The sequence below is a fragment of the Papaver somniferum genome, chromosome 7 (assembly GCF_003573695.1).
Source record: "Papaver somniferum cultivar HN1 chromosome 7, ASM357369v1, whole genome shotgun sequence".
Taxonomy (NCBI): domain Eukaryota; kingdom Viridiplantae; phylum Streptophyta; class Magnoliopsida; order Ranunculales; family Papaveraceae; genus Papaver; species Papaver somniferum.
Window position 1 is genome coordinate 6409032 of NC_039364.1, and position 60870 is coordinate 6469901.

Sequence of the window (60870 nt, forward strand, 5' to 3'; positions counted from 1 at the left end):
GACAACAATTGCTCATGTTCTGAATGCCATGGACCACTACAGCAACAACAACAGTAAGTTCATTTCACCTCCATCAGCATCTTAAAAACCACACCACAACCATTCGTTCCATTACCACCTCCATGAACATCTTAAAAACCAACAACAACTTCATTTAAAACCACCACAACCATTTGGTCCATTACTACCTCCACCAACATCTTCAAAACCATCACAACAGCAACAGAAGCTAACAGCTTGTTCAATTTACACCTCTATCGAGCTCTTTAAAGCCACCAGATTAAATCACTAAACATAGGCAAAAAAAACCCAAAAACCATTATCAACCCATATATCTTTTAGTCACCACCCCAGCAAAAACAGTGAAACAAAAGCAAACAACAATTTTCAAACATTGTTAATATCTCTCAATGTTAATAGGATACCCTAATTATAATACTAAACACCATCACACAAATCAAAATTTTCCTATCAACAAGAAATTAGGGTTTCTGAAAATCCCCAAACCGAAATTAGGTTTCTATAAAAAAGGTCTCCAAATTGAAATTAAGATTTCTAAGAATATACCTAACTTTTAAACGATTCAAACTGCTTGAAAGGGTGAAAGAATAGTTATATGTTCATGTCTGCAGCAGTTTTGCATCTCCTATCTCCCGTTTTGCTCCAAGTGAAAGTAATAGCAACCAGTTCTCTTTACGTGTTTCAGAAAACACAAAAAACCACTAATATTCATTGTAATAACATCATATCTAAAACCTTATCTTCATACGAAATCTAGATCTCCCTTTTCAACCAGTTGCAGAGAATAAGTTTGAGAGAGAAGCGGTGGTGAAATTAGAAGGAAAGGGGATCGATTTTGCTTAAAGAGTAAAATTTCCTAGGTTTTTCATCCATCCGTCCATTTTTCTCCGAGATGTAAATATATCTATGATGATAGTTAACCCGACCCGAGGCTAAGTCTGTGAGGGACAAACAGGTAAATTAAGCACCTGATTTAACTCTGATTTTGCGGGCCCCAGCAATTTAACCCTGCTACAAACGGAAGTGTGGCTACTTTGTAAATAATTTGTAACAGTATGACCCTTTTGTGAATCGGGTCTTAATAGTATGACCTTTTTATACATTCTCCAAATAGTAATCACGAAAACACCTTATCTAACTATTTTAGCTAAGGGTTAGAATACCCTCAATTAATTATTGTTAATGAAAATTAACTAAACTTCATTAGTTATTTGACTTATAGTCAAAAATCAAAGATTGTTTTAGGAGAATTATGGATGAAACAGGGAAAGATAAGAGGAATGAGAAGAAAAATATTATTAAGAGAGTAGTGTAAAATCATTACATAGTTTCCCTTATATACAACCCTAGGAATCTAGTTGGACCGCACATCCATATGCCATATGCCCTGTAACACTCTCCCTTGTGCGGTTCAATAATAAAACTTTATACATAATGCTTTACATATAGTTCTTCAAATGTCGTTCTCCTCGATGACTTGTGCCAGAATTCATTGCCTCATTAAAACTTTGATAAGTAACAAAACTCAGTGGGACAAAACCTTGGTACAACTCTCCATATATAATACTTCACATATTGTCTCGTAGTTCATCACATGCAATACGATATTCAAGTACCGACTAGTCTAAGTTAATTTCCTCGTTCAAACTTTGTCAGGAAAACCCAGAGGGACAAAACCTGAGCTAAAGAAAATAAGCACAATATTAATAAAACTTAGAACATAGTTGAACTTGAATATGTTTCCTCATTAAAACCTTGACAAGGAAAAACCTAGTGGTACAAAACCTTGACGAACGGAAAAGAGTACAACGTGATAGATACAAGTAAAGGTGATCCGTTGTAGATGATCACTTTGCTCGGATGAAGTTGACTAATTGTTTCACAACTCCTAAGACAGAAAATCCTCGTGGGAAAGACAATAGCCTTACCAACAAGTAGTTGACATTAAAGGAAACTCTGAAAATCGGTTAACGGGAAAACGATACATGGCCCAACCCTTTAATATGCACGTATACCATGCACTAAGTCATATGTCTGCTCATATTTATTTTTGCGATTGAATCTTTTTCGAACATGCCTTAAAATCAAACCCTAAATCTGATACTTCAATGCAAATTCTTCCCGCCAAAATCCAAATTCAAACGGAGAAGATGACCTCCCCCTAATCTTGTAAGGGTATTGATGTGGTTTTTTATGTTGTTGTAGATAGTGGTAAAAGGTTGTCGTTCACTCAGACTTGTGAAGATTTGTTTTAGACCTAAATTAAAATAAAAACTCAAGATGAAGTTGTTATCAAGATTATAAAAAGCACCGAGACTCAGGATTCCACCATTGACCAATTAAGTGATTTAATCTAATCAATATTCATGCAATTCTTTGCGTTTAAAGTGATTCTAATATATTGCCTCTAGTAGATTTTTGAAGTAACAATTGTATACATCAAGCATGAAACATCAAAAGTCTTAAACTAAGCATGCTCCATTAAAACGGATCACAATCATTCAATAAAAATCAATTTTCCAATATTAGTTCCATGCAAATAATCATAAAAGAAATTGCAAGAATTAATTAAAATAGAAATATACCACTTTTCATGGAACAATGGCTTCCTCCGTCGCCTCAGCTAAGGGGTTTAGCTCCTCATATTATTCACATAGCCAAAATAGGGTTTCATAGCTCAAAAGGGTGAAAAACAAGAGAAAACTAGTTAAGCAGACAGTTTGCAACGGTGTATAAGCGTTACAAACAGCTGTTACAGAAACGATATATGAAAACTGCTGTAGAAGAAACGACTGTCTCTGGGAGTAGTATGTTCTTCGTGTTCTTCCCCTACACCAGCAGAACTGAATGTCTGTAATTTCAATTTTGAGCTTTCTGTGGTGTTCTAAACTACTCCAAACTGTTCGTCACCCTTCTATGACCTATCCGAACTCCTTTTATACTGCTCAGAAAAACCTAAAAATTCCGATAAAAATTCTCTCTTTCTTTTCGTGCAAGTCACGGAAATAATCTTCTATGCCGACTTGTTTACGCGTTTCTGAGCTTTCCAAATCATCCCAAACTCTCTATTAGGTAAGTAGCTGTCTCCGGTTTAATCTCCCTGAAACTTCAAAAATCAGGCCAGCAGAGACCCGTGTGTAACTTCACCTCTGTTTTGCTCCAACTCGAGTTCTAGCCCAATTCAATCCATTCCAGCGCTCATACCAAGCCTGTTATGCTAAATCACTTCCAGCCCAACAAATTCCCGCGATTCAATCTCCCTAAAACAGCCTAGAAATCCAACCCTAACTCTGGTATGCAAACTGGATTTTTTCCCGCCAATTTTTCCTTTTGAATTTTGAGAAGAAAGTGGTCTCCCCCTATCCAGAGTGGGGGTGCGAATAGTAGATGCCCTGCAGGGATGCCCCTTAGTAATTAGGTTGCCCCTTATCCATGGTGAGAGTCCGAATAGCAAATGTCCTCCGGGGGTGCCCCGCACAACTTTTCGAGCCGATTTTTCCAAAAATGTTTATTGGCCAAAAATACCTACACACACATAAAACACCGTAATAAGTACAAAAATGAGCACTATGAACTATAGAATCGAGACAAATTAGACATAAAAATGTGCCTATCAAATACCCCCAAACTTATTATTTGCTAGTCCTCGAGCAAAGATAAAATCCTAACTCACTGACGCAGGCATCGTCGATTGCATTTAGCGTATGCAATAAGCCTTTAAACCCCTAGGTGGCCCTAGTGGCCGAGTTATAGTCTCGGGAGGGCTTACCAGAGGTATACCCACAAAACCTTTATACTCCAGACCCTAGCTATCTACGCAGAACCTTGGAAAACACTAAAGAATCTCCTTGGTTGGCATACTTATTGACTACAGGAAGAAATACTCTGATGCGAAATTCCAATTGTTGTACACGAGTTTGCACTCAAGCATACTAAAATTCATATAAAGTGACAGAGCTCTACTCAGATAGTTGCACTATGGACATCAATATTCGGAGTCAAACCAATCACATGGATAGATTAAGAGATGGATATAGAAAAATGTAGATGGTTTTGATGTTTACTAAGTGAACGGTGTTTCCATATCTGTCTGAAGGCCTCCGCCAAAATGTCTTAATGGATTGAGATACTGGTCTGACTAATATCAACACAACTGGCATATACAAGGGAACCAGTGATCGATAATCCTAATTCTAGTTCAACACAACTGGCATATACAAGGGAACCAGTGGTCAACTTTATTCACTGATTTTTTTTTTATTTTCAGCTTTTTCGTTTCATTCATTTTTTTTTGATCCGTTTGGTCTAATTGGTCTGGTCTTTTTTTTCTTTTTCTTTGTAACTCAATCACTCTAATTCACCCTAGCATTGGTAACAACTTGAATCGTGGGCCCCACCTATCACTTAGAGAAACATGGTTTAAAAATAAAATAAAATAAAAATAGAAGTGAAAAGGACTCAACGAGATATGGTGAAACTATCATGTTACTTCTAACACTTGAGGTCTGTGCTTTTATGAATAGACTCTTCTAGATGTTTCCATCTAATCAGATTGGTTCCTCAACTCCTACGATCAAAATGCTTCCATCCACTTAGATTAGTTAGTGCAATCCTCAATAGGCATAAATTTCTAGGTTCTGGAGTTTATTTATTCATACTGCAACTAAAAAGTTTCTCCCATACCCCCAAACTTAAATCTAACATTGTCCTCAATGTTCTAAAGATAAAATTAAAAGCATGAACAAGGAGAAACTGTTACCATTTGAAGCAAAAGAGATAAGGAAAGATATTACCATGTTGCATGAGATTGGGTTACCTCCCAAAAAGTGCTAAATTTAAATTCTTTAGCGAGACGTCAAATACCACAAAATGGATAATTACCTTTCAAATCATATATCAATAGTCGAAACAACTGTGGGTCAATAAAAGCAAATAAAATTTCCACAATTATCAGAAAACTGCACCAAATCAGAAAAATGAACAGACATAGCACATCCTTATCCAAGGTTTCCTGCAAGACAACTGGGTTTTTCTGTTGTGCCCATTTGGGCTTCATATGAGTGTCTTGACAAATTGACTCATTCGAACAACAAGTCTTTAAAATTTCCTCCTGGATAATATCAGGAGGATCCGGTTGCAGAGTCGGAAGTGACTCAAGTAATACCTCAGGTACACCACGCTTGAATCCCAAGTTAGGGACTTCGAATGGGGATAATTGACCATTTCTGGATCCTCATAGTCTTTAAAATACTCAAGAGCTTCTTCTAGTTCAAAAGTTTGGTCACCTAACTGACTTAAGAGGATTTCCTCATCAAGTTCATCTAAGGAATCACCAAATAAAGTGTCCCAATTATCCTGAGTTAGATCCTGAACTAAATTGTTAATCATATTCACTTCCTCTAAATCGTCAGAAGGTTGTCTATTAACATTAACGACATTTAGTTCAGTGGTCATATTACCAAAGGAGATGTTCATAATTCCGGTCCTACAGTTGATGACAGCGTTAGCTGTGGCTAAAAATGGGCGACCTAAAATCACCGGTATTTGAGCACTAGGATCCTGAACAGGCTGAGTATCTAGAACAACGAAATCCACTAGATAAATAAATTTATCAACCTCAATCATAACATCCTCTATGACACCACGAGGTACTTTGACAGACCTATCAGCTAATTGCAATGTCATTTTAGTCGGTTTCAACTTTCCAAGACCTAGGTGGTTGTATACATGATAAGGGAGTAAGTTCACACTAGCTCCTAAGTCAAGCAATGCCTTATCTACTGAATAATTACCGATCACACAAGATATGGTGGGGCATCCAGGATCTTTATACTTAGGGGCTGTTTGGTTCAGAAGGATTGAACTTACCTGACCAGCTAAAAAGGCTTTCTTATGGACATTAAGCTTACGCTTTCGTGTAAAAAGGTCCTTAAGGAACTTGGCATAAGCAGGCATTTGCCTAATTGCTTCTAATAAAGGGATGTTAATGTTTACCTGCTTAAATATCTCTAATATTTCGTTGAAAGTCGACTCTCTCTTTGTTGGAGCTAACAACTGTGGATATGGGGCTTTGAGTACAAAATGAGACCTGTCGGGAACCACATTGGCATCACTAGAAATTTTATCGGTTTCTTCAGTTAGTGGATCCTTATGGGGCTCATCTTGGGAACTAGAAGGTGGATCTACAGTATGTCCACCATTAGGCTTGGCTACCCTATTGTCTACCGTTTTACCACTCCTAAGGGTTGTGACAGAATTCACTTGATTAAATGGTTTTGCACCTACTTCATGAACTCCTCTAGGGTTGGGGGTAGTCTGACTATGGATCCTTCCATTATCTCTCTCACTTAAGGTCTTAGCTATTTGGCCGACTTGAAGTTCTAGCTTAGCAAGGCTCTGAGCATTAGTTTGAAAGTTCTGTTTGGTTTCCTGCTGAAAACTAATTTGGCTCTGTGCTAACATATCCTGAGTTTTTGCTAACATCTTAATAGATTCCTCTAAGCTAGTCGTTTTATTTTCTGGGCCTGATGAATTATAGTATAACCAAAATCTGGGGGAGCATTAGAATTACTAAACTTACTTAGACTCTGGCCCTTAAACCATGAAAGGTTCGTATGGTTACTCCAACCAGGACTATAGGTTTCTGAATATCGGTCAAACTTCTGACGGTTAACAAACCTAGTGTTATTATAGAGAGTATTGTCTTGCTCTTCATTATTCTGGCCTTCCCAAAAAGGCTCTATTCTACCACTAGTATGACCCAATTCTAAGGCTTCTAACCTTTTTGCTATAACAACAATTTTGGCATCTGATTCATAGCCTCCTTCTACCCTATTAACGTTTCCTCTACCTAGAAGAATTGTTTTCTTGGGTTCCCTACTATATTCCTATTGCTGGGTATTTTCGGCGATTTCATTCAAAAAATCCATCGCCGCATCAACAGTTTGGTTTTCAAAACCACCAGTGCATAGAGACTCAACCATGGTTGTTGTCGAATAATCTAAACCCTCATAAAGGATTTGAACTAGCCTAACCTTTTCTAAACCATGATGAGGACATTGGGCTAATAAGTCATTGAACCTTTCCCAATACCTATACAAAGACTCTCCCTCCTGTTGAGAAAATGTGCAGATTTGCGTCCTAATAGACGATGTTTTGTGCCTAGGGAAAAACTTGTTCAAAAAGGCAGATGTAAGTTGTTCATATGTTTTGATTGATTCGGAAGCCAAAGTATACAGCCACGACTTGGCTTTATCTTTTAAGGAATAGGGGAATAATCTGAGTTTCAAAGCATCATCATCAAGGTTTCTAATTTTTAGGGTACTACAAATTTCCTCAAAGTCCCTAACATGGAAGTATGGGTTTTCATTTTCTTTCCCTAAAAAGATTGGGAGCATCTGTAGGGTCCCAGGCCTAAGTTCATAATTTGCTTCAGTTTCAGCTAACCTGATACAGGAGGGACGAGTAGTACTAGTAGGGTTCAACAAAGCTTTTAAAGTTCCCATTTCTAGCACTATCGGGATATTTGGGATTCTATGCAATCACAAAACAAGGCTGACTCAACCAAATCAAACCTAATTTTCTAGCAAACAAAAAGCATGATGGTTCCACTTAGATTGTTTCTAGACCAACTTCTATTCTTTCGAAAAGGAACTCGTTACAATCTGAGTAAACCCCTCTGGAATCAATCCGAGTCAAAGTAAGTTGAATCGAGGCAAGGGAATCTCAGTGGATCTTTGATACCCAAGGCCTCACCGGTCACAAGGCGGCACAGTCACGCATTCAACTCACAGAAACCATCATGAACTTCGAAGTATGCTCAAAAGAGTAACCAATATTTTTCGAACGACTTTCCTATTAAGCTCGTTACCCTATCGGTCTCGTTCTAGTTAAAATTTTAGGCTTAGGTTCGCGTTTGGTTTCTTTTTCCTAAGGCGGGCAAGAAGAGAACGGTGATGAAATCTGAACCCTTATCTTGTATGGCCAGTCCTTTCCCTTTACTAGGAAATTAAAGCAGCCGTTTTCAAGTCCTCGGCATATATGCAAACGAAGGAATACAGTAAACCCGCTGACAGGGGATTCGCGAGTGTTTCGAAAAACTTACCTCCCGTACCAGACGGGCGAAGAACCGCTGAAGTCGGCTCGGGCCACGACTCCTATGTCATGTACGAACCCGAGGGGCCGAGGTGATATCGTAATCACCGTCCTTCTCTGCACACAATTTTTATTTAAACCAACCCTTCCGTAGGGTTTAAAAATAATAATGTCCCAGTCCAAAAATAAAGTCCAAAAAGTGTCCAAAAATAAAAAGAAAAATTACAAAAAATAAAACCCTATTTACAGTTTCTAAAAATAAAACAAAATAACTATATACAAAATCTTATTCTTCACTCCTTTTGGATTCCTCTCTTCTTTCCTTCTTTGGCGATGCTTTCCTTTTATAGTACTTTTTCTTTCCTTGTAGCTTCGCTCCAATCTGAAAAGAATCGAAAAATACCAAAGGCGTAAAAGAGAACAAAAATTCTAAAAGAAATAAAATAAATCTAAAACCTAAAACCTAATACAAATCCGCGTCGGCGGCGCCAAAAATTGATGTGGTTTTTTATGTTGTTGTAGATAGTGGTAAAAGGTTGTCGTTCACTCAGACTTGTGAAGATTTGTTTTAGACCTAAATAAAAATAAAAACTCAAGATGAAGTTGTTATCAAGATTATAAAAAGCACCGAGACTCAGGATTCCACCATTGACCAATTAAGTGATTTAATCTAATTAATATTCATGCAATTCTTTGCGTTTAAAGTGATTCTAATATATTTCCTCTAGTAGATTTTTGAAGTAACAATTGTATACATCAAGCATGAAACATCAAAAGTCTTAAACTAAGCATGCTCCATCAAAACGGATCACAATCATTCAATAAAAATCAATTTTCCAATATTAGTTCCATGCAATCAATCATAAAAGAAATTGCAAGAATTAATTAAAATAGAAATATACCATTTTTCATGGAACAATGGCTTCCTCCGTCGCCTCGGCTAAGGGGTTTAGCTCCTCATATTATTCACATACTCAAAATAGGTTTTCATAGCTCAAAAAGGTGAAAAACAAGAGAAAACTAGTTAAGCAGACAGTTTGCAACGGTGTATAAGCGTTACAAACAGCTGTTACAGAAACGATATATGAAAACTGTTGTAGAAGAAACGACTGTCTCTGGGAGTAGTATGTTCTTCGTGTTCTTCCCCTACACCAGCAGAACTGAATGTCTGTAATTTCAATTTTGAGCTTTCTGTGGTTATCTAAACTACCCCAAACTGTTCGTCACCCTTCTGTGACCTATCCGAACTCCTTTTATACTGCTCAGAAACCTAAAAATTCCGATAAAAATTCTCTCTTTCTTTTCATGCAAGTCACGGAAATAATCTTCTCTTCCGACTTGTTTACGCGTTTCTGAGATTTCCAAATCATCCCAAACTCTCTATTAGGTAAGTAGCTATCTCCGGTTTAATCTCCCTGAAACTTCAAAAATCGGGCCAACAGAGACTCGTGTGTAACTTCACCTCTGTTTTGCTCCAACTCGAGTTCTAGCCCAATTCAATCTATTCCAGCGCTCATACCAAGCCTGTTATGCTAAATCACGTCCAGCCCAACAAATTCCCGCGATTGAATCTCCCTAAAACAGCCTAGAAATCCAACCCTAACTCTGGTATGCAAACTGGTTTTTTCCCCGCCAATTTTTCCTTTTGAATTTTGAGAAGAAAGTGGTCTCCCCCTATCCAGAGTGGGGGTGCGAATAGTAGATGCCCTGCAGGGATGCCCCTTAGTAATTAGGTTGTCCCTTATCCATGGTGAGAGTCCGAATAGTAAATGTCCTCCGGGGTGCCCCGCACAACTTTTCGAGTCGATTTTTCCAAAAATGTTTATTGGACAAAAATACCTACACACACATAAAACACCGTAATAAGTACAAAAATGAGCACTATCAATTATAGAATCGAGACAAATTAGACACAAAAATGTGTCTATCAGGTATCCCTTTAGCACTTGCCCTATAGGGTGTTAATAGTAAGGAAGGTCCCCCTTATCCATTGAGATGCCCCTTAGTAATTTAGGTGTTCCTTAACCAACATTGAGAGTCCGAATAACACGTGTCCTCCGGGTGCAAATAGCACTTTTGGAGCAACTTTTTCCACACAAGTGTATTTCTCCAAAAACACCTACACAAACATAAAAACACCATAATAAGTACAAAATCAAGCACTAGCAATAGAGACACTGAGGACAATTCCTATACAAAAATGTGTCTATCAACCACCTGGTTGCTCAAGGTCGTAAAAGATATAACTTACTTGTTTGGAGAGAACCACAATTATATATACCATTTCTAGTTTAATTTGTTTTTCCTTCTTTAATGTTTGAAGATTCAATTGATTTGACTGAAACTGTCTTCACTTCTTTCGTTTTCCAAAGAGAATAGCACTCGATTTTGTTCTTCCTCATAAGTAAATAACACTGTTTTGTACCAATAAGTAGTTGACATTAAAGGAAATTCTGAAAATCGGTTAACGGGAAAACGATACATGGCATCAACCAATTAATATGCATGTATACCATGCTCTATGTCCTATGTCTACTCAGATTTATTTTTGCAAGTTTTTCTTTAGGAATCAATTTCTCTATGTGTTTTATTTATTGGATAATTCCTTTTACGATTTTAATTGTTTTACAAGAAAAACAAAAAATTTGTTTTTATTAAAAAACCACCTAGCTTTTCAAGGTCGTAGAAAAGAAGACCGACGTGAGTAGGAACAGATACAAAATCTGTCAAACCTTTTTCCGGTAGATTCGTTATTAATCCTATATTTCTCTTCTCCAAAATGGGGAACTTTAATATGCTTCCATACGAGATCATGTTAGAAATCTTATATCTTGTACCAGCTGAATCTATTTTACAATGCAAATGTGTATCTAAACCATGGAGAAATCTTGTTCGACATCCATCCTTCTCGTAAATGCACTTCAATCATCTCAATGCTCATGATTCTGGTAAGTTAGGTTTCATATTCTATACAATAGGAGATGAAGCAAAGTTTTATTACACTGAGTATGATGAGAATTTAAACCGATTTGGAAGAAGAACTAGGATTAATCTAAAACCCCCATATAAAAATTATTCAATTCTGGCTTCATGCAATGGTTTAGTTTGCTTCGGTTTAGTTGGCTTCCATGGAAGATTTCATACTGGGTATATTTGTATCTGTAATCCGATTACCGGAGAACGTATTGTCCTCCCACTTGTTGGAGATGCAAGAAACATTCTAACTGGATTTGGTTTTGGTTACTGTGCTTCAACCAATGAGTACAAGGTTGTCACCATTAGATGGGGAACTGTTCTTGTATACAAGGGTAAACAGGGTCCTCCAGAGGGACCTCCTCAACATCACCTGTAGGAAAGGGTTCTAAAAAGGGTTTCAATATCTGACCGTTAACCTTCGAAGAACTACTACCATCTGGTGTCTCGATCTCAACAGCTCCATGAGGAAAGACAATGCGAACAATAAAAGGACCCGTCCACCGAGAACGCAACTTCCCAGGGAAAAGATGCAAGCGGGTATCATACAAAAGAACTTTTTGACCTGGAGAAAATGACTTTCTTAAAATATTTCTATCATGCACAAGTTTCGTTTTGTTCTTATACTCCTTCGCACTATCGTAAGCATCTATACGAATCTCTTCCAACTCATTGAGCTGGAGTTTCATATGGGCTCCTGCCTTGTCAAGTGAAAAATTTAGCTGCTTAACAGCCCAATAAGCTCTATGTTCTAACTCAACAGGTAAATGACATGCCTTTCCATACACAAGTCGATAAGGCGACATTCCAATGGGGGTCTTAAACGCAGTACGGTAAGCCCATAAGGCATCAGTAAGCCTAGACGACCAGTCTTTCCGATTAGGATTAACTGTTTTCTCTAATATACGCTTTATCTCCCTATTGGAAACCTCTACCTGACCACTAGTCTGTGGATGATATGGGGTAGCTATCTTATGTGTAATACCATATTTCTTCATCAAAAGCCTAAAAGGTCCATTACAAAAGTGCGACCCTCCATCACTAATTATAGCTCGCGGTGTACCAAAACGTGTAAGTATATTATTTTTCAAGAACTCAATCACAACCCTATGGTCATTAGTTTTACACGCAACCGCCTCAATCCACTTAGAGACATAGTCTACAACGACAAGGATGTAAAGGTTACCAAAAGAATTAGGAAGGACCCATAAAGTCAATACCCCACATCAAAGACCTCAACAACTAAAAAGGGTTCAAGGGCATCATGTTCCTACGGGAAATGGTTCCTAATTTCTGGCAACGTCACAAGTAACACAGTACTGTGGGAGTCTTTAAACAACGAAGGCCAATAGAATCCACACTGCAATATTTAGCAGCAGTCTTCTTAGCACTAAAGTGACCCCCACAAGCATGATCATGACAAAAGGAAATAATACTGGACTGGTCACTCTCAGGTATACATCTCCTAATAATCTGGTCTGGACAATACTTAAACAAATAAGGATCATCCCAAAAGAAGTGCTTCACCTCGGCTAAAAACCTAGAACGATCTTGTTTACCCCAATGTTGGGGCATTCGACCAGTAACAAGATAATTCACTATATTCGCATACCAAGGTGCTTGGGTAACAAAGAACAGTTGTTCATCAGGAAAACTATCCCTAACAGGAGGAGAATCATTAAGGGTATCCACAACAAGCCTAGACAAGTGGTCTGCTACTACATTTTCTGCACCTTTTTTATCTCTAATGTCTAAGGAAAATTCCTGCAACAATAGGATCCATCTAATCAATCTAGGTTTAGTATCCTCTTGGAAAGAAGATACTTCAAAGCAGCATGATCAGTAAAGATTATGACCTTAACCTAAGGGTAGGATCTAAACTTGTCTAAGGCAAACACAATAGCTAATATTCCTTCTCGTAGTGGTATAGTTCAACTGGGCATCATTCAGAGTTTTGCTAGCATAGTAAATCACATGAAGTAACTTATTTTCTCGCTGACCTAGCAACACAATGCATAATCTAAGCATCACACATGATCTCAAAGGGTAGGTTCCAGTTTTTTGGGTGCCTGGACTATGGGGGGTAGTGAGTAAATTCTTAAGCTTCTCAAAAGCCTCTAAACAAGCATCATCAAAGACAAACTTAACGTCTTTGCAAGCAAATTGCAAAGAGGTCTAGAAATTAAGCTAAAATCCTTAATGAATCGACGATAAAAACCTGCATGCCCTAAGAATGACCTAATATCTCTTACGGTTTTTGGGACCTGTAAAGTTTTAATGAGGTCAACTTTGGCTCTATACCTCTATACCCTTCGAAGATACGATATTCCCTAGAAATTCCTGAACGAACCATGAAGTGACATTTCTCCCAATTAAGCACTAAATTTTTCCTTACACCTAGTCAAAACTAATGACAAATGATGCAAGCACTCATCGAAAGACGAACCAAACACTGAAAAATCATCCATAAAGACCTCTAAGAACCGTTCTACCATGTCAGAAAATATGCTCAGCATACAACGCTGAAAGGTCGCAGGGGCATTACATAGCCCAAAAGGCATGCGTCTATACGCAAAGGTACCAAAGGGACGTAAAAGTGGTTTTCTCTTGGTCTTCTGGGCTATGACAATCTGATTATAACGCAGTATCCATCTAAAAAGCATAATGGCTGCGTCATCTAATCTCTCTAGCATTTGGTCGATGAAGGGGGGGAAAGTGGTCCTTCCTAGTGACCTTGTTCAATTTCCTATAGTCAATACAGACACGCCAACCCGTGGTCACCCGGGTTGGGATTAACTCATTGTTATCATTCTGGACTATAGAATACCGGATTTCTTGGGAACAACCTGAACGGGGCTGACCCACTTACTGTCAAATGGGGTAGATAATGCCTGCATCTAACAGCTTAAGAACCTCGGTTCGAACAACTTCTTTCATATTAGGGTTCAGTCGACGTTGCATCTCCCTAGAAGGTTTGGTGTCACTCTCTAAATAGATATGATGCATACAATCAGTAGGACTTATACCCTTAATGTCTCTATGGTCCACCCTAAAGCTTCCTTGTTATTCTGAAGGAGTCACTAGCCTACTTTCCTGATCACTATCCAAGTCGGATGCTAATCACAGGTAAAGTTTCAGATGGGCCTAAAACACATACTTCAGGGAATCTGGTAATGGTTTAAGGTCCAACTTAGGAGGCTTTTCTAACGAAGGAACTAGGGTAGACTCAGAAAGGTAGGAGGTTCGAACTTAGGTTTCCAGCCATTACTAGTGTCTATCAAAGGGGTTGAATCTAACAAAGCATTCACCTCATTAATCACATCGTCATCATCAAAATCAATCCCAAAGTGGGCTAGGCATTTCTCTAATGGATCTTCTAACAAAGTGTTTGGTAATGACTCCTCGACTAATGTTCCTATCATGTTCACCTCTTCTATGTTCGAGTCATCTAGTTCAGAGGTAGCTTACTAATATTAAAAATGTTCAGCTCAATAGTCATATTACCAAAAGACAAATTCATAATACCATTTCGACAGTTAATGATCGCATTGGATGTAGCTAAAAACGGGCGACCTAAAATCACTGGTATTTGGTTCTCTGGGTCAGGGACAGGTTGGGTATCTAGGATAACAAAATCCACTGGATAAATAAACTTGTCGACCTCAATAAGAACGTCCTCGATCACACCACGAGGAATTTTAACGGACCTATCAGCTAACTGAAGTGTCATCTGGGTAGGTTTCATCTCACCAAGTCCTAGCTTAAGGTACACATGGTATGGCAGTAAGTTCACACTGGCTCCTAAGTCAAGCAAAGCTTTCTCGACACGGTATTTACCTATTGTGCAAGAAATAGTAGGGGACCCTGGGTCTTTATACTTAGGAGTAGTGGTATTCTGAATAATAGAACTCACATGACTAGCTAGGAAGGCTTTCTTCTGGACACTAAGTTTTCGCTTTCGCGTACACATATCCTTAAGAAACTTGGCATAAGCGGGAATCTGCTTAATCGCATCTAACAATGGGAGGTTGATAGTAACCTGCTTAAAAACCTCCAATATATCATTAAAGTTGGACTCCCTCTTAGTTGGAACTAGCAGCTGGGGGAACGGGGCTCTGGGAACAAAGCCGGGCTCATAGGACCCTCATTGGTCTCTTTGGAGACTCTATCAGTCTCCTCATTTTCTGGCTCAGAAGGGTGAACTACACATGTTCACTATCAGGCATGGCAACCTTATTGTCAACTTTCTTTCCACTCCTAAGGGTTGTTATAGAATTCACATGATTGTACGATTTCTCTCCTTTAGGGTTAGGATCAGTTTGACTAGGGAATCTTCCATCTTCTCTTTCACTAAGAAACTTAGCTATTTGGCCGACTTGAAGTTCTAAGTTAGCAAGAGACTGGGAATTATTCTTAAAATTCTGCCTGGTTTCTTCTTGAAAACCACAGTGGTTCTTTGATAACATCTCATGGTTCTTTGCTAACATAGTAAGGGTTTCTTCTAAGGTGGAGATTTTTCTCATTCTGAAACTGGGGTTGACCTGAAGAGTTCTTAGCATAACCAAAACCTGGGGGAGGCTGAGAATTACTAGACTGTCCTTGATTCTGACCCTTAGACCAAGAAAAATTAGGATGGTTTCTCCAACCAGGGTTGTAAGTCTCTGAGTATGGGTCAAACTTCTGACGGTTCTCAAACCTAGCATTGTTATAGACAGCATGGGCTTGCTCTTCACTAACCTGACCTTCCCAAAACGAGTTATTGGGTTCTACTCCACAACTAGACACTTGAGAGGCTCTAAACCTATCATCAGGTTCAACAAGAGACCTATGTTTAGGATGATTCAATTCCAAAGCTTCTAACCTTCTAGACAAAGCAGCAAACTTAGCATCAGACCCGAAGCTTGTATCTACCACATTGGTGCTACTTCTATTGACCAAGAGTCTTTTGGGGGGTTCAACACAAGACTCCCACTGTTGGGATTTTTCAGCGACACTCCTAAGAAGGTGAAAGCATCATCACACTTTTACTAGTGAACTCACCAGCGCACATAGACTCAACCATGGCTTTGGTTGAATAGTCTAAACCATCATAAATAATCTCTACGAGTTTCATCTTATCAAATCCATGGTGAGGACACTGGGATAGGAGATCATTGAATCTCTCTAAGAACCTATAAAGAGACTCTCCCTCTTGTTGCACACTAGCACTAATTTTCTGCCTAACAGACGCAGTTTTATGCTTAGGGTAGAATTTCATATAGAAAGCAGCAATAAGTTCCTGCCATGTTTCAATGGATTCAGATGGTAGGTTGTTCAGCCAGGTCTTGGCTTTATCTCTCAAGGAAAAGGGAAACATCTTAAGTTTCAAGACTTCATCAGTAAGGTCTTTTATTCTAATTGTCCCACAAATTTCCTCAAAGTCCCTAATATGAAAATAAGGGTTCTCATCATCTTTCCCTAAGAATATAGGGATCATCTGAAGAATACTAGGTTTTATCTCGAAATTAGCCGTAGTGGCTGGCAATTTAATGCACGAAGCTCGGGTGGACCTAGTTGGGAACATGTAATCTTTCAAAGTTGCCATTGCTGGCACAACTGAAGTACTAGGGGTATTTTCCTCACGAAGAGACAGATTCTCAAAACTGAAGTTTCCAAAAACAGGGATCTCAAAAGAAGAGTCTTCGAGCTCCCCGCCTTCACAAGAAGAACTACTAGGTTTATCACTAATCAAACGACCTAGAGTGTTTTTTTTCCAAGCCCGCTCTTTAATAACCTTGGGCATACACTAGAAAAACAAAAGAAAAATAAAGAAATCCTAAGAGGAAAGGAAGTTTTACGCAAACACAAACAAGGCTGACTCCACCACAGCAAACCTACTGATTTCTAGCAAATAAAAAACATGATGGCTCCACTTAGATTTTTTCTAGACCAGCTCCTAATCCTTCGAAAGGGAATTCGTTACAATTTAAGCAAATCCCTCTGGAATCAATCCGAGTTTAAGTAAGTTGAATCGAGACGAGGGAAGCTCAATGGAGCTTTGATACCCAAGGCCTCACCGGCGTTACAAGGAGGCGTATTCAACTCGCAGAAACCATCATGAACTTTGAAGCATACTTAAAAGAGTAACCAATATTTTTTGAATGACTTTCCTATTAAGCTCGTTACCCTATAGGACTCGTTCTAGTCAAATTTTAGGCTTAGGTTCGCGTTTGGTTTCGTTTTCCTAAGGCGGGCAAGAAGGGAACGGTGATGAAATCCGAACCCTTATCTTGTATGGCCAGTCCTTGCCCTTTACTAGGAAATTAAAGCAGCCGTTTTCAAATCCTCAGCATATATGCAAACGAAGGAATACAGTAACTCGCTGACAGGAGATTCGCGAGTGTTTCGACAAACTTACCTCCCGTACCAGACGGGGGATGAACCGCTGAAGTCGACTCGGGCCACGACTCCTATGTCATGTACGAACCTGATAGGCCGAGGCGATATCGTAATCGTCGTCCTTCTCTGCAAACAGTTTATATTTAAACTACGCTTCCGTAGGGTTTAAAAAAAATAAAGTCCTAAAGTCCACAGTCCAAAGTCCAAAAATAAAGTGCAAAAGAAAAAAAAAAATCCAAAAGAAATTCTAAAAAAAAAAAAATTGTCTCTCTCTCTCTCTTTTTTTTAATTAATTTTTATTCTCCTTTTCTTTCGCTTTGCTTTTACTCCAAATCTTTAAGTATTCACCAAAAGCTTTGGCAAATTTTTCTTTCGCTCCAAATTTCAAAATCTGTAAGGAAAAGACAAAAAACCAGAAACGTAAAGAAGAACAAATAAAATAAAAATGAAAAACAAATAAAAACCTAAAAAAAATATATAAAAACTCTAGCCTAAAGACAAGTCCGCGTCGGCGGCGCCAAAAATTGATGCGATTTCAAATTGAGTTGTAGTGAAAAGTTCGTTGAGACTTGTGAAAGCAACAGATTTTAGATTTAATTTTTAAGACTAAAAATATAACAAACTTAAATAAAAGTGATATGAAAAATATGGAAAAGACTGGGGCTATGGAATCCACTATTTACCAAAATCAAAGTGATTTCTATTCTCTAATTATAATCATGCAAATCATGCATTCAAATTGATTCTTAATATTGCAATAGTTGATTTTTTAGAAATAACAATTGTAGATCGAAAGTATGGGACATCAAAACCCTAGGCTAGCATGCTCCATAAATTGAAATGACAATTGTTTAACAAAAACCATTTTATCAATTTATTTATCTAGGCAAATAATCATATAATAATTGCATAAATTAGAGATTACCACTTTTCACTGATGAATTAGCTTCCTCCTTCGCCCCAGAGGATGGGGTTTACCTCATCGTTGGGAAAACACGCTCAAAATTCATTTCTTATTGCTCAAAGGTGGTGTACAAATGATGAAATGGGAGAAACAATGATAACCGGGTTTGCAACAGTTATAAGTGTTACAAACTGGAAAGAACGATACAGAGGATGTGTCACTGTTACTGTAGCTCTAAGACTGTCGCTGAGCAGTCGCAAATACTGTAGGAGAAATGACTGCTTCTGTGGGTCAATGTTCTTCATGTTCTTCAATGGCAGCAGCAGCAGCAATTTTCTCTGGTGATCGTGTTTCGCCCCTATGATGTTCCAAATCCTTCCCAACTCTTCGTCCCCCTTCTATGTGATCCCAGCTCCCTTTATATACTCGACAGGTCTCAAATATTTCGTGTTAACTGCTGATAATCTTCACAGTAAAGAGAGAATATTTTCCAAAATATTTTTTTATTTTCCTACCATGTTACGGGATTTGCTTCCCATTTTATCTCTTCCACACGTCTTATGGTCGTGTACAGGTCTCATAGTGTTCTAAACATGCTCAGATCACAAGCCAATCCTTCCCGAGCATACTCCAAACTCTGTTTTGCTGAGAACTTCCCTGTTTTGTTTCAATCCACGTAACGTTCCTCGTCACTCGAATCCAAGTCACTTACCAACCCTGATTCATCGAAACAGGCTGGTACTACTCCAATTCCACGCTTGAATCTCACCCAAATACTTCACAGGTCCGAATAGAATTTCCCGGAGAAGAGTAAACCCAAGAATACCATTTTCTTCAAATTCGCGATTCTAGCCAATTCTGGTCGAATCAAAGGCTATCACCAACCCTGATTACACATTAATAACAAACCCAATTAATCTGAGCGATCGAGTCTCCCTCTAACAACTCCAAAACTTGAACTCTAACTTTTCTGGTGACTACAACAATTTGATTTTGATTATCCAGCCAAATTCTTTCGAATACAATGATTATACCAAGTATGTTTAGTGTTAACAGGTCGAACAAAACTGAATCCAGCGATTGAATCTTTACCGAACATGCCTTCAAATCAAACCCTAAATCTGATACTTCACTGCAAATTCTTCCCGCCAAAATCCAAATTCAAACGGAGAAGATGACCTCCCCCTAATCCTGTAAGGTGTCCCTTTAGCACTTGCCTTATAGGGTGTAAATAGTAATGAAGGTGCCCCTTATCTGTTGAGATGCCCCTTAGTAATTGAGGTGTTCCTTAACCAACATTGAGAGTCCGAATAACACGTGTTCTCCAGGTGCAAATAACACTTTTTGAGCAACTTTTTCCACACAAGTGTATTTCTCCAAAAACACCTACACAAACATAAAAAACACCATAATAAGTACAAAATCAAGCACTAGCAATAGAGACACCGAGGACAATTCAGACACAAAAATGTGTCTATCAACCACCTGGTTGTTCAAGGTCGTAAAATATATAACTTACTTGTTTGGAGAGACCCACAATTATATATACCATTTCTAGTTTAATTTGTTTTTCCTTCTTTAATGTTTGAAGATTGAATTGATTTGACTAAAACTGTCTTCACTTCTTTCGTTTTCCAAAAAGAATGACACTCGATTTTGTTCTTCCTCACAAGTAAATAACACTGTTTTGTACCAACAAGTAGTTGACATTAAAGAAAATTCTGAAAATCGGTTAACGGGATAACGATACATGGCATCAACCAGTTAATATGCATGTATACCATGCTCTAAGTCCTATGTCTATTCAGATTTATTTTTGCAAGTTTTTCTTTAGGAATCAATTTTTCTATGTGTTTTATTTATTGGATAATTCCTTTTTCGATTTTAACAGTTTTACAAGAAAAACAAAAAATTTGTTTTTATAAGAAAACCACCTAGCTGTTCAAGGTCGTAGAAAAGAAGACCGACGTGAGAAGGAACAGATACAAAATCTGTCAAACCTTTTTCCGGTATATTCGTTATTAATCCTATATTTCTCTTCTCCAAAATGGGGAACTTTAATATGCTTCCATACGAGATCATGTTAGAAATCTTATATCTTGTACCAGTTGAATCTATTTTACAATGCAAATGTGTATCTAAATCATGGAAAAATCTTGTTCGACATCCATCCTTCTCGTAAATGCACTTCAATCATCTCAATGCTCATGATTCTGGTAAGTTAGGTTTCATATTCTATACAATAGGGGATGAACCAAAGTTTTATTACACTGAGTATGATGAGAATTTAAACCGATTTGGAAGAAGAACAAGGATTAATCTAAAACCCCCATATAAAAATTATTCAATTCTGGCTTCATGCAATGGTTTAGTTTTCTTCGGTTTAGTTGGCTTCCATGGAAGATTTCATAATGGGTATATTTGTATCTGTAATCCGATTACCGGAGAACGTATTGTCCTCCCACAGGTTGGAGATGCAAGAAACATTCTAACTGGATTTGGTTTTGGTTACTGTGCTTCAACCAATGAGTACAAGGTTGTCACCATTAGATGGGGAACTGTTCTTGGATACACTCTTGGTAGCTACACTGGTTGGAGATATGTTGAAAACATGGACCGTGATATAATACCTGGTAGAAAAATTGGTGAGTTTCTGAATGGAGCTATTCACTGGGTGGACCAGAAAGGAACTATTTTTGCGTTTGATTTGGCTGATGAAGAGTTCCACGCACTTCCTTCATCACCTTGTTTGCTAAAAGCTGGTAATCCCCCTTATGTTGCTAGACTCGGAGAATTTTTATGTGCAATTTATGAAAATGGTGTAAGCCGTGACATATGGATTTTGAAGAATTATAAAAATCATGAGGATGTGACTTGGAATAACGAGTTCATTCGTATCAACGCCGAACCAATCACCTTTATTAGGAGTGGTAAGGTTCTAGGCTACAGAGGCCTTGGTAGAATTGTCTATCGTTGCGATCTAAAAGCATCATCTTCCAAAGTGCGTGTCAAATCCGGTATGCTTTTTCAGCGTGGAGTTCCTCACAGAAACACCTTGGTATCATTGGAAGGATTAGGAGCTATTTATCGGAACTATTGAGGTGAAAGATCAAAATCTAGCGGGGAGACTGAAAGCAGTGATCATTACATACAAATTGGTAAGTTTCATTCCGATTTTCAGCTCTTGCAAAATCTAGAGAATAATGGATCTGTCTGAAAATTAGCCAAATGACAATTTGAATTACTGTTAGCTTTTGATTATGCTAAGTTGCTGTGTTAGGTACAATAATTTCATCTGTAAGGATAATGTTGCATGCGGGAAAAACCATGAAAACTGAGCTTTCTTCTCAGTGGTTGAGGAAATATATTTGGTTCCCACTTCTTAGTATCATTAGGAAACAGTCATGAAAAATGATCACATACTATTGTCAACATATCAAAACTGTTGACGAAAATAGTTTCATGAGGAATTAAATCCTCGTGAGTTTTAGATAAGACATGTAGTACTAGCTAGAACTAACTACGAATGATATGGTGCAAGAACTAAAAAGGAACAATGAAGCACAAGAACTAATTAGGATTTAATTTGAACTGCTCATTTCTTAATATTCACTTGCAATCCATTTTTCATGGAAGGATGCCGGTCTGTTTAGGGTAAACTTGATAACCTTCCACCACCTTAACATGGAAGTTGAATATCACAGCTGCAACAACAGACTTCATCTTTGTAAAAGCTGTATCTCTCCAATGCCGAACGCCGGGAATCTGGATGTGGGTACCCCAATCAGGTTCCCATTTCCGGAACTAGCAATTGCATATCTCATGTTGTTGTCATATGTTTGTTGCTAAAGAGATCAGAAACTAATAAAAACAGTAGTTGCGATCAACTTGTTGCCGAAGTGCATAGGAACTACTAATTGCCTTTGACTAGTTCTGAAAGCCTTTGGCAACAAATTTTTTTTGGGCAATTGCCAGATTTTAGTGGCCTTTTCTCAAGTTTTCTGTAGTGCCAGATCCATTGCATTCTTCCTAGTGAATAAAATGAAATTATTATCTCCATTCCAGGAGCCGCCACACTTCCGTCAAGAAGTACATCTTTCATGGGAAGAATATTTTTGGTTGAGAGAAACTGGTGGATATAACCTTAAAGATTCACTTACAGCCGCATGCAGAAAAACTAATCCTTTTAAGTCATCTGAATCGAAAACCCATGGCCATGGGTACTCTTTGTTTTCTTCCCCCGTTCGTTGAATTGACAGTTACCACAAGGGGCAACAATTTTTGACTTAATTAATTCCGTGGTATAAATATTCAGAGCAACTGCAGTGGTGCGAGTATAACCAAAGACCAAAGTAGGAAAAAATGACCAAATTTTGGATTTAGTCTGGTGTGTGACGCTACGGTGAAAAAAACTAAATTTGGTCAGACGTACATTATACGTTCGCCTGGTGTGGGGCGTGGACTATACCAACGCCTGGTGTGGGCGTGGACTATACGTTCGCCCGGTGCATAAAAATTCAAAAAAGAAATAATAAAAAAAATTTTGTAAAGAGTGGGGCGGAGGTATTAAGCCCGCCCCATGCATTTGAAATTTGTAAAGAGTGGGGCGGAGGTATAAACCACGTCACACACAAAAGAAAAAAAAAACAGGCGTGCATTATACGTTCGCCTGGTGTGGGGCGTGGACTATACGTCCGCCTGGGGTGGGACGTGGACTATACGTCTACCTGGTGATGGGGCGTGGACTATATAAACGCCCGATTATATTTGGATTTGGTCTGGGTTTTAGTCTTTGATCAAATTTTGATCGATGGTCCGTCCCACTACGCCTATCCACTGGACCAAATATTTGGGTTTAGTCGTCCATTGTGGACGCTCTCAGATAGACTTTTCCCCTTTTTCTATTATGATGATGATAAGATGAAAGAGTTGGTTCCTGCAATTGGATCAACCTCAAATTTCCGGTACGCATGCATATTGGATTAGTTGGTTATTGCAGTGGGTTAATTCGTTTATCAGCCGAGACAATTTACAAGCCCACCATAGCCCTAGTTCTAAAGGAGACTCTTATGATTGTGCAACTCCCTTTGCTTTTTGTAAAGGTTTTTTTCTTTCTAGTATAACCTTTTTCTTCGAGAAAAAAATGATGTCGCATATTATTTGCACATTTTCTCCCAAGTTGGTAGAAACATTTATGCTAGGAAAACAATACAAAACAAAAAATAATAATTAGACACGATGCAGTGCAACAACTAGCTAATTAATTAGGAATGACGTAGTCCTAGAACTAATCTAAACTGTTCTTTTCTTAATATTCACTTGCAATCCATGTTCCATGTAAAGGTTGGGGGTCTGCGAAGGGCAAACATGATGACCTTTTACCACCTCAACATGGAAGTTGAATAGCACAGCTGCAACAACATACTTCATCTGTGTAAAAGCTGTATCTCTACCTAAACAACTTCTTGCTCCAGAGCCAAACGCTGGGAATTTGGATGTCGGTACCACAATCAGCTTCCCATTTTCATCTATCCATCTCTGCGGCTTATATTCTAAACAATCTTCACCCCAGATCCATGGCATTCTTCCTACTGAGTAGAATGAAAGCAGTATCTCCATTCCAGGAGTCACCACACTCCCATCGGGAAGTACGTCTTTCTTGACAACCGATTTTCGGTTGACAGGAAGTGCTGGATATAACCTTAAGGATTCACATATAGCTGCATGCAAGTAAACTAAATCTTTCAAGTCGTCTGAATCGAAAAAAGACGGCCATGTATGAGTACTTTTCCCCTTCTTCTGCGAACACAATACAGAATTCAACTCTTCCAAGATTTTTGCTTTGACTGAAGGTGTTATGGACACTAACCAGAACAACCAAGTGAGAGCAGATTTCATTGTATCCCGTCCGGCCAAGAAAGCATTCAGCAATTCATCTCTAAGAAAATTGTCTATCCTAGCCAAAGAAGAAAAGACACTAGTCTCATCTGCTAGAGTTTTTATGTAAAAAGATAAGAAATCATGAGTTAGAACTCCTCCTGCAAGGAACTCATCTCTCTTTTCAACAACGGCTTTTCCATACTTTTCATCTATTATTGTTCGAGCTTTGATTATTGCTCTCTCTTTACCAATTCCGAGCAGACGCTGTAATTTCCAAATAAATGGAGGCATTACACCCCTGAAGAAGACGGCCTCATGTGCACCATCTGAACCATCAGCCCACTCATTTAAAGGAAAAACTATTGAAAGATAGTTTTCATTCCTCCCGAAAACCAATCTCATATTAATATCGAAAACAAATCTCGAAAAAACATCTTGTAAATCAATGCTGAACCCTTGTTCGGCTACATGAGATAAAACTGGGATTAACTGTTCTTGTACCACCTTACGGTTAGTGTTAGTAACTAGATCTTTAAATTCTCCTGAGATCAACCAGGAATGAATTAGTTTTCGTTGTAGTCTCCAAGTATCAGAATCCACGTTAAAGACCCCAACACCAAGTATATCGAAAACTTCCTTAAAGTTTTCTCCTTTTGGGAAATTGTCGAAGTTGGTTTTAAGTATGTACTCTATGTTTTCAGGGTGACAGGTTACCAGAAATCTACAACCTGAGAACATGGGTCCATCCATATAAAATGAACCCCTGCCGGTGCCAAGCGAACTGAAAATTTCTGACATCCATTCAATTAATCGATTGAAGTTCCAAAACAAGGATGGAACTGTGCCTAAGAAAATCCAGTAATCTATGGCTTCGCTGGTGAGTTTGAAGTACAAACCAAGAGTGAGAAAACAAAGGAAGACACCACAAATTACAGGATATACGCTCGGTGAAAGAGATTGAAGATACGTAAAATCCATTGTGTAAGAGAGAGTGAGAGACAATGAGAAAATACACAATGGGATGTAACAGCAAGTATCTTGAAGGACTTAAATAGTGTTGCACCATTTATGAAATATGTAAAAATGCTCAACTATGAGTTAGAGCTACCAATATACAGGTCCGGACAGTTAAGTTTCAACCAAATTTGGAATATTAGCTGGAGAGTTAATTAATTGGCTGTCAGTCAGGGACCAGGGCTGCTGCATTGCACTAGTATCTGCTAGGCCTGCACAAGAAACCGGCCGGGCCGACACACCGAGTCGAAGCCGAGCCGTACCGATTAGTTAACGGCCTGTAACGGTACCTGATTTCATAACCGGCTATCCACGGCTCGGTGCACGGTATGAGGAGAAAAGCCGGCCGAGCCGAGCCAATTAGTACCTATTAAATCCAAGCCTTCCATTTCTAGCTATCCCAAATCCTAGCCATCCATTCTACTAACCCTAACATCCATAAAACTTCTTTTTTCTTTTCATTTGATTCATTTCTTTCTCAGTTCTCTAGCGACCGCTTCTCTTCTTCTTCTCACTCTCACTCTCACTCTCACTCTCATAGCAGCAGCGATTAATCAATAATCATTCATGATCTTACACCAGTAACACCACCACCACAAGTAATTGTAAGTCAAAGACTCTAATTCGTTTCCTTGTTTTCTTTTCTTTTCTTTTCATATAGATGGTCTTCTCTTCTTCTTCATATAGTGGTTGACTGTTGTGAGTGTTTGATTTGATATTTGTTTCTTTTATTCTTCTGATTGTTACTTGTTGGGCCTACGATGATCATATGAATCTATGATATCAATTACAGGTTGATTTGGGGTTTTAATGAAACCCTAGGTTTATGTAAGTTGTTAGTTGTTACACATAAATCAGGTTTGGGGTTTGAAATGAAACCCTAGGTTTACATAGCTTCTAACTTGTTAGTTGTTATGCATAGATCAGATTTGGGGTTTTGAATGAAACCTTAGGTTTATAAATATTAGGGTTTCTTGATTTTTTGTTCTGATTTTGTTTTTGGTAAATTGGTAATTGAATGATATACTTTGATTATAGATTCTCTGTATATGAACACGAATTAGAGATGTTTTTATTGAATACCCTTTTTGTATTCATCAATTGTGTGCTTGATTAATTGATTGGTAATTGAATGATACATTTTGATTATAGATTCTCTGTGCTTGAATTAGAGATGTTTTTATTGAATACCCTTTTTGTATCGCTTGTTGCAGCAATATTGGGTGCTTATCAAGTACCAGAGGAGTTTGATGATCCAATGATGCTTGATTAATGATTGTTGAACTTCAGATCTTGTTGCAGACTTGAGATGGAAAGGAACTATGGAAGTGCTGGTTTTAACACCTTTGTGTTAAACCTCTAACAATATTTTCCTTAGGCAGTGACTAAATACAACCCTGGTTTTGAATAAATACAACCCAAGTGAAAAACAAAATATTTATTAACCTTAGTTGTGTGGGTGATAAAACCCACCGTCAGACTTGTGTTTATTAATGGCGGACTTTCTTCATCTTTTCATCCTTCTTCCTCCCATTTTTTCTTGAGGCAGCTAATTATTAAAGTTTCAGATAGGATCACCGATGGATTCATTTGGAATAATCCTCAACTATTTTTTTTATCCACTTCAAGCTAAAAACAAATTTCATTCAAAGTACAAAAACCAAAACCAACTGAAACCCTAATGATATTTCAACAAATCTTATTTTATTTTTGTAATCAGAACTAGTCATAAAAACCCAAGGTGACTTGTGGTACAAAAACCCCATTCAAATGTTGGGATACATTAAAACTCCATCTTAAACAAAATTGATAGAAAAACACCCAAATTTTAAAAAAGTGATACAAAAACCCCAAATTTCAAAATTGGTTTCATCAAAATTCTTTTGGGTTTTTGTGTTACTTTTGTTTTGATGGGACTTTTGTGTTACTTTTGTTTTGATGGGTTTTTTATGGATGGATAGTGACACTTTTGGGGTTATAACTCGCGGACTGTTTTGTAATTCGTGCAATTGTTATGATCAAATTAAGAACTTTTCTTACGGACATCATCAGATTGATACTATTTTCCATTTGATTTTTATTCTTTTGAAGCAATAATAATTCTTCACTTTAATCTTATGGAAATCATATTAACTAACTGTAATTTGCCAAAATTGAATTTCGTTTGTAGTGTGACCGGAAGAGATCTAATGGTAATGGCATTATCGGGTTTCTTTCTCATCACCAACTCCGTATGATATTAACCGCTTGAACCATTAGCCAGCCATGAATGTTCAAATCCTCTTTTTCCTTTTTGAAGCAAATCGGTTGTGATTCAAAATAATATGACAACCGAAAAATAAGGACGATGATAACAGACGCGGTTCTGTACCCTTACATTAGTTAGGTTCACAAATATTGTAGTTTTTATTAGAAGGTTGTATTTAACTAAATGAGGGTTGTATTTAGTCACTGCCTTTTCTTAAGAACTTTAAAGTTCAGATAACAACTTTAAAGTTTATTTTTATGTTTATGAGACAGTTTACTCAAAAATCAGTAACTTTGAAGTTTTTAGCTTGTTTTTGTTGTAAAGAACTTATATAAGCCCCGTTTGGGATTGTTTTTTCCAACCAAAAGCATTTTGTAACAAACTTTTACAAAAAATTGTGTTTGGTAAATTTTTTTCAAAGTGCTTTTGGAGAGAAGAACTTTCATTTTAGGCCTGCTTTTAAAAGCTACTCAACACCAGCTTTTAAAAGCTGGACAAGCAGAAGTTATGGACCCACATAATTCTATTTAATTAATTCTCTATTTTAACCTTGTAATTTTATTATAAAGACAAGTTTTACCCTAAAATATTGTACACTTAACATTATTGTACATTTAACATTATATTTCTAACTTTTGTTTTATTTCTCTATTTTTTCCATTTTCCATTTTAAAATAATAAATAATTAAAATAGTAACATTTTTTAAGCAAACCATAATCATAATTTTTTTTATTAAATAATAAAATAATTTAAAAAATAAAATAAAATAAATATTACTTATATTTATTATAATTATAAAAATGGACATAAAAAAAATTGAAATAAAACTATATTTAAAACTAATTTTTGAAATATGTCTATTTTCGTCATTAACTACATCACCATCACTTTAAAATACCAGTTTACCGAACAGAATTTACAGTTTTTAATTGCACAATGCTTTTTAAATTATAGTTTACCAAATGTCATGCCGATTTATTTCCACAGCACCGCACAGCAACGCACAACACAACACAACAGAAAAACACTTTTCTAAAACTCACCGCAATACCAAACTAGCATATAGTTATGTTAGTTATACATGGTGTGTTTTTGTTTTAAAGAACAAGTTTTTAGCTTGTTCTGAATCTGATGATAGGGAAAAACTGTAGCAAAATTTCAGGAGTAAAACCATCAAGGCTGACACGATTTAAAACCGGTACCGAACTGAGCCGACTCGGATCGGTTCAAACCCGAACCAAGTGATGATCGGCTCGGCCACGGTTTCAAATTTAAAAACCGACCCCTGGTCGGCTCGGTGGACGATTTCACCTAAAAACCGGGTTGACCGGCCGATGTGCATGCGTAGATTTTTTTTTCAGCTTATGGATGTTGGAAATACATACTGTACTATAATAGGGTGTAATTGCGACATTTATGGATACAAGTACATAATTAAACTCCAACTTCCAACTAAATTAATTAGAGTATCAGATGAATAGTCAAATTGGCTGTCAGGGTTGCATCGTTTCAACCCATAAGCTGTCTGACCACTGACCAGGACCGTACTGGACATGAATATAGTGACCAGGACTGTGATATAATATCTGGCAAACAAATTAGTTTGCGAATGGAGCTATTCACTGGGCTGAGCGGAAATGATGAACTATTTTTGCTTTCGATTTGGCTGATGAAGAGTTACACACACTTCCTTCACCACCTTGTTTGCTACAAGGTGGTAACCGCCTTATGTGTTTGACCCGGCGATTTCTCCGGTTTATGAAAATCGTGTAAGTCGTGACATGTCGATTTTAAAGAATTATAAAAACAATGAGGATGTGAGTTTATTTGTATCCACGCCAAACCAATCACCTTTACTAGGAGTTGTGAGGTGGCTACAATGACCGTGATCCGTGATAGTATTGTCTATCATTACGACCCAAAAGCACCATCTTCCAATTGATGGTGCGAGTTATCAAATGGTTTCTAAGAGTTATCAAGGTATTATCTTTCCCTTAGAGTTTTCTTTTCGTGTTTCGATTCGTTCAAGTTCTGTTACATATCACCAATGCTGAAACAATAATAGGACCCGTCACCCAAAGGTATTATAAGTATATTTCTTCAATCTTTGCCGAGAAAACCCTAATGCCGCAACAGCTATCTCAGAACTCATACCTTTTCTTTTTGATCGGAAAAAAGAAGATATATTAGAATGATAGAATTTACAGAAGTCTACCAATGATGGCAGAAACAAACAAACGAAAAGAAAGCTATATCACATGAACTCTGTTTCCAGCTGAACTAGAGAAGTTCACATGAACTCTGTTTCCAGCTGCTGCAGCCCATAGGAGGATAGAAGTCTTAACTTCATTGACCAGATCGTCATCTGTCTTGAAGATATGGTTTGCATCAAATGTACGGCTGTTGCGCTCTTTCTATAAGGACCAGAAGATTGCTGCAGGTAATTCCAAATATCGTTTCCATTGTTTGTAAAGGTTGTATTGTGCCAACAAAGAGCAAGCTGCATAACCGATCCAGGATTTACCCAAGCATATCGAGAGGTAGGAAACAACTGAGACCATAGTCTGAAAGCGACTTTACAGTAAAGGAAAAGGTGGCTTTGAGATTCTAAATCATCACCACAAAGGACACATGAATTATCCAGCTCAATTCCCTTATGCAGGAGGACATCCTTAGTGTTTAACCTACCGTGAACTAAACTCCAAACAAAGAGGTTGATTTTGGGTAGAACAGCAGCCTTCCACATAAAAAGATATGGGAAATTTTTTATTCCATATGATTCGACCAGTTTACGGTATAAAATTTTAAAGGAAAACACACTTGAAGGATGAAGTTTCCATCTTCTCGTATCTGGAAGTTGATCTCGAACCGGTGGAATATCACTAATAACAGTGAGGAGAGTGGCGTATTCTCCAGCTTCTGAATTAGTTATGACACGTTTGAAATCAAGCCTCCAATTCCCCTCCACATAAATCATATCGGCAAGCCTAACATCTTTGTCTCTAGCCAGTTTGTATAGGTTTGGAGATAAAGTAGCTAAAGATTGTTGGCCACACCATATGTCATTCCGGAATGCAATTTCGCTGCCTGAATGCAAATAAAGTGTTGATATCTCACTAACTAATACTGCGGAATCTGCAATAACACGCCAACATGAAACTCCATATGTTTGAGTTACTTTTCCAGGGATCCAAAAAGAGAAATCAGTAACGTATTTATCTTCAATTATCCTATACCAGAGTTTATTCTTTCCAACACCATATCTCCACCCATATTTAGCTAGCAATGCTAAATTCATAATCCTAAGATTGCATACTCCTAATCCACCTCTTTCTTTACTAGCCTAAACCAGGTCCCAATTTACCAAGTGAGATGTTTTAGCATCTTCTTTGTACTCCCACAAAAAATTGCGCATCTTTTTCTCTAAAATCTTGATAACAGATATCGGGGCCTTGAACAAAGAAAAGTAATAAGTAGGAAGAGAAGACCAGATGCATTTTAAAAGAGCAAGTTTACCTCCTTTAGATAACGATATCCTTCTCCAAATGGATAGTCTAGCATCAAATTTCTCTATGATAGGGTGGCGAATTCCTTTTGATCCTGATTTTGCACCGAGTGGCATTCCCAGGTACATAAAAGGTAAGGAATAAGTTGTACACCCAAATTCTTCAGCCCATAAAGATAATTCAGGAACATCGCCAACCGCAATGAGCCTAGTTTTGGGTGTGTTTACCTTTAAACTGGCAATAAACTCAAAACAATGAAGATCTGAGAATAAGTTATGCAACTCCTCCTTTTTATGATCTACAAAAAATATAGTATCATCCGCATAGTGGAGATGGTTAACATTAATACTTGTAGGTGAAACAAAAAAGCCACTAAACAAGCATTGATTCGCAGCTCTATCTATGAAACGTGAAAAACCCTCCATTGCAATGTTGAACAGAAGAGGGGACACTGGGCAACCTTGTCTTACACCTCTTGTACTTGTGAAATACCCAAAAGGTGACCCGTTGATAAGAACCGAGAATGAAGAAGTAGAGTAGCAAAACTTCAACCAATTACACAATTTCCTGTTGAAGCCCATTTGATTTAACACAAATTCCATATATTTCCAATTGATTCCGAAATCCTTCTCAAGATCAATTTTGCACACAATACCAGCATTTCCAGACCTGAGTCTAGAGTCTACCAATTCATTGGAAATTAAGGTACCATCAATAATTTGTCTCCCTTCAATATATGCACATTAAACAGGGGAAATAAGCTTATCCATCACAAGTTTTAGCCTTGTAGCCAGAACTTTTTCTATGATCTTGTACACACTAGTTAGAAGACAGATAGGTCTACGATCTTTGATAGTCTCTATGTGATCCTTCTTAGGAACAAGAGTAATGAGAGTAATGATCTTAGAACTCATACTTCCAAAAGATATCCAGGTAGAGATCTTTCTAAAGTTAACACTGAATTCAATCTTAACTTGTAAGTGTGTACGCAAACCATGGCCTCAGTTACTTTGTAACCCTGAATCACTTGAGTCGCATTATCCAAGAAAACAACCACAAAGTCATAGTTAGCGCTACCTACCAGTTTTACCTTCCAAAAGTTCACTCTCTAAAGTATGCTTCAATATCGAAGGCATCATCACAATCCTTTCCATGGAATCGATCTGATGCGATAAATTTTCCATTTCAAGATAACAAAAAATTTGATTGCAATGGTTTGATTTGTTTACACATGTCTGGTGCTAGCTTAAAATATGAAAATACTATAATCTGGAATCCATCAACCAGAGAGTATAAAAAAGTACGGGAAGGTTCAGAACTAAGTTTCGAGTTTCTTGGAGCAATAGATGCCACAAGATATGGGTTTGGTTATGATTATGTCAGGGACGATTATGAGTATATGTCCTTGAGTGAATCAGATAATACTTTACGATTGTTTTCGTATATGAGACGAAAATATTTCCGCCATAATCAGAAGGAGACTATACACAATTAGAGGTTGGTGTTCATTAAAAGTTATATTAAATTCTCTCTCATCACGATCAAATCGATTAAGGATGTCATTATATGATTGGCGTGAAATTTCGCATTTTTGTTTTATATAAGCTTTTGCCTCTTAAGAGGAAAAGCCAGTCACATCTCGTAAAATAAGTAGCGTTCAATTACAGGATATTTGTGATGCTCCAATTGAGTGTACCAAAACACCATTCACATTCTCAAAATGAATATCTCATCCCTTGATGATGATGAGATTATAACGCCTGTGGGCGCTGGTACCAATAAATTTTTAATTTTTCAAATTATGCATATACTTGAGAATTGTGTGGGATCGTGGTAAATAAAAATGATTGTCGAATATTCATTTAAAGTAGATACTGAAATAAATGATGGTGGTTTGGAACCCCTCTGCAGAGGAATATCGACAATGTGATTGGTTGGCATACAATCCAATTAGGTTGGATTAATTTCTCGATCGACGCAATTTTGAATCCAAAACTTAACACCTTAAACATGCCAAACCTATTAATTACAGGTTGGTATAGACATTATGCGTCTTTATACGAGAAATTTGTTCATTTGTAAAAACGATTTCAGGGTCTTATTTATTTTATTCCATTTTTCAGACCCTAGGATTGATTTATTAATTTTTCTCTTTATACAATGCACTTGGCGTGGTAACCTCATGTTGCATTCACACAAGAAATGTGGTCGAAGAACATATTGTATTTGTAATCTTAGAGGATTCAAATATATTCAGGCAACTACATTATTTGCTTACATAATTAAGGTTTAACAATCCTTTATGTGTTTTTTTTAGAAATTTGGTACACAACCAGAAATCCGGATTAATGAGTTGATCATATCAACTTTGTAGATCTCTTGAGGAGTCCTTTAAAAACACCAAAATCCACGCTTTAGCAGCATAGATTCTATTTTCTTTATTTCTTTATTAAATCTGCAGTTAGAATTATGTTAGCTTAAACTCGTCTTTGAGATAGACTAGAGTTATGATTTTGATGCTCATTTTCTGAAATACTCATAGAGTTGAGTTAGCATCCATAAATCGTCAAAAGTTGTACTATTTTTCCTTCATTTTAGGTTTTGTTCCATGTAGTTTTCCTGACAAAGTTTTAATGAGGCAACATCTCCTTGACATTTATTTTATTTTTATTTTTATTTTTTCAAAATGTTGATATTTGTGCTCTTTTTCCTTTGTCCAAGTTTTTTCCCACTGGGTTTTTACTGGAAAGGATTTAGTGAGGAAATTTAATTCAACATGGTGGTCATCCAAGAGGGAGTTGTATTAATTTTGGTTATTTGGTGGATTTTCACCATTAACTAGGTCATTTTGTTATACCACATCAACTTAACTATCTCTATTTTGAATTTGGATATCATTCTGATTCAGATAAGGTATGACCTCAAAGTTTTTATATCTATGGTACCGTAAATGCGTATTGGCACTTTGTTGAAATCCTTTCTCTTTGTCGCCAAAGAGGTTTTTGTTTTCATCACCGGTCACTTCCTCCACTCGATGTAGGCTATGACCATGATGGGGCTATTGCTGATGATGCATTTCAGCCAATTGGAGGGTGGGATCCTTAACCTTCCGTTCTAGATCATCTATTACCACTTGCTCTTTATTATTTTTATTCAACGCTTCCGCCCTGCATCAGTTGGTTCAGAGAGGGGCAACGCTCCTGCATCATGTGTCGAGGAAGAGATTATGGTGTTGTTCGAAGAGCCTCTCTCAACGATGAGAAAGAGCAAGCGGTAATATATGATCTAAAACGGAAGGTTAAGGCGCTCACCCTCCAATTGGATGAAATGCATCATCACCAAGAGCCCCATCATGGTTCTAGCCTACAGCGAATGGAGGAAGTGGCCGGTGATGAAAACAAAAAACCTCTTTGGCGACAAGGAGAAAGGATTTCAAGGAGTTGCACATGATCCGCGAGATTCGTTGGAGTCCGGATTAAAGCTTGAAATCCAAAGGTTTGATGGCATCGTACTGGCAAAATTCGAGGGCGAATTTTTTGAGAAGGGGAGAATGGTGGAGTATTTAGGGAAATAAAATATACTTGCATATTTTTATAATTATTTAATATATTATAATTTATCAAGTATATTGTAATATTAATTAGGTGATTTTCTGTTTAATTGTTTAGGAATTATATTTTATACCTAGGTAATAATATCTTGATATATTAGGAAATGAAATTATTATTTATTATGAAGTTATCTATATAAGGAGCTATATGTTTTAATATTAGACAGTCTTGGATGAATTGAAAAGGTAGTGTTTTCCTCGAGAGCGGTATCTCGGAAACATGTGGTTTTAGTATTATTTCTATTCAATGCTTCCGCCCTGCATCAAAATCTTATCTCGTGTACCAGTTGAATCTATATTTGAATGCAAATTAGTGTCTAAGCCATGGAGAAATCTTGTTCGACATCTATCCTTCTCACAATTACACTTTAATCATCTCAATGCTCTTGATTATGGTAAGTTGGGTTTCATATTAACAGGTTGTGAAAAAGAGTTTTATTATGCGGAGTATGATGAGAGGTTAGACCGATTTAGTAGAAGAACAAGGATTAACTTAAAACCTCTATTTAAAAAATATTCAATTCTAGCTTCATGCAATGGTTTAGTTTTCTTCGGTTTAGTTGGCTTCAATGAAAGATGTTATCCTGGACCTATTTATATTTGTAATCCGATTATTAGAGAATATATTGTCCTTCCAGAGGTTACCGCTAGTGGAGTAAACTTTTTAACTGGATTTGGTTACTGTGCTTCAACCAATGAGTACAAGATTGTTACCATTGTATGTAGAAATGTTCATGTATATACTCTTGGAAGTGGCATTGGATGGAGAAATGTTAAAAAGATGAACTGCTCTATAATATCTGGTAAACATAAAAAGGTTGGTGAGTTTGCGAATGAAGCTATTCACTGGGTGGACTAGAAAGGAACTATTTTTGCGTTCAATTTGGCTGATGAAGAGTTACATGCACTTCCTTCACCACCTTGTTTGCTACAAGCTGGTAAGCCGCATTTTGTTGTTGGACTTTTAGGCGAATTTTTGTTTGAATTTGATAAACGCAATGTGAGTGGACGTCGTGACATATGGATTTTAAAGAATTATAAAAGTAATGAGGATGTGATTTGGAGTAAAGAGTTTATTCAGTTCAACGCCGGACCGATCACCTTTCCGAGTGATGGAATTTTCAAAGATTTATCGTCTAAAGTGCTTTTGAAATCCGTTAGAATATGGGCATCCAACTCAAAACCAATTGGCAATAAGTGAAGAGGCCCTAAGAGATTATAAACCGCAGGATCTTAGATTGCCCAAACAATGTTGGACTAATAATCTCAACATGCCCCCCACGTGTAGCCTCGTTGGGTCTAACACGTGGACAATTAAATCGGGTGACGCGGAGTAAAGGCGCGGTCAAATGACTCGTCGCAAATAGCATGCTCTGATACCACGTTAGAATATGGGCATCCAACTCAAAACCAATTGGCAATAAGTGGAGAGGCCCTAAGAGATTATAAACTGCAAGATCTTAGATTGCCCAAACAATGTGGGACTAATAATCTCAACAAAATCCTGTCAGATTTTTCGGTTTGGAGTTCCTCACAAAAACACCTTGGTATCATTGAAAGCAATGAGAAATGAAAGTATTCGTTGGAAAACAAGTTATGATGGATTGAGGTGAAGGAGAGCGGGGGCAGAAAGCAGTGATCATTAGAGTAATTGATAGAAGGACGAAAGAGATCTCTAAATACATACAAACTGGTAAGCTTCACTCAGATCTTCAGCTCTTAAAAAATCCAGAGAATAACAAATCTCTCTGAACATAACCCAACTGACAATCTGAATTACTGTTAGCTTTTAATTGTGCGAAGTTGATAATTTAGTTGCTATGTTAGGGACAATATTTCATCTGTAAGGATAATGTTGTATGCAGGAAAAACCATGAAAACTAAGAGATTTTTTCTCAGCGGTTTAAGGAAAAATATTTGGTTCCTACTTCTTAATTACACTACAAGAAAAACTGGATTAAACGACCAGGCATTTTGGGTTGCAAAAGCCCATATTGAGTCGCTCTAACCCTTAGAGCGACTTAATTTGGCTCTCGCTCCTGAGTTGCAAAAAGTGGTATATGTATAGGCCTAGAGCATCTAGGCACTCGCTCTAAGCATGTTTCAACTACCTTCAGTGATTAACTAACATGCTTGATTTAAGTTTGTTCCAATTATCTTAGAGCGAGTCGCTCTAAATTTGCTTCAATTGCCGTAAGCGGCCAACCAATATCATTGCTATAAATTTATTTCAACCATCCTAGCGAGTGATATGTTAAGTTGACAAAGTTTTAGAGCGACTTACTGACAAATAATCAGTTACTCAAGGATTTTGGATGTACGAGATTTTAGTCGGTACAAACTTTGAGCTTGTCTGAAATTAGTTGTTCTACACTTTGAACTTGCCAGATCTTACTCGTAATAGGGAATGTTCCGGTTCGTTAAAAGGCTTCCGGCCAATTTTGACTCGGGTGAATAAAAAATGATATGAAAATTAACAAAGAAAGAAAATATGAACCATATTAAATGCAAAAATAAATTAATTTACTATTAGTGAATTCAATTTACAGCATCATTTGTTATTCAAAAAAATTACAATCTCATTTTACAAAAATTAAATAAAAATCAGTGATGAGGAACACCATTGATACAACTACCTTAACTTTGAGAGATTAATAGAGTTCTTTGAATCTCACTGGGCAAAGCTTAAAAACACAGACTCTGCATCAAAATATCATTCAACCGTTTTATTTTTAGCTCCACTTTTGAGATCGATAGAGCATTCATTCTAAATGTTGTTCCCTCCTTCCTCCTGAAAAAAAATTACAAACATTGGTCCTGCATACACACAGACAAGATGAGAATTAATCAAGAAACCAATCAATAAAACATGATATTTTGTACCTTTTTCAAAGGCACACCTCAAGGCCAGCTGAGTGGAGCAAACCTAGACCTGATTTGCTCATTTCATAGAATAAAAAAAAATAAGACCCATTGAAAAATCAAATAATCCTAAGACAACCATAACAACATCAAGCAATTTTGTATGTGAAGTAAATTTGATATGTTCATTATGAAAAATCGTTGAACGCCATTACTAATACAATCACTGCAAGACCACAGAACCCCTGAAAAAGAATTTGATTAATAATCTACAGGTGAACTAAATAAAACCAATTTCTGAAAATCATCAAAAACAACAAACAAAACCACCCAAATCAGAAGTACAATAAAAAAATGAAACAAAAATGAACAATATGAATCAAACCCATAAGGAAAACTCACATGCAAAATAAAACACACTGCTTAATTCTTTTTTTTTTTTGAAGGAAAGCTCAATCAATAATTCAACATACAACAAAAAATTAAAATGAAAAATATTAAAGAAAAACACAAACTTTGTTAAATAACCACAAATCTCAACTCTTCAACTATCATTAGAGTTGAAATCGGTCAAAGTTCAAAATCTCAAAACAAACCCCTAACTTTAAAAGGAGGAAAAAATCAATCTTCGATTAAGTAAAAATCCAAACTCCTCAAATCATCATTAGAGTCAGAATCATCATTTAGTAAATCATCATCATTAGAGTCAGACTCAGTAAACTTTTTAGCAGAAAATATAGATAGATCTCAAGAATCAATCTAAATATTTTCTTGATGAAAATTATTTTGGTCCCTTTTCCAAACATACCCTTAAATCTCAAACATACCCCATCAATATCAAATCCATTTGCAGTAAACCTCACCTTCTTTACTAATTCCAATAACAAAAAAATTAGAAAAAAAAAATCAAATCCGTTTGAAGAAAGACAGATTTAATAAATTGAACAATGTAAAGAAGGTGAACACCATATTCAATCGAAGTTTATCATTTTTAATAAAATTAGGAAAAGAAAAACATTTAAAGATCTGTAACATCTGATTAAAATTTTGTGACAAATGAGACATAAATCAATCAAAGGTATCAGAAAAAACATGATAAACGTCAAAAATAAATGAAGAACGTATATCATTTTTCAATCAAAAAGATCTAGTAAACCAGAACAATGAAGAATTCAAAGAAAGGATAGGAGAGACTAGAGAGTTTCTGATAGAGAGGGTGAGGGTCTGAGGGAGAGAGAATTGAAAGCGGCTGAATGAGTTGAAGTGAAAGAGATTAGGGTTTCTATAAGTTTTAATGGCCGTAAGATTAAATAGAAACCAAGAAAATTTGACGGACAAGATTTTTTTCTAGATTGTTCTTTTTCCATGTGACATGTTGGAAAGAAAAACAATTATGCCCCATCCTCAACATCTCCTTTCTATTTATTTTTTTAACAAATATTTAAGAAGACACAAAAAAGAAAAAGATGACCCACAAACAATATTAATGTTTTGGATCTTTTGGTAGCACGTTAAAAGTACAAGTCTTTGCTTAAAAATGATAAAATGCATACAAGGCACTTGAACTATTTTCATTTAAGAAGTTGTACTCGTTTTCAATTCGAGTATAAAGTTATACTCATTTTCGAATAGGATAAAAGCATATTGAACTATTTTCATTTACATTTTTAATCGAAGTGAAATCGAGTATGATTTCATACTCATTTAATGATCGATTATTAACTAAAAAAAATTGGCTAATCAGAATCGGTTTACACGATAGATATATAAAAACCGATCCCTAACATTGCATAACAGGAATCGGTTTTTATACATGTATCGTTTAAACCGATTCTAACAAAAAAAAAAGAACACAGGAAAACAATTATATCTTCCGTACCAGAGTCGGGCTATGTGTACATTAACGTAGACCGATTCTGGTTCAATTTCCTCCGACCAGAATGCCATCCAGGACAATCGGTCTTTGTGGGCATAAACAACAACCCTTTCTAAATGAAATCGGTTTACAAGACGTAAACCAATTGTTATAAACCCAAAAAACTTTGATTTAAAAAAATTGGATTGTTTCAGTGATTACATGTTATTGAAACCTACTATAGGGGATTGGGTTAATAGAAAAGTACCTGATTCGAGTTAAAACGAAAAATTACCTATTTTAGTGAATTTTGGTGATTATTAACAATGTTTTCTTTTGATTTTGGAGACAACGAAGAAAGACAAAAGTTAACCTCTAATACCCCAAAATGAAATAATAAGACCTCATGAAGGCGAAAAGAAGAAATAAGACCTCAATGAGCACGAATAAAAATGAACATCTATAGGTTTCACCTATTTATGGAAAAGATGTAAGTACTGATTAAGGGGAAGAAACATATCATCTTAGTATTACTTCAAAATTGTAATACAATTAAACTTTAGATTAGTCCAAATATTTATATATGAACTCTAAATCTAGCAATGAACCACAAAATATGATATGGTCCATATCTCGTTAATTAGAATATAGACCAGAGGTCAATATGTAGCAGTGAGAACAAAAACATACCTCGTCCCGTCTCTGGTTAGTCAGAATATGTTTTATTGAGGAACTCTAAATCTATCAATGAACCAAAAATTATGTTTTATTCCTCTCTAGTTTACCAGAATGTATATATCAGAGGTCAACATCTATTAGTGTGAACCAAAACATGCCGCGTATGAACTTTGATTAGTTGGAATATTTATATTGAAACTCTGAATATTAGTTGGAATGTTTACCTTAGTATTACTTCAAAGTGTGAACCGAAGTTTACAGAGACAAGTCCGTGAATATGATTTGTGTATGAGAGTACTTGGGTGATTCCAAATATCAATGTCCAAGTATCAATCAAGCCGTACCCAACAAACAAGGATGGATGTATCTACTTTGATTTATTAACGTACAACCTATGTCATTTCAATTATGGTACGTGTACCGGTATGTATACCTTAAGACGTAACTGAGTTCCAGAGTTCAGATAACTTTTTCAGTATGCGTATTGGTATGGATACAATTAAAACATAACCGAGTTCCGAAGTTCAAAGAAACTTTTTGGTATGCGTTCCTGTATGTATACCAAACCGGTTCCTAGACCAACAATTCTCTTTTAGTATGCATACTGATATGCGTACTGATCCAGGTTCAGGCTCAAGGGTTATGCGTATCACTACCAACTCGTGAAAGTCAGATCCAAGGGGTATGCATACCTTTTCATATTCCTGAACTCAAACCGAACGGGTATGCATACCGTACGTTCCCATATTCTCGAAAGTAGACCAACTAAATGATCCTTGGAAATATGTATATAGAGTTGATAACTCTGTAGTTAGCTAAAATTAGTGAGAGAATAAATTAGGATTTTATGGTTTCTCAATGTGAGTTACAAGAGGTTGAGCACGAACAGTCTTCGCCTAAACCACACACAATGGTCGTTCAAATGTATGCATACCTTTGATTAACGAATTCAGGCTCAAGGGGTATGTGTATCACTGCCAGCTCGTTAAAGTCAGATCCAAAGGGTATGCCTACCTTCAGGTTCTATGAAGGGGTCTAAATAGAATATTTTCATTGTACTTTTGCATTTGCAAGGTATGACCAACGAGTATGCTTAAGCTTAGGCACTTCATGTACTTTTGCATTTGCACTTAAGCTTCTTAACTAGATTAGGTCAACCAGGTATGCATACCAAGTGTGGGTACCTTTGGTAGTTGTGAAATCAGATCGAAAAGGTGTGCATTCCTGTGTGTGTATGTCCTCTTGGAAGTTCACGAAGTCATATCAGAAGGGTATGCATACCGGGTATCCGTATCGTCAGGAAATCCCGAACTCAGACCAAAGGGGTATGCATACTGATGGTAAACAGTTGGTTGTTTTCTTTGGAAATTTTCCAAAATATCAATTCGAACCAAATATTCACCGACTTCACCTAATATCGGTCGACCTGACTCAACTTCTCCCGAATTTCATCGGTTTTTCTAGATATACGTCATTTTTTAGATGAATGTCCATCAACCTTCATTAGTTAACTTCACATGTTTTCAACCAATCTTATCCAACTTCACTTTCACTTATTATATGTCATATTATCTGATATTAGTCGGCCTTACTCAATTTCTTCCGGATTCATCGGTTTCTCTGGTTATCATCAACGTAACCGAATATCAATTGACATAAATGAATTTCATCCGTCATATATCAATCTATATGAAACCGTACATATACTCAAGATCTAAGATTCGTACCCTAGTTAGTAATTCATCGAATTATAAGAAAATGATTCGCAAGCATATCCGAACTAACCGGATCCAATGATACTTCTGAATAACTTAAACTTTGTCTCTAGTACGCGTACTATATGGGGTTTATGAATATATTGCGAATTATTCGCCTAATTAGTTCATTCACCTGGTTACCGCAGCTCAGTACCTTAAGCTTTCACATTCTAGCACCTGAACCACCAGACCAACCATATGTTGGTGCTATTACTACAAGGTATTTGATATACAATGCATTTAAACTACAAATCATGACACCCCTTCTAAAAAATTTTTTTTTTTTTTTTTTATACATTGCTGAATTTCTTAAGCCGATTTCATATCTTAAAAACGAATTATACACGTACGTCTATAGTCCAAATCTTTTGCTGAACAACAGACAGTTAACCGGATTTTTGATCGAATATGATCTATACGAATCCGTATAATACCTATGCGTATGCCGTCCCCAACTTCCGTTCGTACCCCGATTTGCTAACTATGATCCATAATTAGAAATAGATCCGTATGATTTTAACCTGGCAATGGGAAGCCAAAAACTATCAAATCAATTAGAGATAGATCCGTGTGGTTTTAACCTGGCCAATGGGAAACCAAATCAATTACACACGGATCCGTATGATTTTAAACTCGCTAATGGGAAACCAAAAACTCAAATCCATTAGAAATGGATCTGTATGATTTAATCTGGCCAATGGGAGTCTAGAGACTCAAATCGCGCGGATTGCCACCTTGTCCGATGCCGATACCGTGCAAATATATTCCGTGAAACTATTTTTAGCGGGAAGTTGGCGCCTTAGTTCATTTTTTGGCGCGCAATTGTTTTTTGAAACCCAAGTTCCCACTTGCTTTAAAACTCAAAACTCGAAACCCTACGACCTAATTCTCTGACAACCATTCTTCTCCTCTTCAACTTCCCTGGCCTTTCTTTCCTTCTTATCAATTTCCACCACTCTTTCTCATACCACTATCTGCCGAATCACTACGTTATTAAAATTCCAAAATCCAGATTATGATGCTGGACTTCGTAGTCTTAGACAGATTGTTACTGTAAATTGGTAATTAAGGCTTTAACTGTATATGCTTTTCTCTACTGAAAATTGGGTTCCAATCCAAGTTAGTTTTCTGACATTCCATATCTCCATTTACAGTCGCTTATAACCTGTTTGACAAAACTACTCTAAGAGTTTTCTCTCAGATTTGGTTAATTCGATACTGATAAACTAAATTTATGTTTATGTTTTTTGTTTCACATGGATTCTGGATTCTTAACAAGGTCGTTTGAAAGAGGGTAAGAAAATGAACCGAAGAATTTTATGAGGTAATAATGGCTATTTTGAGTCATTATTTAGCTAATTAATGTGTGGGTTTGCTTGTTTGGTTCATAATTTGAACATGACTTTTGGTTTCCCACCAGAAGATTCACAGATTCAATGTTCTGAATTCATAAATTATGGACCATACGGGTAATTTGGTGATTTGATAACTATTAATCAGATTGATATGTATACTGGGTATTTCATGATTGACAGCGGGACTCAAAAACTCCAGGAGGGAGAAACTAGCTGTTTGATTCCGTGAACAAAGTTCATGTTTATAACTATTCCAAACAATTGTAGTTAAGTGATGATGGATAACTGGTAAACAATTGTAGTTATGACTTGAAATTGAAGAACGTTAATTTTATGTTGTGATTTTGGACTCGAGCTCAACTTGACCTCTCTTTTAAACTGGTGGTACAACTTGGTGGCCAATAGAGGTTTAACCGACCATAGATTTTTTAGTCGGCAGTCCTTAGTCCCTCTAAGTAAATACCAGCACAAGTACTTCTGTAGTTGCTCTTGTTTACTTGATCAAAATATGGAGCGAGCAAATACTTCTCGTAGTGGCTGTGAATTAGTGGATCTTAGGTGAAAGCAACCAAATTTTTGGGTAGTCGGAAATTTAGTTGCTTGACTGTTCAAGCGACCAAAATTTTGTGGTCTTGTTAAGATTTTGGTCGCTTAAGCTATGTTTTCTTGTAGTGTTAGTATCATTAGAATGCCGTCATTTTGAAATTTAGTGCGTGATTTGAAGTTGCTGAATCTGATGAATTGAATGAAAAATGATCGTATACTAAAGCAGTTGTTTGGATTTACTTTTTTCCCCACCCCATGTCTCTAATAACTAATCCAAGATCTTTGCTTCGACCGAAGGTGTTATCTACACTAACCAGAACAACCAAATGAGAGCCGACTTCGTTGTATCACGTCCAGCCACGAAAAATTTGAACATTTCATCTCTAAGAAAATTGTGTTTCCTAGCCGGGTACGCGAGTTAAAATCCCAAAGATGTCACTATCCATACACAAAAACTCTAACAAAACAAATTGTTCACAAAAACCCCATTTAATATAATTGGTCTATATTATCCTCTTACTTTAAATCACCCTAACAAAAAACAAAAATCAACCCCACTTTTATTCTTATTATATTGTCACCACCAACAAGCAACGCCACCTTCTACCACCGCCGCCAACCACCACCGTCGTCGCCACCACCGACCACCACCGCCAACCATCGCCGCCACCACCTCCAACCGCTGCCTCCGACCACCAACGCCGCCGCCGACCACCACCGCCGCCTCCGACCACCACCGCCACCGCCGCCACCGACCACCACCACTAATGACCAAAATTTAGATGAAACCGATTTTGGTTACATCACAAATCCGATGAAACCGATTTTGGTTTCATCATAAAATAAGATGAAACCCTAATTCGTTTCATCAGAATTCAACTACAAGAAAAATTCAACAAGGATCTTATGTTGCAGTTGTCTTGGATACAACAACATCACAACAACACAGATCCATGCTCTATGCTACAAACACATATTATCAACTGCCAGCACCACCACTGCCGACCACCGTCGACCACCACCGACTAAAACCAACAACATCGCCAACACCCGCCGACGACCACCACCACCACTGACCAAAAATTAGATGAAACCAATTTTGGTTTCATCATAAATACGATGAAACCATAATTGGTTTCATCAGAATTCATCAGTAGCTGCACTTCATTTAAGCTTCATTTCTTCTCTAGTTTACAGCATCATCTCTTGTAACACAGCTCTACATAAAAACATCTCTACTTTCAGGCAAAACCCAGCTGCACTATCCACCTTCAATTGCTTCAACTCCAGCTGCACTATCCACCAGGACCTATTCTTTGCATCTTAAGCTGCACTTCCAATTCCAACCCTATAATCCACAACTCCACAATACTTTCCTGCTTTTCCTAGCATTCATCTATTTGTGAATCTTCTCAATCATTCATTCAAGCCAACATCTTTGTATCAACAACCTCATTTTATTCTTTCAACCACCAGGCCATCAATTAAATTTATTTCTTTCTTCAGTCACAACCTTTGTCCATCAAACCAACACTGCCATCTTCTATTCCATTTCCTTGTCTGCAACACAGACCAACACCATTTCAGTCGCCTGCACAACCCCATTTTCATATACCACCTGCAGCTGCTCAGGTAACCTGCAATTCATTCATATACAACACCAATTGCATTTCAAACTCAGGCCACTTCCACCTGCATCTCTTTGCTGCCTCAAAAACCTGTTAACAATCACACAGCAACCACAAACTCATTGCACAACATCCACAACTTACTCATTGCAACATCTCATATTCAAGCTTCTGCCATTCTCCAACTCCATTGCACCAAAACCATCTCTAAATCCTCCATCGACTGAATCTTCTCTATGACAAACTCTATCCAAGAGCCTAACCCATAGAACCATCAGTTCACATACATCACATAATTCTTCAGTTATAGAAACCGACACTTCAATTCAATCATCATCCTCTTCCATACTTCGATTTCAAGAAAAACCTGTTCATAAATTCATCACAACAAGACCTCGATTTCATATCAAATTCGTCGTGGTAGCAGCAACTGGTTCTGCAACTTCATCATCACCACCAGCTACAACTTCAGTTCTTCTACTTCATCCTTTTAAGCCTTCTCTCAACCATAAATTCCTCCAATCCCCATCTTTTTCTCCATTCATCTCAGATATCTACAGGAGCAGCAGAAACCAAACCCTAACCAATTTCCATCGTCAGAACCTCAATTTCACCAGCAACAACCTAATTCACATCTTCACATCAATCTAACTCAACTCTGAGTATCAATTTCTGAATCAACCCCAGACGAGATGCATATCCCATTTCTTGCAATCTAAGATTCAACCCATCTTAAATCTGTTTCAAATCCATCATCTCTATCTTACCCTTTTCACATCTCCCAATTCTCGATCTATTTCTCGATCAACAGCAACGAGATTTACTCTCAATTTCAGGTGATAAAACAGCGGCATATGCTGCTTCTTCTTTTCTCAGTTTTAGGGAAATGAATGAACTAATGATTGAGAGAACGTCTCTCGAATTCTTCATCTCTTGAATCAGCGCCGTTCTTTTCTGCTTCTTCAACTCTGTCTCGATCTAATTTCAGGTGATAACAGCGGCAGCTGCTGCTTCTTCCTTTCTCAGTTTTAGGGACTTGAAATGAACGACTGAGAAAAGAATTTCTCGATTTATATCTCTCGGCTTTAATAACAACAACCGTTTCTCAATGAACAAACTAAATTTACAGGGAATTACAGGGAAGTGGTGTGTCGGGGGAGAATAAAATTGTTGTTGGTGTTCGTGGAGATCCATTGTTGTTGCTGGTGATGATGGTGGTGGGATAAGGAGTAGGAAGAAAAAAGAAAAAAGAAATCAGAGAAGAAGAAGAAGAAAAGATGAAAGGGTACATTTGGGTTTTTTTTAAATAAAAAAAGTTACATTTACTCATTATCATTTGACTTGGGGTTTTTGTCCCAATTTTATTTGAAACGATTTTTATTTGGTAGAAATAATATGACCGGTTTTTTCTTATCCCTAGTTTGTTCACCCAGGGATTTTTGTCACTAGTTTTGTTCCTAGCCAAAGAAGAAAACATACTACTCTCATCTGCTAGAGTTTTTATGTAAAGAGATAAGAAATCGTCAGTTTTAACTTCTGCAAGCAAGTCCTTTCTCTTTTGAACAATGAATTCTCTATAGTTTTCATCTACGTTCTTTTGAGCTTTGCTTAACGCTCTCTCTTTACCAATTCTGAGCAGACGCTGTAATTTCCAGAAAAATGGAGGCACCAGACCCCTGAATAACACGGCTTCTTGTGCAGCACCTGCATCCTCCGACAACTCATTTGAAGAAAGACCTATGGAAAGATAGTTATCACACCTCCCGAAAACCAAACTCATGTTCATATCGAAAGAAAATCCCGAAAAAACGTCTTTTAAATCAATGCTGAACCCTTCTTCGGCTACATGAGATAGAAGTACGTGGAATTAACTGTTTGTTTGTTTTTTTTGATCGGTCCGTAGGAAATATATTAAAAGGCATACAAGCCATGTGCAGGCTGATACAACTGAAGAAGGCCAAAAAAGCTGAGAAGAAGTAAGAACAACAAAATAAAAATAAAGAAATAGAAAATCTAGCTACACAAGAAGATCAACAAGAAAAAACTTGCGTACCTAAGGATGTTTCTGGTTTAAAAGTTAACACTTTAAAGACAAGACTCATTGCCATTGGAGAAGTGCCAGATTTGGATACTTGGGCTGCTGAGCTTGGATGTGCAACAGATTCTCTCCCTTTCCAATACCTAGGAATGCCTCTTGGTGCTAAATCCAATTCAAAGCAGTTATATCCAGTTATTGAGAAGTTTGATGCCAGATTATGGGGTAAGCTGGCTTTACTTAAATGTATTTTATCCTCTTTACCTTTACATTACTTCTCTCTTTTTAAGGCACCAGCTTCTGTAATTAAAATCCTAAACAAGAAAATGAGAGACTTCTTATCGGATCATGACTCAAGCTCAAAAACTTCTCGTCTTATTAAGTGGGAGATAGTTTACGCCTCAATTGAGAAGGGTGGTTTGGGTGTGTGCAGTTTGAAGATTATGAACTTAGCCATGCTGGCTAAGTGGTGTTGGCGTTTTGGAGTTGAAAGAAACAGGCTATGACTCAGGATTATTAAAGATAAATATGGTGATAGTTCCTCATGTTGGATTCCAAATACTGTTAAATCCTCTTTTGGAGTGTCATGCTGGAAAGCTATTTCCTCAACAAATAATCTCATCTCGGCAAATTCTACTTTAATTATCCACTCATTGGAGGGGAAGTAATTCATTCAACAATATGTTTCCGGGGCTTTACAGGGTGGTCAGAAACAAAAATACCACAATTGCTGATATGATCAACACAGATGGTAACTGGCACTTTGACTTCAAAAGAAATTTAAATTAGAAGTTACGGATCTGGCAACTCTTCTTTTGCAGATTGGTGATGATCCTCCATCTGTAGATGCTTTACCAGATAATAGAAGATGGCTCTGCATGCTTCCGGCATTTTCAACGTGAAGTCTTTGTACTCTTTCTTAGCTGCAGACTCTGTTATAGAGAATTTCCTTCATCTTTTATTTGGAAACCTGAAATTCCTCCCAAGGTCAAATTTCTTGTTTGGTGTGCAACACATGGAAGGGCAAATTCCTCCCAAGGTCAATGCTTTAGATAATCTCAACAATAAAGGTCTCAATATCTACAACAACTGTATTCTTTGTGGGGATTCTGAAGAATCTCATGAACACCTGTTTCTTCATTGTAAAGTTGCTAGAAAAATATGGAACTCACTTACTCCAGGAAAAGGTTTGGCATGGGTTTTTCCTAACTCTATATACTCTCTTGCTCATTGTTGGGATCACAATCTCTTTTCCTGTCAAGGAAATCTTATTTGGAGTCTTATTCCAGCAGCTATTATCTGGATTATTTGGAGAGGACTTTTGAGAAAGATTATTCCTTTAAAACTGACCAGGATCTTGTGATTGAAGCTAAATCTCTAGTACTCAGTTGGGAAGCTGCAGCAGGAAAAAGAGTACATCTGAATTTTGCTGATACTGTACACAATAATTGGGATTCAGTTTTTATGTAACTTCCTGTAAATTTCGTTCTGTTTTTCTTTTGTTTTCTCTTTTTATTTGGCTACATCTGGTAGCCCCTCTGTAAATTCTCTTTCCTAATAATATTCAAAAATCTCTGTAAAGTTTTCTCCCTTTGGAAATTCTCGAATTTGGTCATGAATATGTACTCGATGTTTTCAGGGTGAAAGGTCCCTATAAATTTATACCTTGAGAACATGGGTCCATCCATATAAAACGAACCTTTGCCAGTGCCAAGTGAACTGAAAATTAATCGATTTTGGTTCCATAATAAAGATGGAACCGTACCCAAGAAAATCCAGTAATCTAAGGCTTGACTGGTGTGTTCGAAGACACCGCAAATTACAGGAATATAATAGGAGATATGTATATTTGTATATATGGTTAGGAAATATGTTAGTTAGGAAAGATATTATCTTGTGTAACTGCTAAGAGCAACCACAATGGATGATCAAACCTATAACTATGGTTCAGAGACGAGACACAACGGGACGGAGTAAAGACTAAAATCCGGATCAAGATCAAATTCCAGACTATATTTGGTCGGGGACCAAGACCAAAACTGTATATAGTCGAGCGGACGTATAATGTTCGTTTGTCACCGGGCGTGTATATAATGTGATCCTATTGATGGGGCGGGCATATAATGTGATCCTGGTGATGGGGAGGGCATATAATGTGATCCGGAGTGAGGCGTGCATATAAAGTTTGCCTGATGGTTGATGGGGCGTGCATATAATGTGATCCTGTGATGGGGCGGACATATAATGTGATCCTGGTGATGGGGCGGGCATATAATGTGATCCTGGTGTATACTTTTTCCCAAGCTACCAAATTTACTTTTCCACCCTTATATAACACCACAGACTAAATTTAAATTTGGTCGTTTTTTTTTATCTTTAGTCTATGGTTTTGATCGCACCATTGCAGTTGCTCTAACCAATTATGTTTTGGGGTATCTTCCTATTTAATCTAAAGGAATACCGATGGTGTAACCCAAGCTTTTCAATAATAAGAAACCTTCTATCGTTCTCTACCTTGTTGTTTCAAAATACCCTCAGGGTGAATGGTGAAAAGATTGAAGATACATAAAATCCATAGGCTATTCTTGAATCAGTGTAAGAGAGAGTGAGAAACAATGAGAAAATACACAATGAGGCGTAACAACTATCTGAAGGATTTAAATATTATTGCACTATTTATGAAACACGTAAAACTGCAGGAGATTTAGAGCTACCAATATATAGAGCCGGACAATAATATTAGATGGATACAGTCAATTGGCTGTCAGGGTACCCAGAAGGGTAAGTTTACCGACTTGAATATGACATGTATTTCTGCCATAGTTTTTTTTTAGGTGTGTACGTAAGAGAGAGTGAGAGATGAGTGGGAAAATACATAATGGGATGTACTATATCTTATAATTCCACAATTTATGGATACAACTAGCTACATGATTAAGTTCCAACTTTCCAACTAAATTAAAATTAGATGAGTAGTCAAATCGATGTCGGGGTTTCGGGTTTGCACCCAGTCTGGCCAGGACCGTACCGGACATGCATATGGTGTGACGAAATACGAGATTTCATATTTACAGGGGAGGTTAATTTTGGGTTTGAAGGGTGTCATGTTTGGCGACTAGCACAAGTTACACACAGTAAACTCAGGAATAGTATGGAAGAAAAAGCTAACAAGCAATTTCCTAAGTAAATTTGAGAAGAATGATGCATATAATATAAAAGAAGCCAAGCCCAACAAATACATCCCCAGAATAAGAATGATTTTTTTGGGCGCCACTCCATCTTGATTTTAGGGAGGGACTATCATTTCAGTTCTTGTAGGATATTTAGAAGTAAATTGAAACTACATCTTATTCAAATATTTATGTTAATATCAAATTTATCCTTCATAATTAAGTTAGTATAATAATTCGTTAAATGATTAAGTTATTAGTTAGTATAATGATTAGTTAAATGATTAAGTGAAATTAATTACCGATTAGTGAGGTTAAATTAACTAGAGGGTTAGAGCAGGAGAAGAAAAAAATGGTTTTTGAACCAATGTTATTTTGAGATGGGTGAATGTGAAATGAATGATTCGAGTGATGATCTTTTTTCGTGCGAATCAGAACCTCCTTCATCTCCTAGAATATCCGTTAATCTTCACGATCCGGAATGAGTTATTTGTTAAATGGTGATTGCATTCTTCCGCAATTCTTGAGATCAAAATGGTGGATTTTACCAGTCACAACCAGAGGATGAAGTTTTGCGTACTCAGGAATGCTTCAAATTTAGTTAATGTTGCTTGAATTGGACAAAACTTTCGGAATATTGAAACCTTATAAACAAATTTCAGCTAGGTCAAAGGAGTTCGGTTACGATATCTGAAGAATATATAGACTTACAATTTTGTAAGTCCAGTTCCGCTAGTGTTTCAGCAGACGCAGGTAACAAAATTCTTATTTAATGCAAGTTTTGATTAGTTAGGCTATCTTTTTCCATGCACGAGAGGTAGCCAAACTCTTATGCTAGAGTATACATATCATAGTTCGGCGTAACTGAACTCAACATTTGGTCAAGAACATTTTTATTTTTTGCGATGTAACCAAACTCAACATTTAGTCTTACAGACCATAGCACGGTTAAAAGAAATTTTTTGTGACGTAACCGTACTCAACATTTGGTCTTACAAACCATAGTTCGGTCAGAGGAAAATATTTTCGACGTAACCGAACTCAACATTTGTCATAGGTCGGTTAGACCAAAAAAAAAAAATATCCTAACCGGAGTGTTCTTCATTTCCTAAAATCTTCTACAAAATTAGGGTTCGAGAAAAATATCTCTTAACCGAACTTATAACTGTAGCTTATTTTTCACAATATATTGATGATTATTACTCAAATTCTTAAATCAAAAAAGAATTAAAAGTCACGAGCATGTGAGAATCGACGATACCAATCAAAATCTTTTCAACTATTTAGAAGAATGAAAATTTTATAAATCGATGACGAGGAACGGTTATGGAAATGGGGTAGAAGAGAAAAAGATGAGATGACGAAAAACAAATTCAAAATTACAAATTAGGCTACCTAATAATGAATTTGTTCTTGTTTTTGGTTTTGACTAGATTTATATATTATAAAGTTAAGGACATGTTAGTTATTTCTACATTTTAGGACACCCTTATAAACGTAGAAGGATGGCTTAATCAAATCAAGGTGCCACAAAAAGGAGTCATGCCAGATAATCTTTCTAAAATAAAGACCCATGCCTGCTTGATTGTTGAGTGTACGTTAAGCCCAAACGCTGTCAACCTAATTTGTACTTGGGCTTTATCATCCTGTATATCTTTTTCCAAGTTCATTTTCTTAAGTGCTACTCCCTCCGTTCTGATTTACTTGACATTGTAGAGTTTTTCACGGAGATTAAGAAATATCAAAGAGAATAAAATTTTTTCAATAATACCCATATTAATTCCTACTTAAAGAGTAAATGACCTAGTTTTGTGTTTCTAGATTCTAGGAAAGTTATCAATCCCATAACAATGAAGAGATAATGAGTAAAGAAGTAACCAAGATTGAGTATATATCCTCCATGGGGTATATTTAAAAATTATAATAATTGTTTTTTTGTTGATTACCATGAGAATTAATTCTCAGGTTGATTCCAAAGCAGGGGTAGATTAGTGAGAATTGAGGAAAAATACTAAAACTATCATCTAATTTGGAACACAAACGAAACCCTAAAACAACAAGTAAAATGGAACAGAGGGAGTATTTATTAACATTCCTTGCAGCGGCCACCTGTAATTCAAATTTACTTTTTTTTTGGATTCGGCACAGCCGGCCTATTCCCTGAGAAAACCCAATCAGCTAGACTAGCCCCACCGATGATTCAACCGGCATCCCAACAATATGATTTGCATCTCACTTGGAGACGGTAAAATAAGGGGATCCAACTCTGCATAGCTGGAATCAATCACCTTATCTCTCGCCTACAATATAGACCAAAGGAGGTATGTTATCGGTTGTACTAGACAACAGAACACGCCCAAATTGAAGGTCGTGGGGGGGCAACAAGACTACTTAGTCTTAGTCGGGGAAAACAACTAATGATAAGATGACCTAAAAAGGTTTGTTCCCTAAAAATATACTACCTCTATCCCACGGAAAATAATGCTTCTACTTTTCATTTTTATCTAAAAATAAACCAAAGTGAAAAAGTAAAATATCACTTTTTCTGGGAAGAGGAAGTTTATAAATATATTCCTGGAACAAGTTTGCAAATAGGTTGTCTCGTACTTGTCCAAACTTCGTCTTGTCACCGTTTGCGGTATAGATATAGTCCATGAGATATTGGTGGAAATATCCAAAACCCCTTTCTAAGAGTAACTTTAGTGAGATGGGAAAACTTCTCATTTCAACCCCACAATGGAAATGGTAAACATGCAAACAAGATCGGAAAAATCTCAAATTCGTGCATTTTACAATCCCGTCTCAAGTTGAGCCGATCAGCCAAGGAAAGGTCGACACTCGGCTATTCCTAAGTCGACAAGTGTCACGTACTGAACTGACCGGCCTTTCCTTGATACGATATATAACATGTAATTCATCCAACGATTCAAAATTCATTCTCTATAAACCATTTTGCCACACATTCTACATCTAAAATTTCTTATAATTTCACTTTCAAACCCAAACTCTTAATCTTTAAATCATAAGGAAAAAATTCTCAAACTACTTCCTCACAAACAAAAAATACCTGAACATAAAATGCTTCATCAACAAAAGTTCGTAGTCCATAGTATAGTCTGAATGAAGACAATGCTATTTGCAGAGGTTATGTAGCATTTACTCGTGATCCTATCAATGGTGTTCTACAACCATTTAATACACTTTGGGGGAATACTTTAAAAAAAAATCAGGGAACTTGGAGTACATAAAGCCGTGATACTATTGAGTTATCGGGTCATTTTAATACAATCAGCAAAGATATTAACAGTTAAATTGATGATGAAAACGAATTGTTGCAAAGCGAGTGGTGATACCGAATTCAATGTGGTAAGTCGCATTTCAAATTATTTAATTGATTTTCAAAACATGTTAAGTTTGTCGTGATAACTAATTTATAAATATTCAAAGTGAAGCAACGAAAAATTCGAGAGGAATCACGCGCAAAGAACAAGAAATACGAGTTTCAAGCACAAAACCTATTTCCACATTCTTAGAAAGCTGAACCGATATATCCCTGATCTATTGAATGAATATCAAGTACCAAAGTAATTGACGTATGAGACTACAATTATTTTTCAAGTGTCTCTTTATTCTTCACAAGAAAAAACTCAAAATCCTCAACCCAACATTGGAGTACGTAGGTCCCGGGCTTATCCGGCTACTATGATCCAACTAATTAAACACGTTACTGTGACCTGACTAACTAATAACACACTATAATATGACACGACCGACAAAATATTGGGACCGTCCTGCTATGATCCGACCAACTAAATATGCACCCAACATGGTAAGGAAAATTTTAACATTAATGGAAATGGAGAAGGATATGATAGCCCAGGTGTCAAAAGAGAAAAAATAAATGGAAAGGCATCTCAATATACCACAAAATTATCAATTCGGAAATCAACATTCACGAATTTTTTAAAAACAAGAAAATACCAATATCCCTAAAATAGTGGAGCATAAGAAAATGGCTGCAAAAATGAAGAGAGGTTGTAAGATGGTTGAACAAAATACGTTTAATGCGCGCATGAGAGGAATCCTTGAAATGGACATTCAAGGATAAACATTGCATAACTACGACTCTGGAAATATGAATTTGACGAAATTCAAGCACAGAAGGCACGACAACACCCAACAAGAATTTGGCATCGATTCTGATGAGGAAGACACCTTAGATGAAGATAACAACAATGATGTTACACTAGTTTAGTTATTATTTTTAGATTTTGGATGTGATAATATTTGAATTTCAGTGTAATCCTTAGTTTTAAAGTTGATCCTTTGTTTGAAGTTCAATGTTTGTTTAATTCAAACTACATTAGTAAATGTGCGCATGAAGTGGGATCCTCTCATAGTCTTAACTGTAAATCGCCGTTTTTGAATTCTCTTCTACCATTCTATACTCTCTTGAAGGCACATCCCATCGGGGTTGAAATTCTTTCCTAAAATCTTATGGATAACTTGTCCAACTAGTATCCCGTTGACTTTTTTCGATTATTATATTATGTAAAATAATTTCTGGTAAGCATAACCCTATTCGGTTTTATTGGTTTGAACGAACGACATTCCGCAAATTATATGGAACTTCAAAAATTCCAAATGCTCATTCGACATCTTCCTACATCCCATTTGCGGTTCTCGCTAAAATACCTTCTATTATGGTTCTCCTTATGTTCGGGGTATGACAATGAAATCTTGAAATAACATTGACCAAGGTGGATAAATTCCAACAACGAGAAAATACCCCGTGATATTGTTATTGTCATTGATGATGAAATTTGCAGTTGGAGAAGTTCCATATTATCAGTTCTTCAAACAAAGGCGATTTATGCAAAACACTGATGTCATTATTTGAGCTCGGGGAGACCAAAAAAAACATGCAATAGCCAACAATCATAAGAAGGAGCCGTTTCAAGAATAACAGTTGGTTATGAGTGTTGGCCCTAATACTGACATTTCCAAGCATAAGGACATCAATGCCATACCCAATACATGCCATCATGCCTACCCAACATTCCAGGAAAATCCTTCTTCGCATTTTAGGTTAATGGTCATTTGAAATTATCTCGCGTTGGTTTCATAAAAAACATGGGCTAAAATGATTAACTACAGTTTCGCAAAATATACTGAGATTTTCGTATGATGTTGTGTTTTCCATAAAAATATACTCATCATGGGCATATGATTGTAAACCATAACCTAAATCCTTATGGTTGTAATGGCCTTTTGTTTAGGACCGTATCCTCGTATATTTCTTGCATGAAAATGATTGTTAAATTTAGGGTCTACCAAACAAATAAGCCTAATGACCAAGTGTTGCGGCATATGGAAGCAATGCCGAAAGTCTTCATCAGAGTACACACATTCGTTGTTAAAATAATTATGCATCATATGTTGATGTCCTTCACCTTGAAATCTCTACGTATATCTTCTTGTGAACAGTTGGTTCGGGATGGCGTTGGTCATCGTTCACTCATTATCTGAATCTTCATCTATTTAATCTAACTACTGTATATACGCTTGTTGTTGTTTGGAGAAAGATAAACGCATATAAGTGCATTTCATCATTCTCGAAATTAAGATCTATAAAAAAGAAAATCTTGATTAAAATGACTGGAAACAAGTCAGATATTAAAGAAATATGATAAATTAAAACATAAAACAAAAAGAACTTTTGTGTGTTAATAGATGGATGCGAAGTTTATATAGGTAAAAGGAAGATATTTCATTTGGATAACAGTTAGTCATTGCCGACCAATCGAGGTACGATTAGCTATATTTCCATAGATGAACTTGAACCGAGCATTGGTTCAACCTAGGGCGACCGACCCTTGGCGGATCTTTTTAATCTATTACGATAAACTCTTTTTGTACTGTAAGAAAATGAATTTTTCCATCTACGTAGACCGCCAAATGGGTTGTTTTGCCAAGTCCCATTGAACTTGTTCTAATAAAACAAAAAAGAGGCAAAATGTACAATCCAAATTTAACCTCAAAAAAAAGAAACAAAACAAAATTGAAGTAAACATAAGATTACAAAAAATTGAATCCAACTAATTAAGCTTGTAAATATGGAATCAAGTCAGTGATATCCACAAGGAAGTCTATCTTACACATATCCAGTTATACAAAGCCCATTCCAAAGCATCGCCCCGTATAGTTTGTTCGGATATTAATATCTATACACTTAAAACAAAAAAAAATACACAAAATATGGGTCATTTGACCAGAAAAGTACTCTTTCCCGTCCAGATGGACGAGTAAATTTTTCGCCTGGGTAAAATGGAGGGAAGATATTTAAAAGTGTAACTGACAGAAATACCCTTGATTATATTCTCTCCATCTCATTCTCTGCGCCATCTCAAAAAAAAAGAAAATAGCAGCCATCATACTGATTTATTTCTCCCCCTTTTATTTTCTCCACCCCAATCATCTTGTTGCAACCCTGAAATTGGGTTCTCCACCGTCTTCATCATTTTTATCCACTATTTTCATCGTCTTTTTCCACCGTCTACATCAACAGTGTCAACATGTTTTCCCAATATCATCATAGTTGAAATTGAATACTTCATTGTTGAAATTGGTTTCTCCGTCGTCTACAAACACCATCTCGAACAGCCTAATTAGGGTTTGAACAGATTAATTTCACAAAATGTCACCTAGAATTCGTAAGTTCCCAAACCCTAACTCTATTTTGAAACTGGTTTGAATCTTGTTGTTTTATCTGTATTGGATGAAACTGGTTTTCAAAATTGGATGCTTAAATTTTGAATTGGTTGAAGTACCTGGGTGTAACTTGGTTATTTTTATTTATTTTAGCATAAATTAGGTTGCTATTTTAATGCATCTGTATAGGATGAAATTGGTTTTCATATTTTTTTATTATATTGATGGTTAGTTGTATTGGTTTACAAAATGGTTATATGTACGCTGAAATATGTCCTACTCGTCAAGAATGAAAGTTCCTGTTAAATTCTTGTATGTGTTTTGTTTTGTAAAACTTATTTTATATAGATTATATGTACTAGTTTGGGTCAGTAAATGCTTTAGAGATACCTATTTAGTCCATGCATGAGAGAATAGAGATGGAGCATCAAATCACTCGCATATGTTGAATGAATAACTTCTTTTGTAGTATTACGCAAATGATTATAAGATTACGTTAGTATATGTGTTGTAGTTGATGGTCTTACTGCTAACAAGCCAAATAAATTTCATCGGATAATCTATACGACGCCGATATGACCGATTGAGAAAGATGATACCTGCGGAAACTGATGATTTTCATTTATCTTTAAAATAGAATGTAACTAATTTTCATTTACCTTTAAATTAAATAGGATGTAACTGGTTTCCATTTAAATTGTTGCAGGAATCAATAGCAAGAAGAGTGCTGAAGTAAGAACCAATAACATGCATGACGTGAACTGGTTGCTGAAATAAGAACCAAGAATAAGCATGATGTAAACGTGGGTGGTGAATCAAGCACAAGGAATATGCATGATGTGAATGTATATAGTGTACCTGGATGTACAACTACAGGGTTTGGTTTATAATTTGAGTAAGTAACCTCTTGATTCATAATGAACCAAGCCTAAATGCTAAACTAAGATATTTTATTCATAAATCTTCTCATACCAGTTTCATTACAGAATATGAGTGTATATAACTTAGGTACATTCTCTCTCTCTTAATATCCGACGATCATATACTGTCCACATGGGCTAATCTAAACCACCCATTACACCCCACTATATATTATTAAATACCCACACACATACGATACGGGAACCCCTGTGCATATGACATTCCATGCCCCTTGAAACCATCCTTGTCCTCAAGGATGAAGGTGAAATATAACAACTCGAGCGGCTGCAGGATAACACTAAGCTTCACAATCAAGGTACCATGCCTGTTATATTCATCCTTGTAATGACTCACGAAATCATGTAAGAGCATATGCCGGATAGTAGCCATTGTATTGGTAGACCTAACGAAGATAGTAGTGGCCTTTGTTGTCCTTCTTAGCAGCAACAACTTTTCTTTCTTAACACCTGGAATCTTCAGTTGGTTGGAGTGAACAGTCCCCATGTACAAGTGATAAACTTCAGGTTCCATTTTTCTTCAGTCCCCATGTACAAGATCGAGATGTCTTCAGTTAGACTAGTGACCCAAGTAACAACACAACATTCATAAGTAACGGCAAAACAAAAGTACCCATGATTAGTGAACAACAGCTTTCCTCTATCAAATATCCAGTGAGCAGGGTTTTTGAGAATAACTATGACTTGGTAACTCGCCGTACCTCTGTACTCAATCATTTTATAAAGTCCGAAGAAGTTAAATCAACCTCTGGAAGATGTAAGCAACAAGATAGAAGTATAAAAATGAATTCCAACAAGTGTAGGTGCGAACTTATGACTTTAAGAAAATGGGACGAGACCTGTCTAAGTGTAATTCTGAATTCATGAAGAAGAAGAACCCCAAGAAAGAACTGCAAACTCAGTAAACAAGTGGGAAGAACATATAATAATGCACAAGAAGGAATTGTAATCTCAAGAAACAACCAACACTTCAGCTTCATAAGAAAAATTGCCACTCCCCACATATCAGGACTTTTATCAAACCTTCCGAAGTTCACTCAAACATGACTAGATAAGCCTTTAGAAGTATGCTGAAATCCACCAACTCGCATCCACCGAAGCATCAACAAACAGTTGGTAAGGTTTCCCATTCTAGACAGGTGAACAAGTAATTTACTGCAATCCTCATTATCACCAAGTATAGTCAACACAAATAACATAAAATCCAGAACCCAGACTTTCATTTGATGCCCAAACTTAGAATCAAGTGTAGCAAAAAAATTTTTTCCAGATAATAAGGTCGAGCACCTTCCCACGATCAAACACATTGCGGATAAAATCGAAAACAAGTAAGGAATAGTCAACAACTAGTAACTTGGAACTCACGTCAAGCAACTTACATTTGAGCTGTAAGAAAAATGTTTCTGCTCTTTCCATACTAAGCACTTGAGCATGCCATTTATGTGTCCAGTTAAAGCTCACCACCCTAGACAATAAGGAAAACAAAAATCTATTCCTCTCTGAGAATTCAATAACCAATTTCCAGTCACCGCCAAATTCAATAACATAGACAAGTCTAAGACTCAACGAATTCAGAAAACAGAATGCATAATCACTCACACAATGAGTAGACTCCTGAATAAGCTCAATTCATTTTACACGATCGAATAATGCACGAGTATGATCAAAAGAAAGATAAAAACAATCCTTACCGAGAAACTTGCTGTTGAATAACATCTTAGAGATTGCAAGTTGTTTTGCGAGACGATAACGAAGATGCACTGGGCAGAAACTATGACAGAAGATAGTTGAAGCGAACTGACATTTGCGAATCTTTTGCAAAAGAAAGTTTATTGCTCCCCACATCTCAACCATTTGAAACATTAACTGAGAAGCCATCTCAAAAGTAACTAATCTATCCAACAAGATTAATAAAAATCTACCTCTCTCAGTCATTTGAACAAACATCTTCTTCGCATCCAGAATTGCACAATCAGTAACACAGAAACGAGGAAACAAATTTATAAACTGCGAATCTGAGTCATGCTCCAGGCTAAGAAGCAATTGAAGAAGTAATTTCTTGTAACATACAATATCCATTAGAAGCATTTTAACAAAAAGTTGCATGTTGGTACTAGAAATACTACCCATAGCCAACATGCAAGCAATTTGATCTCTAAACCTTGAATTTGACCAGGACCCATTCTTAGAATTCAGTTCATATACAAGATTTGTATCGCATTCATCCAGTAAAATTGAGCACACATATAGTACAAAAGAACATGAAGAAATGGAATCCAAACTAAACTCATGAACACCAGCCAAATAACAAAACCTCTAAATAAGTTTGAGATACTTTCCTGGATCAAATGTCTTACCAAGTCTATACTCCATAAAGATACCTCATTGGATAGATCTCTATACTGTGTCTGCACATCAAGGAAATGGTCATAGGCTTTTTTTTTTTTTTTTCAGAATATGCAGGACCAAGTCTATTCTTTGATATACCTGAATTCATTCAAGTCTTTACCATAAAATTTGAAAGGAATCTACAATTAGACAACCAATAAAAGTAATTAAGATACACTTTTTTGAATGTCTCAAAACAAATGCTAGTTACAATACTGAAATATAGATTAATGTACTAATAAACATTGAAGCGTGATAGCAAGGAAACTGATCCATATGACGTTTACAACTTTAGCACAAATTTACAATAATAATAAC

General features: G+C 36.7%; 2 protein-coding genes, 1 long non-coding RNA gene and 1 pseudogene across 3 annotated transcripts; 3 read left to right on the forward strand and 1 right to left on the reverse strand.

Annotated features, from left to right (window-relative positions):
• Positions 1–7062: 7062 nt before the first annotated feature.
• On the forward strand, positions 7063–7162 carry LOC113300801 (annotated as a pseudogene).
• A 13390-nt stretch (positions 7163–20552) lies between these two features.
• On the forward strand, positions 20553–21470 carry LOC113293983 (F-box/kelch-repeat protein At3g23880-like). The gene has a single exon (XM_026542420.1). The coding sequence runs from the start codon at positions 20553–20555 to the stop codon at positions 21468–21470; it is 918 nt and encodes a 305-aa protein (XP_026398205.1).
• Positions 21471–23662: 2192 nt separating this feature from the next.
• LOC113293984 (alkane hydroxylase MAH1-like) lies at positions 23663–25228 on the reverse strand. Its single transcript, XM_026542421.1, has one exon. It carries the CDS (start codon positions 25226–25228, stop codon positions 23663–23665), a length of 1566 nt encoding a protein of 521 aa, XP_026398206.1.
• A 539-nt stretch (positions 25229–25767) lies between these two features.
• LOC113295520 lies at positions 25768–26774 on the forward strand. Its single transcript, XR_003332856.1, has 2 exons — positions 25768–25869; positions 26479–26774. It is a non-coding gene; the product is annotated as an uncharacterized LOC113295520 (long non-coding RNA).
• Positions 26775–60870: the final 34096 nt, after the last annotated feature.

What these genes read in the sequence shown, in the direction of transcription:
- LOC113293983 (XM_026542420.1), top strand. Translation starts at nt 20,553, where the DNA reads ATGCACTTCAATCATCTCAATGCTCATGATTCTGGTAAGTTAGGTTTC.
- LOC113293984 (XM_026542421.1), bottom strand. Translation starts at nt 25,228, where the DNA reads ATGGATTTTACGTATCTTCAATCTCTTTCACCGAGCGTATATCCTGTA.